Genomic DNA, 72089 nt, shown 5'->3' with positions numbered 1-72089 from the left:
CCCAGATCTCTCCCCAGCGCAATCAGCCGCCCTAATACGCATTTTGGCTTCCTGCCGCGACATCTTCGACCTTGAGAGTCGAACACTCGGCCAAACCTCGCTTGTGCAGCACCGTATCAACACAGGTGATGCTGTGCCCATTCACCGTCGACCGTATCGGGCGTCCGTATTGGAGCGCAAGATTATTCAAGACGAAGTGAGCAAGATGTTACTTAAAGGTATTATTGAGCCCTCATCAAGCCCTTGGGCGTCACCCGTCGTCCTGGTTAAAAAGAAAGACAACACGTGGCGTTTCTGCATCGATTACGAGCATCTAAATCGAATTACGAAAAAGGACGTGTATGCTTTGCCACGCATTGACGACGCTATGGATTGTCTCCATGCGCACGCTACTTTTCATCCATAGACATTCGCTCCAGTTATTGGCAGATTGCCGTGGACGAGAAAGACCAAGAAAGGAAGGCCATCGTCAATTCTGATGACCTGTCCCAATTCAAGGTTATGCCATTCGGTCAATGCAACGCCCCAGCCACTTTCGAGCGTATCATGGACCCTCTGGTACAAGGGTTCAAATGGTCAACTTGCCTGTGTTACCTAGATGAAGTTCGCGTATTTTCCTACATTTGAGACCCACCTTGAGCGCCTGTCGGCTATTCTCAACGTATTCCGCAATGCTGGCCTCCAGTTGAACTCGTCGAAGTGTCACTTCGGCCGCCGACAGATTACAGTGTTGGGCCACCTCGTTGAAGCTTCTGGTGTGCGGCCGGACCCTGAGTAAAAATCGAGCCGTCACCAGTTTCTCAGTACCCCAAGATGTCCGGAGTTTTGTGGGAATCTGTTCCTACTTTAGGCGGTTCGTGAAAGACTTTGCAGCAATCGCACGACCACTTACTGATCTTCTAATGAAGACGTCCCATTTTCGTGGGGGTGCACTGAAGCTGCCGCCTTCTCTCACCTCATCGCAATTTTGACGACGCTACCTATATTGGCCCAATTTGACCCATCCGCCCCGACAGAGAACTGATGCCAATGCCAATGGTCACGGGATTGCAGCCGTCCTTGCCCAACGCCAACAGGGACACGACCGCGTTATCGCCTACGCTAGCGGCCTTCTTACACCTTCACCTCCCATCACAGAGCGAGAATGCCTTGCTCTTGTCTGAGCGGTCTCGAAGTTCCGTCCATATTTATATCGCACTCACTTCTCCGTAGTCACTGATCACCACGCGCTCTGCTGGCTTTCATCATTAACGCATCCTACAGGTCGACTTAGTCGCTGGGCTCTGCGACTGCAAGAGTATACTTCTGCAGTGACGTACAAGTCTGGACGCCTGCGTCAGGACGCCGACAGCCTATCTTGCTATCCGGTTGGCGAATCGCGTACCGTCCCTGGCACCGATGGTTGCGTGTGCTGCGTTTCCCAACTGACCCACATAGCCGACGAGCAACGCCGTGAAGCATCCTTACGGGCTATCGTCGAGCGCCTCGAATCCTCACCTTCGCACCAATCTCATCGCTCGTTCGTACCACAGAATGGTGCACTATACCGCCACAACTTTCATCCAGACGGCCCATCCCTGCTGCTTGTGATACCCAAAGACCTCCGCTCGGCTGTACTCCACGAACTTCACGACGCTCCAACTGCCGGTCACCTTGGTGTGTCCCGCACATACGACCAGATCCTCCATCGCTTCTATTGGCCAGGTCTCGTGTGCTCCGTCAGAAGATACGTCGCAGCGTGTGAAAAATGTCAACGCCGCAAAACATCGTCGACGCTTCCGGCTGGGTGCCTTCAACCACTCGACATTTCGTCCGAACCCTTCTTTTGCGTCGGCTTGGACCTACTCGGCCCTTTTCCCCGGTCTTCTGCTGGCAACAGGTGGATAGCTGTGGCCACAGACTACGCCACACGCTACGCCATCACACGAGCTCTTCCAACAAGCTGCGCCACAGATGCCGCCGATTTCCATCTCCGCGACGTGATCTTGCAACGTGGTGATCCAGGCCAGCTGGTCACGGACCGTGGCCGCACATTTCTATCCAGAGTCATAGCGGACATCCTGCGTTCATATGAAACGCGGCACAAGCTCACTGCATCATACCATCCGCAAACAAATGGCCTCACGGAGCGTCTGAATCGCACCCTAACCAACATGCTTTCAAAGTATGTTTCCTCAGACCACTCCGAATGGGACCTTGCTATACCGTACGTGACATTTGCCTACAATTCTTCGCGCCATGACACGGCTGGTTACTCCCCATCTTTCCCATTGTTCGGCCGCGAACCCACATTGCCCCTCGATACAGTCATTCCGTTGCCAGCAGCTCCGCCCTCTGAATATGCCCTGGACACCATCAGCCGGGCCGCCCATGCACGCGAAGCCGCTCGTAGTCGCCTTCTGACCTCCCAAGAGAACCAACGCCGGCAGTATGATCAACGACACCACGACGTGCACTTTTCGCCCGGTTCCTTGCTTCTCCTGTGGTCGCCGACCTGGCACGTTGGCCTATCCGACAAACTGCTCTCTCGGTACGCAGGGCCATACCGAGTGCTTCGTGCGGGGACTCCCGTCACTTATGAAATCACTCCTGCTGCCTCGTCGTCTTCATCCACCCCGCAGGCCAGTGGCATCGTACACGTCGCACGTCTGAAGCAGTACCACACGCCCATTGACGTTGACTTCTAGATGCGCCGAGACGGCGCCTTTGCTGCCAGGGGTTATGCTACATGTAGGCTGGCGGAATGCATATTGTCGACGCGCTTGTGCACCCGACGAAGAGGACGAAGGTAGCTCGCTGCTCGAGCTCGGAGGCGGACTGGTCGGCGCTGCAACCGCGCTCTTGCAACTATATCTCGTGAATAGCCTACAGTGCAAGCGACTCGTTACTCACGTGACATATTAGATGTGGAGCATCTTTTAGCGGAGTTCAATCCGGTGGTGGTGGTGCGCGGCGTGACCACTCTTACTGCGCATGCGCATACCCTCTCCGCACACCTCCTTTCCACTCCGCATCTCACTTCCCCTTCCCCCTCTCCACTCACCCTCCCCCTCCTCATCTCCACTTTCCCTCTCCACTCCTCTCCACCTCATCTCCCCACCGCCTCTCCCCTTCCCCTTTCCCGTTTTCCCTCTCCCCTTCCCCTCTCCAATCTTACTCTGAAACGCAGGCTAAACATGCCGAAATTCTCTCCTGCGCAACGCGGCGATGAGCACCAGGGCATGCGCGTCCCCTCCCCTACGCTGCCGCCCTCTCGCGCGCCTGTCGACCGTGTTCCCCGCTCGCCCTGTGAGAATTAACGGCCAGGCTAGAGAGAAGGCAAGACGCGCGTAGCGTTCCTCTTCGCGTTGCACGACGCGAGGTCGGTAGGATGCCCAACGAACGCCAACGGAACGCGATCGTGCAAGTGTTCCGGCTTCGCATCACCTCATGGTCCCCGTAGCGGGAAATGTTCATTTTATTAGAGCAGTGTAATGGCGTCGCCATCTTTCGCGAAAATGATACAGCGAAAAAATAAGGGATTGAGGAGGGGCGTAGTGTTAGAGATGACAACGCTTGGAATAGCGGACAAATTAAAGAAAAAAATGTGAGCAGCTAGCACTAGCAGTGCAAGCCTGACTAACAGCGGAACTTGTGGCCGGGTAGATTTTACAGCCAAGCTGTGTACCTCTACTCCTGAACGGTTTGCTCTCCGTGGGCAAAAAATAAAATACCAAGCTCCTAAGCCACCAAGAGCGCGCCCCTGCTGGCAGATGCTCGCGCACCTTGCGTTTTCACCTCCGACGGTGTGAAAAGCCATTTGGAGAGGTGGACAGGCGAGCCAATGAACGCGTTCGCTGTAGAATCGTGCACAACTCAACGCCACAATTAAATTTCGACTTTTGGGTGCTTTATGGGTCTCTTAACAATTGAAGGCAAGCGGCATATCTTTCTTTGCAATCAGGCATACAGCAGATAGCTCAGCAATCGTTTTAATACAGAAAAACCATAAAAAAACACCAAGACCACCTGCTAAATGATGACGTGCCTGTGAACATTGGAAACACTGTCGCACGCGTTCACGGTAATGATTAGGTTGCAACTACATTTGCACTTCACACGAGGGCTTCGAATGACGTGATACGGTCCTTCCTTCTCCCCGCGTGTGTTACCCGATTTTATACATAAAAGGCAGACCTGTCTAGCAATTCATTCAATTCATTATAAGGCTGCATGCCATGGGTTGACCACGGAAATTAAAGGCTCCAAAAGAACAGCGTGAATACAATGCTGACAAAAGGAACAAATTGGTCTTGCTGAAAGTGGTCGCGGAACCAATCGCGGTCTACCACAGCGACCACAAAGCGATTATCATTAGTACCAATACTATAAAGTAATAATAAAACATAACCCTCCGCCATCAGCATGCGTATTGTTTAATTCAGCTTCGCTGAACACTCGCTTTCGCATGACGGTATGGCAGCAAATTCTTTTGCAATGGTCCTAAATTTCATGCATTTTCATTACTACGGTCATAATCAAGATGGCGCTACTTCGCCAGGTATCAGTAACATTATTTTAACTATCGCGGTCAGTATTAGCATGAACTTAGTTAGCATGGTCTTAATTCAACCGGACCTCTCTCTGCGTGTTCTCTTCCATTTATGCGTTCTGCGCTTCTCTTTTGTTTTCTTCAGAAGTCACACGCATTGAGAAAAGGCCTACATTGTGCACTATTCGTGCCCACCTGGATAGATCCGCCAAATGACTAGGCGATGCAAAAAAATGTAGGGTAGCTTTCCTCATTTTTGAATTGTACTTTGCCACGAGCAAACTGTGTTTCCTTATAGTCAATCCATAGATGAATGGTACAAAGAGAGAGCGCGTTGACCGAGTTACTGCGTTTCACGCGCTACGAGCAGCTCAGTTTTTCTAGTCACGCGAAACGGCGTAATGAAAATTTTGCATTTTTTCGGTTTAAAACCTCGCAGCGTCCCTCATGCCTTCGCCAAGTATACGACTCGAAGGGGAAAGCCATGTTCTCTCTTTTTACAGCGAAAGCTGTTATGAGATCATTTCAACGGTCGTTTTTGGCGCCGTAGTTGTCAGCCGACGCCGCCGGTGTCGTAACCACTATCGCACGAAATAAGAAAAACAAGGAAATAAGAAAAAATTTCCAGGATGGAACGAGGTTCGAACCTGGGCCCTCTGCGTGGTAGCCTTGTGTTCTACCTCAGGGCCATGCCGGTGCTTCAAACTGCGATACAAATAGACCCTGTACAGGGGTCATGTCGGGATGGAACCACATTAACATATGTAATGTTGTGTGGTAGAAACGTAAAATAACAACCAGGCGTCACACAAACGCGAAATCTGTAACCGGGTGTCACACAATGCAAATTGCTCAATGAGTGGGTTGTTGAGTGCTTCCAACCCATTACAAAGGCCTCTGCGATAATTCTTCATCGTCATCAGCCACATCATCAACAAAGTGCACATAATGTCTTACAGGTGTTTAGCGAGCACCACAGTACTCCGCAGAATGACGAAAAATTGCATAGTGGCTGCTTTTCTACTTCACAAAAATTATGATGATTTATAGCGTAGTGGGTTCCCGGCAAGTGCACATCCATTGGTTGCCAAGGAAGTCCATAAGCCTCCCATGATCCATTTCCTCAGGCTCTCAATAAAGTTAATTTCTTCTCTCTCTCGCTCTCCGTTTCTGCGGTTAACGTATGTTATAAAGCGTGGTGGGACAGTTAAATAACGACCGGGCGTCACACAATATGAATTACGTAACTAGTGGGTCGTTTAAAGCTTCCAACCCATTACAAAGGACTCAGCCATAATTCTTCCTTGTCACCAACTACCACAATAACAATGTGCACATAATGCCTCACAGATGGTACCTCGCTTCTCCGCAGAATAATGAATAATGTCGTGGTGGGTGCTTCCCAACTACCCAAAAATGATGATTTGTGGCGTAGTGGGCACGTTGCTAATGTACGTGTATTAGTAGCCACAAGAGAGTTCATAAGGGGCTCTAGAAATGCCGTTCTTCCAGCTTTCGCTGTGACTGTGCTGCGCTGTCCGCGCAGACCTGGCATTTTCTTTTTCTTCTTACTCGTTGCATTGACCCTCCCCGTCCAAAGCTTTCTGGACCTCACTCGATCTTGCACCACCTGCGGTATCGTCCCTCCTTGCGATGATTTCGTGTGGTGGCATCATCTTATGTGTCGTCAACGTGAGACCACAAATATCCGCGATTTGCGCCCTCATGATGACGCTATGAGGCCAAATATGTGATCACGTGACTTCATAAGGGGTTCTTTTGACGCCGCTAACGCCAACGGTCACTTTTGTCGTTTTAAAATACATCGAATGCTTTCGCATTAAAATATAACGCTTAACTTGAACTAGAACCATCACTTTCTTACCATTTTGCAAAAGCGTATTTGACAGACCACGCAGAAAAGAGGGCGTGCTTGAGTTTTTCTCCGTCAGGTGCCACAGCGATCTCAGCTTCTCAATATCTTTAAATTAAATCAATCTATTATTTTTAATTATTCTTCCTTACAGTCCGTTGGTCATTACCTTAAGTAAAGCTATGCCGCGATATCATATGTATCTAATATAAGTAATAACTTATACCAAATCCTAGGTTTCTATTTTTACGAAGACTTTTTAGGAATATTCTTAAAACCAGAAGTAAGTGCTCGACCGGAAGTGCTTGGAAGAGAAGCGAGAGTGTCGCACAGTGCTCGTGCCATTAAAAGTCAGTTAGTATGCTTTATAATTTTATCCTATACGCCGAATGTTTTATCAAATTTGGACGATGTCAAAATATGTCAGCGGTGTACTTCCCCCAGGTTATGTTTAGCTCAGTGTTGTGTGTGTGTGTGTGTGTTTGTGTGTGTGTGTGTGGGTGGGTGTGTGTGGGTGTGTGGGTGTGTGTGCGTGTGTGTGGTGTGTGTGTGTGTGTGTGTGTTTCGGCGTCGACATGGGACATTAGTACGCCTTTTAATGTGATCAGGGTTGACCCACAAAACAACTGTTGCCAGCGCTCGGCGCAGGCCACGCCGCAATGCTTCCTAAACTGCTCGATTGTATTAGACCCTTCTAATTAGATTGCGCGCATTCCGCAGCTACTCGACTTCATTCCAGAGCTAACGCGAGCGCCAGCGATAACGCCGGAATGTGTCGCCTCTTATATACAAATGATGACGCGTCCCGTCAATGATTAGATTATCAACAACCGGCGTCTGCGCTCGATGCTATCAAATTCTAGCGATTATTACTCGCATGTTCTGTGAGTGCCACTATATTTCCTCGACACAATTTCGTAAAAAAAGAGGCTCATATTTAACACACTAAAACTAAAACTACCTGACTAGAAAGCAACGTCAGCGAGAACTGGCGATCACGTCTCAAGTAGCCTTCAATGCAATATAGGGATGTTCGTGGAGGCCGCCAATTGCCCCCATTGATTTTATGGTTCAATACCCTGCCCGCTTGGAAAGTTTGCGGTTCCAGACTGTTGATACACAGGAAGCAGATAACCTGATACCCTACATGCTTGGAAGGTCGAACGTTCGAATCTCTACAAGCTTGGTAAGTCCTGGATTTGAGTCGTTCTTACGCTCTATATATCCTACCGCGTGATTACTACGTTGCTATCGACAGGCCACCATCTATTTCTGATCACCGATTTTCACCAGCCTACCGGTGTTTACAAGTTACTCTCGTGCCACTAGAAGCTTATCAGTGTTTGTCTGGAATATATGCGCAGAATATCACGCGTCAATCGAAACCAATCACAGCTTGGTTTGCGGAGTCTATTAACAAGTCAGTTTCGTGGATAGGCAGCCGGTTTTGCCGCCAATGATTTCGAGGCACTTCCGAATACAAGCTTATTATTTCAAAAAATTGCTCTTCCACAACCACCGAGAGGGGGCTAGTTGATACTAATACTTATAAATAAAGAGGTTTAACGTCCCAAAATCTTGACGTGATTATCAGGGGCATCGTCGTGGAGTGCTCCGAAAATATCGACAATATCGGGGTTTTTAAGTCCGAAGCACTTTAACGGCAGGGCTTGTCGTCGATCCGAACCATGCATTTCATGAGGCGTGACCAAGCTCACAGTAAAGCGCTGAATACAGGCCATGAGAGGGCTAGCATTGCTCAAAACCGGGTTAATATGAACGAATAAGGTATAAAATAGTATAATTAACAAAAAAACCAAAGAGTAATTCCAATAAATAACCTAAAATTGCTAACATCGCTTCGGAAACCTGCGCCTGACTCCCGTGCCGCGCAAGAGATGGCGCCACCGCCTCGCCCAATGCACGATAGCTCCATCCACGTGCACTTTGCTGGCGCTTGACTGCAGCATCTTGAAGGGGAAACAACCCAACGGAACTCGCTGTAGACGATACGTATCCCAACTGCCGTAACAATCAGGAAGCCGATAAAGCGCATCAAAAAAAAACAAAACGCCAGGCCTGCGCTGAAACCGCAGCACAGTCACAGCGAAAGCTGGAAGAGCGGCGTTTCTAAAGCACCGTTCTAAGCTCTCTTGTGGCTGATAATACAAGTACACTAGCAAGGTACCCACTACGCCATAAATCACAATTTTTGTGAAGTTCGGAAGCACCTACTAAGCCATTATCCGTCATTCTGCGGAGACGCGAGGCACCAGCTACACGTCTGTAAGGCATTATGTGCACCTTGTTGACGCGACGACTGATGACGATGAAGAATTCCGGCTCAACCCTTTGTAATGGGTTGGAAGCTTTAAACGGCCCACCAGTTATGTAATTTGCATTAGGTGACGCGCGGTCGCTATGTCCCTCTCCCGCTATGCTGTATAACATACGTTGACGTGGAAGAGAGAGGTTGGGGAGGGGCCGAAGAAGTTTACTAAGACCCCGAGGAAATGGATCATGCGCTTATGGGCTTCCTTGGCAACTAATACAAGTGCACTTGCGAGGAAACCACTATGCTCTAAATCATTGTAATTTTTTAGAAGTAAGAAAGCAGGCATTATGCCATTTTTCGTCATTCTACGGAGAGCCGTGGTACATGCTAAACGCATGTAAGGCATTATGCGCACTCTGTTGATGCTGTGCCAGATGACGATGAATAATTATGGCCGATCCCTTTGTAATGGGTTGGAAGCATTGAACAACCTTCTCCTTGCGCAATTCGAATTGTGTGACGTCTGATTACAGAATTCGCGTTGTGCGACGCTTGGTGTTTATTTTACTCTTCTACCACGCTATATTGCATATGTTAATGCGGTTCCTTCCCGACATGAAGCTTGTATAGCACCTTTTTGCAAAGCTGTTTCAAGCACCGGCATGGCTAAGAGGTTGAATACTGGGCTCCCGCGCACAGGGCCCAGGTTCGAACCTCGTTCCATCCTGGAATTTTTTTCTTATTTCGAGCGATACTGGTTACGGACACCGGCGGTGGCGGCAGCGGACAACTACTGCGCCAAAAACGGCCGGTGAAATGATCTCATAACAGCTTTCGCTGTAAAAGCAGTGCGCATGTTGCACACCGAGTTTTCAAATCTCCATAAGACGATTCTACTCGTGCGGGGGAAATCCTACATGCTTACCTTGAATATTGACGTCATCGTCGGTGTGGTAAACGGAGCAGTGGAACCCTACGAACGGGAATCGCTGGGTGCACGTGCTACACACTTCCTCAGGTGTCACAGTAGTGGAGCTGCATTTCGTTTTTTTTAGAACACGCTGTGTTGTGCTAGTTGTTGCGTAGCTTGACGACAGACTTGGCAAACGTTAGAAACGAGTAGAAAGGAGGGACAGAAATGGCGACAGCTGACAACTAATTTTATTTTTTGGAAGTACACAGAATATAAAGGCATTTAAAATATGCGCGCATACCTAGATATTAACTGCACGTGGAAGAAAAACGAAATAAGGCATGAAACCGCAGATCGCAACCAGGGTACTTAGAGTGCAGCTAAACAAAACTATGGATTTCCTGATATAACAGTCGTGAAAAGATGCTAAGGGGACACTTTTTATGTATTAAGAATGCACTGAATACATGTTTAGGATGCACTTTTTATCAACATGTGTGATGTTGATATGTTTTATGGACATGTGTGATGTCTTACAAGCGACGCACTGCCTCCCCACCAAAAAGGCATGCCGCCGCTCCGGGACTCGCAACCACCGGCGTCCGGTCACTGAGCCGCGCGGCCAAAGCGAAAAGGATATTGGGTTGCTCTTTCCCCTTGAAGGACGCAGCGCTCGGACCCTACCTTCGCGAACTGGTGCCGGTTTGCAAAAATAAAGGAGTTCGTACCTAGCAGCCCAGCGGTGTGGTTCTTCCCGCCCAACCCGCGGAACGCGCCACACAAGGTCCGCAACGTAACAAGTATGGTCGCACTTGCCATAATACTGTGCCTCGTACCTACATAAAGGAGCCGGGATGCGCTGGCTCGAAGAACTGCTCGAAGCCTTTCAAATTTATATATATATATATATATATATATATATATATATATATATATATATATATATATATATATACATATATATATATAAGGCACGCTTATATATATATATAAGCGTGCCTTTCGTATTGCTTCACAATAATGAAATTGAACTGTTAGATATAGTTGGCACTTAGATGCCGTCGTTTTCATCTGCATCTTAATCCTTTTCTTTGTACGCCCGCACGTGCTTTATGTTCCGAGCTCTGCCAACGTTTTCATTGATGTTATATTAGGAAATCAATAGCTTCGTTTAGCTGCCCTCTAGATACCCTTGTTGCGATGTGCGCCTCATGGCTTATCTTGTTTTTCTCCCACGTGCGGTTAGTATCGGTGTCTGCGCATATTTTAAATACCTTTGTATTCTGTGTACTTCCGACAAAAAAAAATTTGTTGTGAGCTGTCGCTCTTTTTGTCCGTTCTTTCTTCTCGTTCGTAACGTCGCGCCACTTGTTTCAAGTGGCGCACTTTACGAACACTCTCGAATTGCATGTACGATGTTTATCATTACCGTTATGGCGAGAGAAAATAACAGGTTGGTTTTCCAGAAGCGTGAAAACATGTCCAGCATTAAAGCGGTCTGAACATTACCTTCTTGGTAATGCTTCATATCACGAAACAGCGCTGACACACGGGACAAGAAAGACACTCAGGACTTGGCGCAATCCAGCACAGTGCGCGTAACTTACGGCACGAACCTGTTCTCCGTTTCATACACCAGGTACAATGCTTTGGAAGTACGGAAGAAGTTCGGTGTCAGCAAAATGTATAAGTCCACGCGACTCGCCCTGGGATTTCGTCGTTGTAAACGTGGCCTACGCGATTGAGTCCGGCTGCGCGCTACCGGAACTAATCGCAGAGGCCACGCTACGAAAATAAAGAGACGCTAAGAGACACAGAAAAGCCGATTGATAACAGTATCAATAACAAGGTTTGTGTATTACTGAGGCAAAATGATCATTCATTACTCAGTCTAAGACGAAAAACAATATCATATTACGGGTGATAATGTAATTGAACTATTTCTTGGTGCGAACGCATCTACTGCAAAAAGTATCGCTAGCTTCCGTATCATTCCACCTGATGTATGAAACGGAGTGCTCCTCGCAAAAACGGATATTCTGTGCATGCGCGGAGCTCTCGTGACGAATTCTGTGTGACTCCGCAGAACGTCACTCTTGGTCGTCCTACCACAGGAACGAAAAAAAATGATGCTTGAAACAGCGAAACTGGACGATTCTGAAGACTAATCTGGTTGTTTCTTGGTTGCTTCTAGGCCGTTGCTAGGCTTTAGCTAGGTGATGCTAGGTTGTTTCTACGTTGATTTTCAGCGCAAAGAGATTCGTGTTAAACCACACACATTCACCGACACGACACGGATTTCCAAACTGCAGAGACAAAAACTCGCGCTCAAACGAAGCTTTAGAACCTCTCTTAGATCTACGGGCACGTCGTCGTTGGCGTAGGCCTTCCATGGGTTCGGGGTCTTTTGGCAGCCGCCGGTGCCTTTACCGCTACCTAGCATTCTCTCGTTGTACGTACTACGGGTCTTCGGCTCACCGCCGTTGCTTCGGAGCCATTTGTTGTTGGGCTAACTGTTGCCTTTATTTCTAGTGGACCAGTGGTGGGTACTGGGATTTACCCAATTTCTGTGGCACGTACCCTGTTATGATAATGATAGTCTTGTGGTTCGTCGGAGAAGGAACGATTTGCTAAACAGCTTCGCCGTTAAAATATCTGAGGACACCTAAGCACTTCTTATGAATTCCAAATGAGAAAGCAATAATGTCAAATTTAATATTCGAGCAAGGAAGCAGAGGCAGCTGCCATGCGTTGCCAACGCCGCATATCACCGTCGAGTTGCTTGAGGAGTGATCGAGGAAGCAGAAGCTAGAGAAGAACGCCCTCTGCATACGCGTAGCCTTTTCATTAGACACATGCCGCCGGCTCTGGGTTAAGTTTCCACGACGCGAACCGTTTTGCCATCACATGCCTATGTGAGCCGTGACGACGAAAGGCCGATGTCTGATTCTTCGCCTCATGAGTCATATAAGGCTTTCGCTGCAACAGAAAAAGCCGCAGCAACCAAACATTATGGTAAGGTTTCTTCAGACGCCTGTGTTTATACGCGCTCAAAACAGCGACGAAGTGCTACATATTTACGTTCACACTACCTGTATGCACCCATGATGCTTCTAAGCGATATGTTCGAGAGAAGGGAGGAAAAAACTAGGAGGAAGGGTCACGTGACAATTTTTAAGCCCAGACATCAAAATGAAACAGGAGCATGCTGGGAATTGTGACCAGCGCATGTAGCGCGATGGGGGAGCGGCGTCGGAGGAGGTTGTCTTGTGGACGCTAGGCACGTGTACTCGTCAGTTTTTTTTTATGGGCGAAGCTCCTTATAGCATCACCTGGTCGGTCGTCGCTCCATCCGGTGTGCCCCCGCTGTCGCGTTTCCCGTATCATTCAATAGATGGCGCTGTCCCATAGAGATGCATGCAAACTGCAGTTGGGTGACGATATTGCCACGCCCACTTCTTGTCTTGTTTTGATGTATTCGGGTTTGACCGGCAGGGACGGTTATCAACGCTCGACGCTGTCCGCGAAGCATTGTTCGAGAAGCTTCACGTCTATAGTAGATCGTTCTGTTAAGATTGCGCCCCGCACGCGAATGTTCCAGCTTTGTCTAGAGATAACGCCGCCACCAGCGATATTGCTGGAAAGTTCGATACTGCCTGTATAAAAGCCGACGCGATTGACCGCTTGTCAGTTGATCGACGGACGACGCCCTGTTCGCCGCTATCATTGTACAGCGTGTATTGCTGTAGCTCTAGTTCTCATTTTCCCGGCCACAAGTTCGGCCAAATAAACAGTTTCATTCTGCAAACGCCGACTGCTTTCTTCGTCGACGTCACGACCACGTGACATCTGGTGGAGGTGCTGCTCGTTCATGTTCCGGACGCCCCCGACAAGCCTTGAACCCGGCCCACGTCGCGAAGAAGACACCGACACCATCAGCGGCAGTCGAGCCAGCCGCAGACTGGAAGGACTACCCCCACAATACGGACCCCTACCGGACAAGACCAGGATCACAACGAAGAAGACAACAGCCACAATGACAACCGCTGTGGCGCCTACAACGGTCGTCATGCATCAACCGAGGGAGCCGCCGACATTCCGCGGATCACCATGCGAGGATCCAGAAAGCTGGCTGGAGGCATACGACCGAGTCTCCACGTTCAACAACTGGGACTGCGACGAGAAGCTACGCCATGTCTACTTCGCCCTTCAAGATGGCGCAAGGACCTGGTTCGAGAATCGAGAGTCCACGCTAACATCATGGGACCTCTTCCGCACCGGATTTCTCAACACCTTCACGAGCGTCATCCGGAAAGAAAGGGCTGAAACCCTTCTCGAGACCCGTGTACAGCTCCCCAATGAAAATGTCGGACTGTACACCGAAGAAATGACTCGACTATTCCGCCATGCCGATCCAGCCATGTCCGAAGAAAAGAAAGTTCGCTTCCTGATGCGGGGAGTGAAGGAAGAACTCTTCGCCGGACTTGTGCGCAACCCGCCGAAGACGGTCTCGGAATTCCTTTCAGAGGCCACCACAATCGAAAAGGCACTAGAAATCCGCACTAGGCAGTACAACCGCCGCATTCCTACGACGACCTACGGGGAGGTTCAGGCGCTGCAGTCTGATGACCTGCGTGACACCATCAGAGCGATTGTGCGGGAAGAGCTGCGCAAACTGTTACCTTCGCCGCAGCATCAAGTGCATTCAATCGCCGACGTTGTCCGCGAGGAAGTCCGGCAATCGCTTGGAATTCCCGAAGCACCGCAGGCTCAGCCGGAAGCAATGAGCTATGCTGCTGCAGCCCGACGCAACGCCCCACCCCCTCGCCCACGTCAAGACGCCGCGTCACCGCAGCAGTTCCGCCGCCAGGCACCGCCGCCACCACCACCGACGCCATACCGCCCGCCGACAGGACAACGCTGCGCCCCCCGAAAGACCGACGTTTGGCGCACCCCCGACCACCGCCCACTCTGCTACCATTGCGGGGAAGCTGGCCACACTTACCGCCGCTGCCAGTACCGACAGATGGGACTGCGTGGGTTCGCCATCGACGCGCCGCGTCCACAGCGAGGGGAAAGACCACATGACATCGCCGACTACCTCGCGGGAACGCAATGGACGCCCCGACAACCTTCCCGTTCGCCGTCGCCAGGCCGCTACGTCTCCCCCCAACGCCGACCATACACTGGCCCAACGCGAGGCCGGTCACCCAGCCCGTATCCGGAAAACTAAGGGCAGCAACCGATGGAGGTGCGGTTGCTGTACGACGAAATACCGAAGATCCTCCGCCGCCGACGACAACGCTGCAACGACATCTAAAGAACACGCCGCAAGCCGAACGAAGCCCTGACGTCGAAACTTCACGGCCCGAAGAAGACCTGACGACACCACGACGAAGCAGCGGGACAAACCGACGTAGCCGTGATCCGACGCCGCGACCAAATCGAAACGGTAGGCGACGAACGAGTGACCTCGACGTTCTCATCGACGGCCACAACGTCACCGCTCTCGTCGATACTGGAGCCGACTATTCCGTCATCAGTGGACCATTCGCGACGAAGCTGAAGAAAGTCAAGACCGCCTGGGAAGGCCCCGAAATCCGCACAGCGGGAAGTCACCTAGTAACGCCGGCAGGAATCTGCACAGCGAGGGTCTCCATCAACAACCGGATTTATCCCGCAAGCTTCGTAGTCCTTCAGCATTGCTCCCGAGATGTCATCCTTGGTATGGACTTCTTAGGCCTTCATGGTGCAGTCATCGACCTCAGATCGAAGTCGATAACACTATCTACAGAAAAAGCATTACCGCGGTACACGCCGGCAGGGAAGCATGCCTTGAATGTGCTGGAAGACCAAGTCACCATTCCCCCTCGCTCCAGCGTCATCATTTCCGTCGGCTCTCAGAAAGTAGCAGACCTGGAAGGCGTCATTGAAGGCGACCAGCACCAGTTGATTAACCGCGAGATTTGCGTCGCAAGAGGAATAGCAGAGTTGCGGGGAGGCAAAGCAACAGTGATGCTCACAAACTTTAGCAACGAGTATAAGCACGTAAACAAAGGCACGACAGTCGCCTACATCGAAGAAATCACGGCTACGTCGATGGCTTTCGCCATCGCCGATTCTTCCGAGCCAACACCGACGAACCAAGCTTCTCAACCAGTTTTCGACGTTAATCCTAGCCTTCCGAAGCATAAACAAGAACAGCTCAAAACCCTGCTCTTGAAATACAGGGACTGCTTTTCGTCATCGTCAAGAATCCGCCAGACCCCAGTCGCAAAACATCGCATCATAACAGAGGAAAATGCCAGGCCACTCCGGCAGAGCCCGTACAGAGTTTCAACGCGAGAACGAGAATCCATAAAGAAACAAGTCGACGAAATGCTACGCGACGACATCATCCAGCCGTCGAAGAGTCCATGGGCGTCACCCGTGGTGCTAGTGAAGAAGAAAGACGGAACCCTACGCTTCTGCGTCGATTATCGCCGCCTGAACAAAATCACGAAGAAGGACGTCTACCCTCTCCCACGGATAGACGACACCCTGGATCGACTCTACAACGCGAGGTACTTTTCGTCGATGGACCTCAAGACCGGCTATTGGCAAATCGAAGTCGACGAGAGAGACCGAGAGAAGACTGCCTTTATAACACCAGACGGCCTCTTCGAGTTCAAGGTTATGCCCTTTGGTCTTTGCTCGGCACCTGCGACGTTCCAGCGCGTTATGGACACCGTGCTGGCTGGACTGAAGTGGCAGACTTGCCTTGTGTACTTGGACGACGTCATTGTGTTTGCCTCAAGCTTCGACGAACACCTCCGGCGCCTTGACACTGTACTACAAGCAATCAAGACTTCTGGCCTCACCTTGAAGCCTGAAAAGTGCCGCTTTGCATACGAGGAGCTGCTGTTTTTGGGTCACGTGATCAGCAAGGGTGGTGTTCGCCCAGACCCGCGGAAAACAGCTGCCATCGCTGCCTTCCCGCCCCCCACCAACACGAAAGCCGTGCGCCGTTTTCTCGGCTTGTGCGCCTACTACAGGCGCTTTGTCAAGGAATTTTCACGAATCGCCGAACCGCTAACTCACCTCACGAAGACCGACGTGCCATTCAAGTGGGAAACGGCGCAAATCGAAGCATTTGAAGAACTGAAACGACGCCTTCAGATGCCTCCCATACTAGCACATTTCGACGAATACGCCGATACGGAAATCCACACCGACGCAAGCAGCGTAGGACTCGGCGCCGTCCTTGTGCAGAAGACTGACGGGCAGGAAAGGGTCATCAGTTATGCTAGCCGGTCGCTATCAAAGGCAGAAACGAACTATTCCACAACAGAAAAGGAGTGCCTAGCGATCATCTGGGCTGCATCCAAGTTTCGCCCCTACCTCTACGGCAGGCCCTTCAAAGTTGTGAGCGACCACCACGCATTGTGTTGGCTAGCTAACTTGAAGGACCCTTCAGGTCGCCTCGCACGGTGGAGCCTACGACTTCAAGAATTCGACATTACCGTCGTTTACAAGTCCGGAAGGAAACACTCCGACGCCGACTGCCTGTCTCGCGCCCCCGTCGACCCACCGCCGCAGGACGACAGGGAGGACGACTCCTTCTTGGGAATCATAAGTGCCGACGACTTCGCCGCACGACAGCGAACGGATCCAGAACTCAGGGGCCTTGTGGAATACCTCGAGGGCAGGACCACCGTTGTTCCGAAGGTATTCACGCGGGGACTGGCGTCATTTTTCTTGCGCAACGGTGTTCTCCTAAAGAAGAACTTCTCACCGCTTCGAGCCGATTGCCTTCTCGTGGTACCCTCGACATTGCGGCCAGAGGTCCTCCAGGCTCTGCACGACGACCCGACGGCTGGACACCTGGGTGTTTCTCGCACGCTAGCAAGAATACAGGAGAAGTACTACTGGCCGCGCCTTTCCGCCGACGTCACTCGTTACGTGAAGACCTGCCGGGACTGTCAGCGACGCAAGACACCGCCCACTAGGCCAGCCGGACTTCTGCAACCTATCGAGCCACCTCGACGGCCGTTCCAGCAAATCGGGATGGACTTACTGGGGCCGTTCCCGACGTCCAATACCGGAAACAAATGGGTCGTCGTAGCTACAGACTACCTCACACGCTACGCCGAGACGAGGGCCCTGCCTAGAGGCAGTGCCGCCGAGGTAGCGAAGTTCTTCGTTGAGAACATCGTCCTGCGTCATGGCGCCCCAGAAGTTCTCATCACCGACAGAGGTACGGCGTTTACTGCTGACCTAACTCAGGCAATACTGAGATACAGCCAAACAAGCCACCGCCGGACCACAGCGTACCACCCACAGACAAATGGCCTGACCGAGCGGCTAAACAAGACCATCGCCGGCATGTTGGCCATGTATGTCGACGTCGAACACAAGACGTGGGATGCCATCCTTCCGTATGTGACATTCGCATACAACACGGCCGTCCAAGAAACGACGCAGATGACGCCGTACAAGTTGGTCTACGGAAGGAGCCCGGCGACGACGCTCGACGCCATGCTACCCAACGTCACCGACGAAGAAAACCTCGATGCCGCTGCTTACTTACAACGTGCCGAAGAAGCTCGACAGCTCGCCCGCCTGCGCATCAACACCCAGCAGCACACCGACAGCCGTCGCTACAATCTTCGACGACGCTTCGCGGAATACCAGCCCGGCGACCGTGTTTGGGTCTGGACGCCGATACGCCGACGTGGGCTTAGCGAAAAACTCCTTCGGCGATACTTCGGGCCATACAAGGTTCTTCGACGCCTCGGCGCTCTTGACTACGAGGTGATCCCGGACGGCATTACGAACTCCCAGCGACGCCGCGCACGACCTGAAGTCGTCCATGTCGTGCGCCTTAAGCCGTTTTTTGCGCGTTAGAGAACCTGGGGACTCTATTTTTCTTCCTTTGTTATTGTAATTTATTTTTGTATGCACTTGTTTTTTTTTTTTTCTCTCTTCTATGTTCTTTCACAAGCATCGGGACGATGCTTTTTCAGAGGGGGGCAATGCCACGCCCACTTCTTGTCTTGTTTTGATGTATTCGGGTTTGACCGGCAGGGACGGTTATCAACGCTCGACGCTGTCCGCGAAGCATTGTTCGAGAAGCTTCACGTCTATAGTAGATCGTTCTGTTAAGATTGCGCCCCGCACGCGAATGTTCCAGCTTTGTCTAGAGATAACGCCGCCACCAGCGATATTGCTGGAAAGTTCGATACTGCCTGTATAAAAGCCGACGCGATTGACCGCTTGTCAGTTGATCGACGGACGACGCCCTGTTCGCCGCTATCATTGTACAGCGTGTATTGCTGTAGCTCTAGTTCTCATTTTCCCGGCCACAAGTTCGGCCAAATAAACAGTTTCATTCTGCAAACGCCGACTGCTTTCTTCGTCGACGTCACGACCACGTGACAATATACTAGATGGATAGATGGAGCTAGATTGCGTGCAGCAATCAAACCGACGTATCGCTTTAATTACTGCTGGGCGAAACCACTGAACATTTCACGGTGTAACCATGATTGCTTCAGGAGCTTCGCCCAAGCTCTTCATCATTCACCCGTGGATATGCTGTAATTTTTTTCTACGACCCCAGAAAGAAAGACAACGAAACAAGAGCATGATGGGAATTGTGACATCAAGACGAGGGGGTAGCGGCTTCAAAGGCATCTGGACGCTAGGCGCGTTCCCTCCTATGTTTTCCCCCGGTGCTTCAAGCTGGTAGGTCACGGGGAAGATGCAACCCAATCCCCACAGCAGCTGCGCGTGAAAAATGAACGTCAAATATATTTTATTGCGATAGCAATTATATGCTGGACAGTCTCGGCTGGATTTTGCCGTCGCCGTCATGCACCGTATATGTATAAGTATGTGTATATATATATATATATATATACATATATATATATATATATATATATATATATATATATATATATATATATATATTAAAGCCCCAAATAAAAGTAATTCAGAAAATATGCTTCCAAAGCGCGGAATCGAACCAGGGACCTCTTGCTCCGCAGCGAGTGGAGCTATCCACTTCGCCACGAAACGCAGATCCTCCACGTAGCTAACGGCGAGCGCTATATACACACCCTTTACCACTGCACGGACTCAGAGGCGGCAGGCGCTTATAAGCGTTTCTTCATTACCAGCGAGATGGCGCTACGAGCGCGACGGGCGCATTTAAAAGTCGTCGGCGAGCTCGCTCGCTTCTTCTTCTATTCGCGCACCTTGCCCTTCCGCTGTCTGCTCGCGCGGTTTTCTCGTGGTGAGGGGAACAGGGGTGTTTCAAGCTTTTTTTGATCCCCGGTGACTCTGCTGTATTATTCTAAAACTGCTGAATCCTAGCAGTGTCGTAACTCTCAAAGGTATCTTAACGCATTCCTTTAGCATGGGCCAGCAATTACCGCTTTTTTTTTCGTAACCATCATATTCCCAAAAACATTTTCTTTGGGGCAAAAATATTTATGCAGTTTTAATGTCAGCTGTGTTTTACTAACCTCTACTTCTTGGCAAGAAACTGAACTTTATTGTACTTGCCGTACGCTACTTAGTAACGAGTACGTTACTAAGTTACCGACAAATGTAAGGCGTTACCGGTAACGCCATTACGTTTAACGCGTTACCGCCAACACTTCATACAACCAGAGGAAAGCACAGCACCCTCACTACAAAAGAGCCCCGCCACGGTGATCTAATGGTTATGGCGCGAATCGAATCTCGGCCGCGGCGGCCGCATTTTCGATGGAGGCGAAAATGCTCGAGGCCCCTGTGTTTATATTTAGGTGCATGTTAGAGAACCCCGCGTCGTCGAAATTTCCGGAGCCCTCCACTACACCGTCTCTCATAATCATGTCGTGGTTCTGGGACGTTAAACCCCGACAATTATTAACAGTTTTTGTTTTCTTGCGTACCACCTGCATTGTTTTACATCCTGTTTTGTTGCACCAATGCCAGCAATATTTCTGCACAGTGCGGTATAATCGCAGCTAAATCTCTTTTCCTAATACTGCATTCAGAGATTCACGTTATCTCCCAAATCTTAAAAACAACGTCACTAATAATTAAATCATCTATTTAATTAGGCGGTCGACACAGATCAATCTAATCAAATCCGACACCGGAAAACATATAAGCGCATCGCTATGGCTACAGGAGTAACGGAGTGATTTCAGCGCAATACCATTGCGGAAGATAAAAAACCGTCGTAAATAATAAGGCATACAAGTGTACGTTACTATTTTATTCGAAGTTCACATCGTCGTAAACGACAGCAGTTTTAAGAGCAACATAATTGTCGTTTTACGTCCCAAAACCACAATATGATTATGACGGATGACCTATAGTGGAGGCCTCCGGAAATTTTTATCATCTGGTGTTCTTAAATGTGCGCCTAAATTTGAGCACACGGACTTCTAGCATTTTGCCTCTAACGAAGCGCGGCCACCGGGGCCGCCACTCGATCCCGCTACCTTCCGGTCGGCAGTTAGCCACAATAGATGATTTGTAATTGTTAACAGGAAACTCGTAGAGCTCAATATTTATTGCATTTGGTGCCAGTATATGCTTGGTTGCTTGCCGCCCGCATTGTTTGACATCGTTGTTTGGTGCACTAATGCCTGCAATATTTCTCAGCAGCGCTCTACTCCCAGCTAAGCTAATTATCTTGAATAAATACTCATTTCAGGTTAGCTTCCAATTCATTATTGTGACAGCACTTCAACCATTCAATCGCTCCTTGAATTGGGCTCACACCTTGTGCGTTGCACAGTCCTTCAAGATCTCGACAGAACGAAGTCGACACAGAGTTTATCAAAACTGGCACCGGAAAACATAATCGCACCACAAGAGCCGAAAGACCATCGAGTTGCTTACAGTGTAATACTGACGCGGCGCATAAGCAGCTTTAATTAATTTAAAAGCAGCTTTAATTATTAAGGGCCCAATAATATTTGACTGTTTTATTCCTAGTTATAACCACACAGTCCAGCCGGGAGGGTATTATCCATATTTATTAGGAATCTTTAATTATGTATATATTTTCCACGGCTCATTTTTTCTAAACTCCCACACTACCCGAAGCTTGTCATCCGCGACATATCCTTCACGTTCTAGATCGTCCAACAGAAAGGGAGCGTCAAAAAAACATGCTGCTGCATTACTTTCTTTAAAAGGCCTTTCAAAAATCACAGGAAAGCCCGAAGGTACTCCCTCCTTTCTGCACTCTTTGTTATGAAATGGGTGTTTAATGGTCAGCCGAATCTTCTTTGAACGGCCATTGAACAACGTCGTCGATCACTCCTTTATGCAGCTGAATGCAAGGGCACAGGTAAACACGCTCCCCCTTTTTTGTAAACCATACGCCTTGCGACAGGTGATAGCCAGAGATGTACTTCTTTTCCGTGCAATAAACAGAAATTCCTGTTGAGGAAGCCCTCTCTTTCATGGCTCTGAATCCCTCTACAACGAACTCGTGTCGCTTGACTTTGATTCTGCTTAGAGCTAGCATTTCTTCAGAATTTATTGCCCCTGAAGTAGTTTGTTTCTCGCAGTCCTTCACTTCGACAATCCTGACGACAGTTTGTGCGCATTCTTGGCATATGGTTTTCGCGGCAACCTCCAACTCTTTTCGAATGGTTACCGTGAGTGCACCACCCTCACCACTACAAAATTGTCTAAAGTCAGCTTTCAGAGAGTTTGCTGTGTCTTCTTTCAGTCGTTCCAAACTTCGCTCCATGCCTTCTTGGAGTGTTTCATGTGAATTGCTTATTGTTCCTGGAAGCTGCTGCAGCTTTTCACTGTGATCATTTAGAGTTTCATGAATTGCTTCTGACGAGGACGCCATGGTGCCCAATGCACTAGTTCTGCTGGATATTTGTAGCATTGTTCCTTTTATTGTGTTCATGCTATGTGAAATCCCATTGAGGCGGTTACTTTGGACGTTGTTTTGATGCGTAAGTTGGTCTAGTCTTTCTTTCATTTCACCTACTCGTGTCTCTATATTTGCATTCAAAGCCATCATCATTGCTTTTTCGCCAGTAATCTTAGTTTGCGGATTCCCGGACGCCAGAGACATCACGTGATCCTTGCATTCGCTCCTCATATGCGCGCACACATTATTACACCGTACAACCATCGAACATCTCGGACAGGCAGTGGAGTGGTGGTCACAGTCTTTGCAAAAGTGCTTGTTGAGTTCCGATGCAGGCAGAACGATGTCGCAGCCTCGGTCTTCGTTCCAGCACTTCACCTGATGGAGAAAGAAAATAAACAACTTTAAATAAACGTTTATAATTTATACCACCTCTTGAAGCCGGGTTTCACAAACAGCCTCCGATGTTCAAAGCACTGTGTACATTAAGCAGATAACAAAAAAGCAGCCAGTGACGATGTCGCATGACATAGAGCAGATAGGTGTTTAAAATTGGAAGGAGAAAGCTGAATTGCGCAAGCTTGTATAACTGCAGCACAGTCGGTCTCCAACAAATCATCGCAAGATGATTAAAAAATAACGCCACAATCCCCATGATAAAATATTCCGGGATATCCCACGGATTGTGGGTATTGATTTCATGCGAAGCAGCATGGCGAGTGCTATGGCTGAAGCAGCAGGTAACATCTTATGCCGGATTTTTCACATTTGGCGAAGCGTTAAGAGGAGTATCGATGCCTTTGTGCATATTTAATAGTTGTGCGCATATGGTACGCTTGCCAGCCATGTCGACTTCATTGGGGTGTAGAGGGTAGCTCATGGTCCGACGTGACGTTAGCACTCACGTTTAAGCTTTGTCAGTTTTATCGCAACAAAGTGTGCGCTTCGGTGCGGTGATTGGCATATCATAAATAGCGGTCAACGTCGAGCAACGCCTAACTATACATTGCGGAGACAATGTTTATTAGATTGGCATAAAAGCGGGAAGCGAACACTGCAACCACAGCTGACGCGTCGTCCAGGCATAACGTTTGTACACGCTGCTATTCAAAAGGTGTTTGAAGCTCTGGCGTGGCTCTACAGCATAATACTTTATTAGAATGTAGAATGCCTGGGTTGGATTCCGGCTCGAGCCATGATTTTTTGGTTTCATAAGATATTCCACCCATCGAGAGTGCCGCCGACGCTATATAGTATCGCATTTTCCGCAACTCGGAATCCTTAACGCTGTCGCGTTAAAATTCCTGAACTCAGGGTTAATATAGACAGTGAATCACGTGTGGTGCATGCCCGCATACCATGGGCATGTTATGCGGGTACGTGCAACATGTGACTGCTCGAAAGGGTTTTAGGACATACGCGACGGGCAAGTCACGTTATTCGTGGTCTGTGATTTGTGGTGGTCATACACTCATGTCCTATGCCCATTATCCTTAACACCAGGCTGAGGAGACGACCACGAGAGCGCCCAGACGTATGCGACAAGATAGATAGGCAGACAGGTAGAAACGTTAAGAGTGCATCTCGATCGCTAAGAAATTATTCGCATTTAAAAATTTTTGCAGATCCCACTCATTCCGGGAGTCAATGCCATGCGAATCAATAGGCGCTAAGTGACCTCCACCGATTTTTCTTTATTGCTTTGAGTCAAGCGTTTCGAGTTGGACCAACATCTTCGTGCACTTTTAGTATTCGTGGGTGCATTGTGGGCGGACCCGTAACGACGAATATTTTACGGGAAGGGTGTATGTGCATGTGTTAGGGGGGAGGGGGACGCTGGCTGAAGGCTTTGACTGTTTAGGCAAAGTTCGTATTCAAGGAAGCAACAATTTGGTGAGAGGGGGGTCCTAGGGCCATTCGCCCCCCCCCCCCCCCCTCCCCTAGCATGGCTTAAGGCGAGTGATAGGAGTTAATATGTAATGTTTGTTACAGTATTACAATGTTAAAAACGCCGATATAGAGCACTGCAATCACAGTTGACGTTGCCGCGATATGACACCGTTATAGGGCCTTTTTCGTAAACATTTTCAAGCACTGAAATAGCTCTGTGGCTGAATACTCGACTGCCACGCACAATGCCTGGGTTCGATTGCGGCTCTAACCATAGCTTTTCAATATTTCCGTCCCTCTGATTTTTTTTCCCTCACCGACAACGCTGCCGACGCCTGCCCCGCATTTTCTGCGAGACAAGCTCCATAACGCGATCGCGTGAAGATTTTTAAGAGGCTGTTATGGCCGTTCGTGGGTTCATACGAACTGTAAATCACCAGTGGCTTATACACATTCCATGGGCCGTGGTATTCGGCGCGAGGCCCAACACTGGAGACGTGGGCGCTGCAGTCGCGGTGACGTGCAGGGTTGGATCACGTGACCTCGCCTCGCTCTGGCGAAGGGAAGCGGACGGTTGAATTCGTTGTTTTTAACCACGATTTCGTGGAGTTTTCGCTTTTGAACAGCGCTGTTTTCGTTTCACTTGTTGTGTGTGGACCCCCAGAGACTACACAATCCGGTAAAGTACAGTAAAAATTATCGGCGGCCTTGTACTTTTCTGCTCCGTGCCACAGTGCACTGTTTGCGCGAAGGGGCCAGGCGTGAGCTTTCGCTTTTACAACTACTCTGTTTTTTACGAGAATGAAGCCGCTGTCACCTGCCTTTCTTTTTTGTCATGTAAAGTCTATGGTGTTAAAATGGAACCCGACCACGAATATTCATGAAAGCAAGACGCTCCGACTCCCGTACGGGAGCCTTGTTCATAGTTAGAAATGAGTGCCCAAACAGTCCGGTTATGCATGTTTTAAATTATGACGTAGGCAACGTGCGGACATGTGTGGAAAGTTGCCGTCATGATGATTAGGCATGTGCACCGTTGTCTAGATTGTCAGAGATTGAAGATAAAGCCGAGAAGTCCAGTTCTTTTCTGTTTCACTTATCTTTGCCTTATCCCGGTCTATTTCGTGGCCACTTGCTTCTACGTGTTCGGCCAGCCCGTTCGATGAAGCATTTATTAGGTCATACATGTGCTGCTTGAATCTTTGCTGAAAGTTACCTCTCTCGCCGGTGTAACTTCCACCACAGTTCCTCCCCCCCTCCATCGCCCACGTGTGCATTTTAATTGTCCTCGTGTCTTTTCCAGACCACAAGGGTTTCCGTCAGACTCTCGACTTCAACCAATGGGTTTCCTTGCTTATAGATTATTTCCGTAAAATTAGCCCATGGCCAGTGCCACTTGTTCTTCTTTACGTTGTTTTACGCTACAGGTGAAAACATGGCCACCTTAAAACAGTAGCCGCGAAGTGTCATACTGCTTATCAATGAAGCTTTATAAATGCTGGACGCTGCTACTTTCACTGCAACATAAAATTGCCATTTAGACCACGGTAAGCTACTAGTGATGCAGAACTATCGATGGTACTATCGATACTATCGATAGCTGAGTCACTATCGAACTATCGATGGTGAAAAATACTATCGATAGCGCTATCGATAGTAAAAAATTTGATGGTGCTATCGATAGTATAAGATCAACAGCACGGACTCACTGCAGAATAAACTTTGTTCCCCGGGCGCGTGGTACGTGGTGGCGCCGGAGGAGCAGGCTGAAGGGCAAGAAAGTTGACATGCTTGTGTTCTTCACTAGAGTGCTTTGCTGACACATGATCCTAAAGTCAAACTGTTCAGCTGTAGCGGAAAGGAAGCCTTTACATGTGGTGGGACTGCGCAGCTTCAAACTGATATTGCATGTTATGATTTTAAAATAAAAAAAAAATATGAAGAAGTTAATTGTAAGGTGTAACTGGTCGCTTTTGGGTACGAATCTATTGATAGATATATTCCGCCATTTTCACTGAGGTACATAATTTATTTCTCTGCCAAAAATTGCTCATACATTAAGCGAGGCTGGTAGTAGGCTATCGCAAACATTTTGGCAATATGGCCGGCCAGCAACCGCATCATTATTCACACCACTATCGATAGTATTGTCACGTGGTTGTGACGGTGAAGAATGCTGCAGTAAGACTGCTTAGGGAGCTCTTTATATGGGCGAACTTGTGCCCAGAAGATCAAAACTCAAAATACAAGCGATACATGCTGCGCACTGATAGCGGCGGGAGCAGTCGTCAGCCGTTGAGTAATCTGATCATCGGTGGAACGCGTCGTCCCTTTATACATCAGTCATCAAACCTTTCAGCGTTATCGCGGGTGCTCGCGTAAGCTCCGGAATAAATTTGACTGTTCGCGTCAGGCGCGTAATCTTAACAGAATGATCTCAAACAATTGTGAAGTTTCTCAAACATTACGGCGCGGTCTGCGTCAAACGTTGCTAACGGTCTTTGTGGGTGAAACCCGAATACATCAAAACAAAGCAATAAACACGCGTGGCAGTAATAGAGTAATATCGCTATAGTAATATTAACGGTCGTACTACCGATTGCACTATCGATAGTTTGTCGATAGTAGCACTATCGATAGTTTGTCTACACTATCGATAGTTTCAAAAAAACTATCGATACTATCGATAGTCAATTTACCGATAGTTCTGCATCACTATAAGCTACACCTTGCAGCATGGTTATTCAAGTGCGCAAGTAATACGGCTGGCCGGCACACGGTGCATTTACTATCGCAATCGAGCCCGATCTGGACCGTATTTTTCGATCGCGATTAGCCCCTTAGTGCAAGCTGCATAACGGAGTCAATGGTCGAAAATTTTCATCCTGATGTGGCTGGGTGGCGATCGAAAATGCACCGTACGTATGACAACCATAGACAATTCGCGCAATGAGAAGCAACAGATAGATATTAAAATCGTGCCGCAGACAAACGCATGTGGAATGTTATTTAGCTACAACACTGAATGAGGCGCGCGCGTATATATGGCTGTCGTGCGTTTGTCTCCAAACATATGAGAAAGGTTGCGGCTGCACGAATCTCTAAGCATACTGGATGGTTTCCCACAAAGCGGAGAAACCGCTGTCGTCATGTGTACTAAACAGGAATTAAGTTTGCCCATGTTTGTCGCGTAAACCGAAGCCCCTTATAGATGCGAAGTATCTTAAGGTCGAGCTCAATCCGGTAGTGGTGTGCGGCGTGACCACCCTTACTGCGCATGCGCATGCCCTCTCCACGCACCTCTTCTCCACTCCCCCTCACCATTCCTCCTGTCATCTACCCCTCTCCCCTTTCCCCTCTCCACTCACCCTCTCCCGTTCCCCTCACCCTCTCCACTTTCCCTCTCCACTTACCATCTCCCCTCCTCTTTCCATTCTTCCTCTGAAACGCGGGCTAGACATGCCGAAATTCTCTCCTGCACAACGCCGCGATGAGCTCGAGTGCATGCGCGTCCCCTCCCCTTCTCCTACGCTGCCCCCCTCTCGCCCGCCTGTCGACCGCGTTCCCCGCTCGCCCTGTGAGAATTAACGGCCAGGCTAGATGGAAGATACGACGCGCGTAGCGTCCCTCTTCGCGTTCCACGACGCGAGGTTGGTAGCATGCCCAACGAACGCCAACGGAACGCGATCGTGCAAGTGCTCCGGCATCGCATCGCCTCATAGCAACGCTCATAGTCCCCTTTAGCGGGAGATGGTGTAATTTTTTATGTGCAAACTTACAATGAATGAAGTTGCCCGGTTGTCCGCATTTCTTGCAGCAAAAATTTGTTTCTTTGTCGCAAGCACGCGCTAAAGCCCATTCGACGTAACATTGCATTTTACGAAATCAGCATGGGCGGCCCTCATGGTTTCCATATCCACGGCCTCTCGATCTCAACCAAATGGAGGAGATCGAGCGGCCGTACCATATCGGTGGCCATAGCAGACGACGCCGGCAGTCAGGACGCTGTCTAAGGCATTATGAGGACATATTTTTTTTCTGAGCAGTTATTTTGCATTTCGTACAGTCGGTGAAGAAGCTACAGCAGTATTTTACTGTCTTCCTCCAAGTGAGGTACAACAGTAATAATAAACAAGCAGACCCGAAAGCGGCTGCGGGCTGAGCGGGAGAGGGCTGGCGGATCAATCCAACCTTGCACGTCACAGGGATGCCTCCGCATGGCGGCGCCACGGTATGTCCTCACGCCCAATATGGGTACAAGTGCCTGCCCATGTAAATTTTGCTATGTGTCAAGTTAAGTAGACGACCACGAGAGCGCCCAAACGTAGACAGACAGACAGACAGACAGACAGATAGATAGATAAATAGATAGATAGATAGATAGATAGATATATATATATATATAGATAGATAGATAGATAGATAGATAGATTGATAGATAGATAGATAGATAGATATAGACACGATCAAAGGGCGTTTGGTTTGCTATGAAATGCTTTACATTTAACAGATGGGCCGAGGAAAAGTAATCCACAAGCTTTAACTATGTAAGTCAGTTAGGTTGGGTTAAGTAGTGCCACGGCCGCTATAGTGCTAAAGCGACTAATGCTAGGCTGCGCCATCCAGAAGATATAGCAGAGAAGAAAAGGCAGGGAGGTTAACCAGTTGGGGACAACTGGTCTGCTACCCTACATATGGGAACAAGTTCGGGGAGTTTGAAAGATGGAGAGCAAAGAGAGAAAAGGACAGCAGATGACACAGCACACGCAAAGTCAGTCACAGACCGCCACTCTTGCGTGGTCCGCGGAATCAATGTCTCAGCCTCTTGTCCAAGTCCGTTTCTTTTTAAAAACCTGAACAGCGCCTTCCTCGCCTTCTGCTGCGATGTCGTCTGTCGACATGGGGGAAGTGATTCTTAGTAATAAAAAAAACAGGAAGAGAAGAAAAAATCACACCATGTCCACGTGGTGAATGATGATGAGTGGGGCGAAGCGAACTCGCGCTGCAGTACGGCGATGGCATTGGCGCGAGCGTGGTCCTTCTTGATGGAACATATTGTGGCTAGATTGTTTGAGAACCACAGTTTGTTGCACACACCGCAACTATGGCCGAAACTGTTATCAAGGAAGTCCCGCTGGAAGCGCGCGTCGGCGCCTACGGGCAGAGCAAGCCTGATGCGTTTCGCATCCACTTCACGTGCTCGCACAGCCTCGGGCTCTGCCTGCCGGTACGCGCGCTTTCTCGCCGCTTCACGGTCCTTCACATTATGAAGATCCGATTCGCGCCGCAGCCGTGCAGCTTCGGCCTCGCGGGCTCGAACGGTGGGGTCTTCGCGCCGCAGCCGTGCAGCTTGTCGAGCAGCTTCGGCCTCGCGGGCTCGAACGGCGGGGTCTTCTCGCCGCAGCCCTGCAGCTTGTCGAGCAGCTTCGGCCTCGCGGGCTCGAATGGCGGGGTCTTCTCGCCGCAGCCGTGCAGCTTTTCGAGCAGCTTCGGCTTCGCGGGCTCGAACGGCGAACGGGCTCTCACCGCCTTCCGTGCCCTCCGTTCCGCAGCCTTGTCTTCCATCTGGCGACTCCGAACTAAAGAGAAAGCGTGCTCGTCAACGCCGTCTTCTTCTACTGCATACCAGAACGCGCGCTTGTCACGAGCTAGAGGTGGCTACTACAACGCTACAAACAAACGGAGGATGGCACGGCATAAGACCCACGGCATAATATTTTGCCGTGGACCCACGGCATAATATTCCTTATGCCGTGGGCCTCACGACCCACGGCATAATGAGCTTCGCTCCTAAAATTGAGAGTGCCGCAACTGTCAACCTCTGGGATGACACCTCAGCAGTAGCTCTCAGGGAGAAGGATAAGGAGGGGTTAAAATAATAATAGGAAAGAGCAACGGGGGATGCGGTCAGCAGAGTTCAGGGACGGGGCAACGATCGGCTAGAGGCACGAGGACGTCACGGAAAGGCGAACCTTAATCGGTGAGAGGTGCTCGGCCTGACGGACGAAGCAACCGTCACGGCACGATGATCGGCGAGAGATGGAGAGGGCTCGGCATCGTGGATGACGCAACCGTTGCGCAATTAATTCCACGGAGCGAATCTCCTGTCGAGATATAAGAATGGCTTCAACAGATATTGATCTATTATCGAGGCGTGTTAGAGCGGATGCCAGGGTGCAACTAAAGGTGCTATGGGGGCTACTTGGTATGACTTCATCACTGTTCACGCTGCCAGGAACTGACCGAACAGCAACTGAAGAAAAGACACACACGGGGTGATGCGTCTACTAACAACAGAGTTTTTAAGGCGAAAGCCTCGGATGCCTCACGAAACGCGAAACTTGACCGTCCGTGACGTGGACGTCGCGCGTCACAGACGTACCACGACTGACGCAAGAAAGCATCATGTGATTACGTCATCGTGACGTCACCGATCACCAAAATGTGTGACGTCATCACATGAAATCATCAAAGGTGGGCCGATCACAGAGGCAGTGCAAACCCAAGTGAGCTGCAGAAAGCTTGCAAACCCTCTGATCCTGGTGGCCGTGCAAAACTACGTAAGGTACAGAAAGGTTTCTGAGGCGAGCGGGGGATGATCACTACATCGACTGAGAAGAAAAGGAAGAACATGGCTTTCGTCTTCGGGTCGTCTTAGGCGAATGCATGAGGGACCCTTCGAGCTTTTTCCGTGCCAGACACTTCCTTGTGTAGAATAAGAAAAGAAGAGGGAATCAAAGGAGAAACTAAAAAAAATAGGACAAGCCAAGAGCACATGTTCCGCATCACGTAAACACGTGGCCGTTCGAAATAAACAGTTGCAAATAATTACTGCTACCGTATCACGGCAGCTATGATATAATGGCTGCCTTTTAAAATGCACGAAAAGACAACTTGCCGCCGGCAAGGACCGAACCTGCAATCTTCGGATAACGAGCCCGATGCTCTGGCAATATTTCAACGGCGGCGCTCGCCCTCCCGTCCAATTCATCGGGTATTTCTGTGCACGCAAACCGGGGAGTGTTAGTCAGCGCTGCTTGAAGCCGTGGTGGCGAGTGTGGTACACTATTTTTCTTGCCAGCTAGCCTCACGAAACACGTGACGCTAGCTGGCAGTCTTTTCTTCCACTCGAAATTCTGAAGATTTATGTCAATATTACTACGTAATACAGCTAAAAGAGTACAAATTACGTCTCTATACACTCATTAGCTTCTTTCTCTGTTGGAATAAAACAGAGCTGAGCTAGTTGGTAGGTACTCATGTCAAAAGACAGGGCGTGCAAACACGCACAGAAGAGAGACATCAACACCACAAACGTCGTTATCAGTTGGTTTTAATTAAGGTTGCACCTCCAACTGGGAACACAGGACTACGATAGTGTATCTGCGCCCCTACGTATGTATTGAGCCACGGTTATGATAAGAGGCACATCCATTAAAGCTATGACACTCCACTACTCCGACATACCCGATACTTGTGATGCATGCAGTTTCGATGATGAAATAGAAAAGAACGAGTAAAATGTTGCCGGCACCGCCTTGATTCTAAAATAAAACATAATTCGGCCTCTCGCATTTCCTTGTTCTTTACAACACCACTCAACGGCACGACTGAGGAGCACCCATCCGTACAACAACATAGTCAAAAGAAACGCTTTTGTGTTCTCAACTGACGAGAACACGCTTAGGGATCCTGTGCAGCTGTTTTTATCTTTTCTTTTACTCTGCTACGTTCCCGATGTGCCCACCTTGACCGACAACGTTATAGGCATTCGAGCCTCGTAACGCCTTTCACAGAGCAAAAAAAAGTTTGTTAGGCACAGGTTGTATTTATTTTACTTTAAGCTTCTGTGAGAACAGCAAGAAGGCATAAAAAGCATACGACAGGTGCTAGCATCAACCCAACTAAAACTGTTCAGCTTCGCCACTGTTTAATACTGTTCGACTCGTTAGCACAAGAGAAAAAAATACAGCTTTCAATGAGAGAAACGGACCTTAAATCCTGGCACTAGAATACGGACGCAAAGGCCATATCACCCGTTTCAATGACGTGCTCATTTTCGTAGTTTGATAAAACAAGAATTGTATAGTTTAACATGACCGCAAAAGGCTTTGCTTGATTTCTTCCAAATTACCTTCCGTTTCAGCAGGCTGTGCGCAGGACACTCCATCCATTCGACGTCATCTGCCAGGACTAGTTGACCATCCAGAGGACAGCAATGCCCATCGTCACTCCGGCACTGTTCGTAGCAATTATTGCAGAAAACGTGTAGGCAAGGGAGAAAAGCGGTAACTCTAGTTAACAACCCACATGCTTGGCAAATTCTGTTCGCTGGAATCGGTTCGACGAAGTTCAACTCCCTCCAGTCCAACTCATCAGAAAAACCGACCAAGGTGTACCGATGCCTCGGAGTCGGCATGATGAATGCTGCAGCCGCCCACTATCGCAGTCGAGGCAACTCCCAACACTCGAATCTCGGAACGCCGTCAATGTGCCTCCTTGGAAACTGTTTCCATGACGACTATCGCAATGATAGTGCTCCCGCGCGGCTTCCGACCACGACACAGCACAAGCTTTACGCGTCAAAAGGAAATGCCCGTATGCATGCAGACAGTCGATTTTTAGCCTAAAAGTACCTGTGTACAACAAAAGCTCATCGTATGATGCAATTATCTCATATATTTCTTAGGTCGCGGGATCGAATGCCGCGACCTGAGAAATAGATGCACTTCGTCTGTGTGTCCTTGTCTGCCGTCTTTCTATGCTTTGCAGCGCTGATTTTTTATCCATCGCTCCCGGCCGCGGCGGTCGCAATTCCATAGAGGCGAAATGCTGGAGGCCCATGTACTTAGGTTTAGGTGCATCTTAAAGAATCCCACGCAATCCACATTTCCGGAGCCCTCCTCTACGGCGCACCTCATAATATTGTCGTGGTTTTAGGATGCGAAACCCCAACAATTATTGGTATTATTATCGTGGACATTTCTCAATTTGAAATAGTGTTTAAAACTGATAAATATTTGCGATGCAAAGTTGTAATGCGCACCAAATTCAAAGTAGAGTACTGCGCTCATCTGTGCTCATAAGAGACCTACGACTTACTCAAATGGTTGTTTCTAAGCGTACTGATGGTGTAGCAATGATTGTCAGATGGACCGTCCCATGTTAATTACGAAGATTAAAATGTCAAGTTGACGTGACGCAGCAATCGGCCTATGAGCTCCTGTTATTTATTGTATTCGACTCATTTTTTTTCAGGAAGTATAGATTTGTTATTAATAAACTCAGCGCTCTTAAAGCTTACGAAATTGTCTATAAAATGAGTTATTCAGCGTGCGCAGTGCAAATGAACGGCGGTAGTCTTCAGCCTAATAACGGGTGTCAAGGCAAGGAAAGCGCATTCGAGCAAGTCCGATATTAGAATTTTGATAAAGTGAGAAGACCTGAAGGCATAGTCGGTGTCAACAAGCGCGAGACATAAAGTGAAAGAGTTTGCGTAAGTGGCATTTATTTTGCGTGGAACCTACAGAGAGGCTGATCATGATGAAGACTATGATGGTCGTGATTACTGCATACGTTGCAGTTTATTTAACATTTTTACTACGCTGGCATGAGCACGAGAACATTACCGCCCATTACGGTGTTCACTATGCGAAATGTGAGCTGCACGCGTGATACAATTTGGCAATATACGGATGCAGTGAATCTGAGAGACATGTTTGCGTTGTTACAGTCAACTCTTTATTTTTTCTTTAGTTTGGTTTTTCTGTATTTTTCTTTTCTTCCGTTTCCGCGACAGCTGCACTTATAGACAACTCAATTTTTGTCAATTTTTTATATTCTTTATTTTTATTTTTATTGTTTTTTATTGACTGTCTTTTTCTCTCTATCTCCTGCATCGGTGGCTCGAGGAGCGCGATATTGTTACTTTTTATTTTTTATGTTCCTTATACGTGTATTGATTTTATTATAGTTTTATTATTTAATATCTTTTCCGTTTCGGCGACACAAAGACCAGGGCAAAAGAAAAAAAAATACGTCGCGTGTTTCGAGGCACGCGAACCGCGATATATTTCGCTGTGTTCGTTCTCTCAACCAAGGGACGGGCGCCGCCTCAAAGCTGCGCCCCAAAGTTAGCTTGGCAAACACAGAGCCACCTCTTGGTTCGCGCAGTATATCAGGTTTGTTTTGATGAACATTTGCGTTCCTGTTGTTTTGGTTTCAACAGGACACCTGAACAAAGTTGTGCCATCCACAGGTATGTTCAGGTAAAATGTACGTGTCCACTTTATTAGTTTATTACAGTAAACGTCATGATCACTATCTCAACTGCGAAAAGATACGCAAGTGCTTGAATGTAGACCGCTATTTTTGCGCGACATGTGTAATATATAACATTGAATGACATTATGAGCTATTAAAATCTAACAGCAAGAAAGCGAACCAGTTATTGTGCGACACTCGATAATATTGTCATATGGTAGGGTAAATAAACGGTGTTGCCACCCTCGGCGGGAATAAAACGGCCACTACCATGGGGTGGACTGGGTGGTAGGAAGTGGGTGCATGTAGGGTAAAAGCCTTTGTGCAATCATATGAAGAAAATAAAAAAAAAACTCGCAATGTCCCTTACGCACTTGCCTATGACGACTCCAAGGCGAAAATCATGGTCTTTATCTTCTTATTGTTCTCAGTCGATTGCATCGCGTGGTGTTGCACCTCACGTGGTGTTGCACTTCCTCGGCAATCTACCCGTCTTTGGCCAAGTGAGGATGTCGTGTGAATACGTCATTATGACGTCGCCAATACTGACCAGCCGTAACGCCACGATAATGTCGCCGATTTTGTCGTCTGTGACCGTGTGATGTTCTTTGCATCTATCATGTCGATACAGGCAGTCACTTTTCGCGTTCATGAGGTTTCGTATTCATACTACAGCACAAACCATCACTGATTGTCACAGTCAATGTGTCCAGAATTAATAGATAGAGCGAGAGGGCGTAACCATAATCTTGGTATATGATCAGAATTGTACATTGTTGTGATCGTGTGTTGATGTTAGGCGTAATTATTGGTTTTAGTGTGTTTTCCTGTCTATGTCAAGCCATTCAGAATATCATAGCTTGGACGTGTGCATGTGAACTTATTTTACTTATATGGACTTGTGCTCGACTACTTGCCACTTATGTGGTGTTCGATTGTGCTGTATATGCACATGTTGTGTTCAACTGCATAGCATCTTGTACCCTCATTATTTTTTATTGCATATTTCGATTGCACAGCGAGAAGGACTAGCCTGTGCCACCATAAGGCATCAACCTCTCCAATACCGCATTTCAGTAAAAAGAAAGACAATGGAAAAATAAAAATAAAGAGAGGGAGATTAACGAGGGAAATTTAGGGAAGGGGAAAGGGGGTGAGACAGAATGAAAGATGAGAATAATCGATGGTGCCGACGCTACAAAGTGATGGCAACAGCACTTTCCACCATCTACACACCTACATTGCCAGTGAAAGGGTCGTTAAACTACTCCGAGTTCAAAGAAAACACAGTAGCTTCTTTCTCGGTTTCACTACCGTCCCTACAGGCGCTGCCTACACCTCCCCCCTTATTTCTTGATGAAACACGTGGAAAATATCAGCACTAAGCGTTGAGCTAGCTTATCAAGATTTCGCGCTTTTCGTCTACACGCTATTATTTCCGCTGGCGCAGTTGAAATGCGCAAAATTAAGAGAAATCAGGCGATCGCGCACGATAGTTAAGCGAGACAAGGCAGAAGGGACATTCAAAGAAATGGCAAAGCAGGGTAGGAGACCAATCGCAAATGATATACCCCGTATATGGACCAATCGAGATGTTATTTTTCTCGTGACGTCACGTGTACAGAAGTGTTCGTGTTTTCTTCTCCTCTTTTGGGTTCTCGTCCGTGTTCTTGCGCTCTTACCACGCTTACACTGCCCTCAGGGCTTGCGAAAAAATGGCTGGAAACACCACGACAGGATAACGCGCTCGTTCTTTGTTTTTTAAGAGGCTATTGAAAGGCCCTTTAAAAACCCGAATATATAGTTCGGACCGGTTTCCTGAAGAAACTGGACTGAACAATAAATACAATGTGATTGTGGACTGAACGACTGAACTTGAAGTACGATAAGGTTGCAAGATTGCACTCTCGTTTCGTCGAGTGCTCATCGGGGACGGTATACGAAATCCCTCTGAAGTGTGGGAAAGTTTACATAGGCCAAAGGGGCCGATGTACAAACGAACTACTTAGAGAACACCAGCCTTCAATAAAGACAGGACAAGAGTCTAATCTCCCGCGGCCGCTTCATGGCAGCGAATGCTGGTTGCCTGCTTGTGGTGAACCATTCCCCCATTTACTTGTGCGAACAAAAGTTTTGAGTCGTAGTCGTGAACAGTTGGCACGTGAGCTTGGCGATCCATTTTAGGGGCGAAGCTCCTTAAGGCGGCACCCGTTCGTCCCTCGTCGTGCTCGTAGTAGTGAGTAACAAGTCTTACCCTTTGACCTCCAAGGTGGTGCCGGTGGGAGATTTCTCCTGTGCGTTGTTGAACAATAAAAAAATCACAGCATATCCACGGAGTGAATTATGATGAGTGGGCGAAGCTGCGGAGGTTCATCGGTAAACCGTGAATCTTCCGTGAATTCTGCCCAGTACATCATCACCGACGTGAGATCGGGCGCGTTTATACTAAAGGTTCGATGAGAATTATGACGATTTGCAGCTCACTTTAATTTTACATGTACGCTGTGAATTTTCATTGTTTAATCATGCACAGGAGCACTCGCACACACGCACTACCTTGGAGGTCAAAATCCAGTGCCTATTTATGCGGGGTGGTCAGTGAACGGTTGTGCAGCGCGAGCGGTCGGTTTTTTCAATCAAGACGCTGCCGCGACGCTGCCTGCGTCGGCGCCGCAGCGCCGCGAGGCAAGATAGGGGCGGGGGGGGGACCGTAGGAGGACCATGAGGCGATGCGAAGCCGGAGCACCTCCACGATCGCGTTCCGTTGGCGTTCGTTGGGCATGCTATACTCGCGGACAACTTTTCTTGGCAATGAAGCGAAGGCTACAGAGCCACAATGCACGTATCCTAACGCTAATGAATGTAGTCCCACAATTGCGTCCGTATTTTCTGCGTGGGATATATAAAATACTCCTTCATTTTCTACATGTAGCTTTTTGAGGGGGAACGCAGTGCACACAAGCGAGATATTTGTATTTCTTTTAATTTATACGTTGTCACTTTGCGTTTTCACATGCGTAAAAACCGTGAATCTTCCGTGAATTCTGCCCAGTACATCATCACCGACGTGAGATCGGGCGCGTTTATACTAAAGGTTCGATGAGTTATGACGACTTGCAGCTCACTTTAATTTTACATGTACGCTGTGAATTTTCATTGTTTAGAAAACCATTGCTTTAGAAAACACCTTGCGTCTTTCGTTAAGCAGCTGGCGTCTTTTTCGTTTTGCTTTAGAAACATCTGGCGTTCTTTCGTTTTGTTTTTACAAAACATCTGGCGTCTTTCTTTGGTTTATTTCATCAATCAACGGCGTTTTGAACAAAATTTTTATTGTTTAATCACGCACAGGAGAAATCTCACCAGGCACTACCTTGGAGGTAAACAATGGCTGCTAATGGGAATGAGAGACAGAAGAAGTCGGCTTTTAGCTAACACTTACACTTCTACAGAGACAGAAGAATTCGGCTTTTAGTTAACGCGCACACTGCGAATTTTTTATTGTTCAACAACGCACAGGAGAAATCTCCCACCGGCACCACCTTGGAGGTCAAAGGGTAAGACTTGTTACTCACTACTACGAGCACGACGAGGGACGAACGGGTGCCGCCTTAAGGAGCTTCGCCCCTAAAAATTCGCAGCGTGCGCGTTAACTAAAAGCCGAATTCTTCTGTCTCTGTAGAAGTGTAAGTGTTAGCTAAAAGCCGACTTCTTCTGTCTCTCATTCCCATTAGCAGCCATTGTTTACCTCTAAGGTAGTGCCTGGTGAGATTTCTCCTGTGCGTGATTAAACAATAAAAATTTTGTTCAAAACGCCGTTGATTGATGAAATAAACCAACGAAAGACGCCAGATGTTTTGTAAAAACAAAACGAAAGAACGCCAGATGTTTCTAAAGCAAAACGAAAAAGACGCCAGCTGCTTAACGAAAGACGCAAGGTGTTTTCTAAAGCAATGGTTTTCTAAACAATGAAAATTCACAGCGTACATGTAAAATTAAAGTGAGCTGCAAGTCGTCATAACTCATCGAACCTTTAGTATAAACGCGCCCGATCTCACGTCGGTGATGATGTACTGGGCAGAATTCACGGAAGATTCACGGTTTACCGATGAACCTCCGCAGCTTTGCCCACTCATCATCATTCACTCCGTGGATATGCTGTGATTTTTTCATTACTAAAAAGAAAGCTGTTTGTGTCACTGATACATCACTCAGATTGTATCGCAATGCCAGCAGGTTTTTCGCGTGCGTGCAGATGAATTTGCTGTTTGTATGGTATAAACAGGCGGTTTTTTTTTCGGAATAAATCCAGTTTTGAGTCTGCGCCCGCCCTCAATCTCTTGCCATTCGCGTTTCGCTTTTGCGCAGGACCTTGTTAATGATCACAAAGCATATTTTTATGGGATTGCGACTGCTGAAATGGTTCAGTTCGCGAACAACCCTCATTACACCATCACCGTTGTCTGCAAATCTGGGAGAGAGTGTTGTTCAATCTGAGAAGTTTCTGTGGACTCAACTTAATTGCGTCCAGTAGCGGTTTTCCTCTTTATTTCCGTCGCACCTCCTATTCTTCCCTTAACAACACCTTACCAGTACCGTGCTGTCTAAGCGAGAAACAATGCAACATTGCTCTTATCGTAACATCCGCTGCGGCCGCATAGGTAACCTTTGGTGTGAACCTAATGTGCGCGACGAGGTGCACATGTTTAGCATCATGTGCGCTAGGAAATTACATCTCGAAGAAAGTGTATGTGCAGTGACGCACAACCGGACATTGTGCGCGAGGATTCCGAGTTCAGTAAGCAGCAAACTTATCTGCATCTTCTCGTGCGTGTAGCTGTTGTTGCGGAGGACATGCCCCACAGGCAACTGTGTCGGCGCCAGCGAATCGCCGCGCGTGGAAACTATGCTGCGATGTCCGATACTAGAGCCCTCCGTGAATCGAAGGAAAATGTACACGCACAGGTAGACATCACAGAGGTATAGAAGGCCCAAAGGCGTGCTGTGCGCTTCATATTTAACCGGTACAAACACTTAGGAAAACCGACAGATAATGAAGCCAAGGTAGGTATAGAGGAACTTAATTGTACTCTTTAACTGTATTGTAGTATTTACGATATAAATGTGAATAAAGAAAAGTGGACTTTTCGTCTACTCTACATTGATCACAATTATATTGTATAAAACTGCACTACAGGTAAAACAGTACAATTAACTTCCCCTATACTGTCCTTGGCTTCATTTCCTGTTGGTTTTCATTAAGGTTGTATAAACTGAGAAACGAGCCCTTCTTTGTAAGAACGATATTTGATTGGAACTGCCTGCTTGAAGATATTCCCACGTCTCAGAATTTTCAAGCCTCCATCAATATTTTATTCAGCCAATGAAAGAGAGCTTTGCCAGTTCACTTCGCTGATTTCCTCAGAGGTCATGCATTCAAACATTGTAAATATACATGTCATTATGCATGAACGGGAAACTGCTTTGTTTAAAGTCTTACTTGTAGATAGTTGTGTTGCAGCTTACTTCTGTATTTTCATTTTTGCCCGTCTGGCATCGAGCATAACGGCATGCAGTATCATGTAAATAAATCATGTAAATAAACGTAACACATACTTGCTAAAACACTAGCACAGACTAATATTGTTAGGTTAAAATGCACAGGTAAACCCGATAAAGTGGACGGGAGCACAACCACCGCAGTGGCTGATTAGGTAGAGCATCAGACGTGTTATTCGAAGGTTGGAGGTTCGGTACCTGCCGGCGGCAAGTTGTCTTTTCGTCCACTTTATTTTCTTCACGTTACATAATAACTACTACAAATAACGTCCCGTACACTTTCCTTGGCTTGATTGCCAGTCAGTTCCCATTACGTTTTGTCTAAAAAAGCATAACGAGCCCTAAATTGCCCTGTTTTCACGCAAGACGATGTCAATTACTCAGGTTGTTGCTGGCGGTTTCAGGGATGTTGTAACAAGCCTGCCAAATGTCGGTTTTCCGTTCACATTAAACACGATGAATAGCGTGGAGACTCTAGATGCAGATGCGGTCTTTACGGCGATATAACAATTCAAGACCCCGAAGACAATCGTAGATAACTCCGCCATGCTTCGTTTTGAGTCACGTTTGCTCTGGTTACGACAGACAGTAAAGAAAACTGGCAACGAAATTCCGTAAAGAACAAACCGTTGCAAGCAATCTTACCAAGCCTGGCCAATCTCTCTGTTACATCGGGTAAAAAACATAAGGAAACGATTAGGTCACTTTAAATATTACATTTAAACGCGGTATCTTATAGGTAGATACCATAACAGGTAGTACTCGTAAGCATCGCCTTTAAGATGTCCATTCATTCACACACTCGGAGATGGCGACAGCGGGGGGGGGGGGGGGGGGGGGAGTGTCATTTAAAGAACAGATGTATAGTTATGATGACGGTGATAAATTCCCTACCTTTAGAAATTACTTTATGTACATTTGCTCTCTATTTCAATTAGAGTGCAGTATTGCCAAATAATGTTTTTATACGAGAACAGTATTGTCCTTCTTTGGGATTTGAACTAATTCCATTGCAGCGCCGAGGCATACAAAAACACCCCAGTGCAGCTTTATGGACGGATCTTATATTTATTTTGAAGTTGTAAACGAATAGAGCTAGCCACTCAAATATTACTTTGCGCTACTTTCCTGCTGATTCATGACGGACGTGCTCCAATTCTGCAACGAGCTACTGATGACAGCCGTGACGTAAAGCGGAGACTAGACGTTCGAGAGCTGATTTGCATTTGGAGAGGACAGACTACGAATTGAACACTTGCGTAAGTACGACTGCATGCGTGACACCCGGCGCGTCTCGAGCGCCACCTTATTGGATGGAAAAGAAACTCTGCGACAACCGAGTGTCTCTCGCTCCATGAGCCAGCATTCCCAACATGCAGGCAAGCTGCGTCGCTTTCGGCTGTACAAGATATTATTATGGAATGTGAAATAGTGACTTCTTCCAACTTCCTTGCGCGAATGTTCATTTAGAGAAGTTTGTTGGCGACAGCGGTGAAACAGTCGAACATTGATGGCATGCCATGGCGGCCAACACCTGGTGCATCTTGCCTGTGGCGCGCATATTATCGCGGGAAAAGAAAATACAGTGGGATCTCGTTACTACCTTTTTCCCGGCAGCAGCAAAATAAGAGGCATTATGCAAAAATCGTATTAACCAAAGAGGTTGGCCGGGAGTAACATTGGCCGGGAGCAAAAAGAAAAACTTATTAGGTCGAAAAACATATTATACAGAATCATATCAACGAGACTCCAATGAATGTCCTTTATTCTCTAGGATTTCCCTACATATTTCGTATACGACTGCATGCCGAACACCGAAGTTCACAATGCGCACAGAGCACGGGCCTACCGCATTTCTCACCAGACAAGGACAGACCCCAATAGATCGCACCTTATTTGCACATTACGAAAATGATTGAGTGTTTAACGTTATTTCCTTAATCGGTGCTACAGTGCTCGGTCAAACTGTACTTTCTCGTATCCCCTGATTTTGTGTGTATATTTGTTCATTCGCTTCCAATAAACTTTCAATTGCGAGTCTGGGCTCGTCTACGCTCGTCCCTTTCTGCTCTTCTGTCAGTGTCTGTTAAGTTGCGCTCGCTTCCACCATGACTCGAACGAAATCGCAAAGCTTTATAGCTTGCTGTAATACTGGATATGCGAGAATTATTTCGTGGCGCACTAAATAGCGTGCCGCATCCATATTGGCGCATGCGATAATTTGATATGGCATATCGGGATGTTAAACCCAACAATTATTATGGATATGGCATAGTTCGCTATGCTTTAGGGAAAAACAACACGACACAAATACCATGCAAGATATATAACGCATAGATCTACCGTTAAAGAAATAAGGTCTGGGTTTTACGTCTGGAAATCACCGTACAAGTTGGTTCACACTGAACATTTGACGTGCTGCGCAAGCAGAAAGATGAATCGTGTCTTCCTCTTTCCTTCTTTCTGCTTGCGCAGCGCGTAAAGTGTACAGCCTATTATTATGGTTTCCTAAACGGGGCACACAAAATTAGGCACGCGGGTCTTATTCCACGTTGCCCCCGTCTAAATATGGCTACCGTGCCCGCACAACGAGCACGCACACATTTTTTGTCGATCACGCATCCTCAAGCGTAGCAGAGAAACACCTTAGCTGTTTAGCTTAGCTGTTTAGCTAAGGTGTGTAGGGGCCATAGGTCGGCAAAAAATGTGGAGCTCACTCAGACTCACTCACGAAACATATCTTACCCTTAGGGCTCACTCGGACTCAGACTCACCAAACTTTTCCTCATTCAGACTCACTCGGACTCAGACTCACTATATTTTTTCTCAGCCGGACTCACTCGGACTCAGACTCACCAAAATATAATTCATTCGAACTCACTCAGACTCAGACTCACAGCTCGATCTGAGTCTGAGTGAGTCTGAGTGAGTCGACTCAGGAGTCCACTAGCCTATAATTAGCCTTTTTCTACCATAATGTCAATGCTCTTCAACGCCAATATCTCGCATAATCGGTGCGCTACTTAGCCCCTTTTGATCTCGTACCTTCAAATACGAGTTATCCGAGTTTGTAGTTCAATAAGGACCTTTTTATTGAACGAGATGACTCGCACGAGATATTTTTATCAGTAACTTCCTGTGAAAAAGTTTGCGGGGGGAGCTCAAGGCACCTCCTCCCCCTCTCCTTCCTCATCTCACGACTCTGATCAATAAATATTGAGCTGACGTATGAACGGTAGCGCGTTCAAGTATGCGGGACTACACGTGAGTATAAACGTGAGCCAACGTAAGACTGATAGTAATGCTGAAGTTGAGTAGACAGGACCATAGGTCGGCAAAAAATGTGGAGCTCACTCAGACTCACTCATGCAATATATTTTGCCCTTAGGGCTCACTCGGACTCAGACTCACCAAAATATTCCTCAACCGGACTCACTCGGACTCAGACTCACCAAAATTTTTCCCAACCGAACTCACTCGGACTCCGACTCACAAAACTTTTACTCACTCGGACTCACTCAGACTCAGACTCACGTCTCGATATGAGTCTGAGTGAGTCTGAGTGAGTCGACTCATGAGTGAGTTTGCCGACCTATGGTAGGGGCTAATAGATGAACGAATGTAATGGGGAAGAAGTTTTACGCGGCAACGCATTCGCCGATCTCCGCGATGTCACCAGTGGCGAACCACGCGTATTTTCTGTTGCCCTGATTTGTATACTCCAGAGACATTTTTTTCAATATGTAATTACAAAAATATTTAAAGCAGGAAAATAAAAATGAATAGTGCCCTGGCACTATACTGAATACCCCACAATTGACATGAAACAAACAGAATGTGTTCGTCATGGTTTCTTAGAAAATAAGAAGAATAAACGATGAAAACCGTGCGCAAACACATGCTAAAAAACTGGCCCCTGAGTTGAATTGAAAAGAATAGATTGTAATGCAGGGATCGGAGAATCAGGTTGGTGGGGCTCCTAGTCTAGGGCTCTACTGACTTCAGTAGCCTCTCTTGCCTGGTTAATTTTGCCAGATTCGCTTTCAAAAAATACTGGTAATGCCCAAAACTCACATAAGTAGTAGCGGTACACTAGGGTTTTCTGCTTTCGTGTCAGTTCATGAAATTGCTCGCACGATAAACATTTAGCGTTAGCAAGCATGGCACCATGTGGGCCTGAATCGTACCAACAGTGCTTGCTGGCAAGAGATCATCTCTCCGCGAAGTGCTTAGTCGGGCGTTTCAAGAGTCGCCGCGTGAACTGCTTGTTCGCGGGGTCTGAGATTCCGACGTCCGACTCTCTTGGTCGTGCAGTTCAAGACGCCAACGACGCGTGAACTTCCCTGCTGAAGTTCCGAACAGTCGCTGAACGATGTGCTTCGTCATGCAGGTCCAGATGGCGACCTGCGAAATGTTTAGCCGCGTGTGCAAGGAGAACGCATTGGATGTTCTTTATAGCGCAGATCAAGGCGCTGATGGGGGACGATGTGCGTCATTAATGACTGCAATTCTGGGCCGTAATCGCTCAATGTATATCCTTGCAATGTTTAATATTACCGCACGAGCGTCGACAGCGGACGCCGCGGTTTCTAATATCGACAAGAAGCAACGAGGTCACTGATACAACGATCATCGTCACACCGGCTTTTTTAACCCTTGATTGCACAAATAAGGCTGGTGGTCTATATGCATCTTTAAGCAAAAAGCGTAGCATACGGCGATCGCGCACCAGTGCGATCTCTGTGCTTGCGCATCATGTAGCTAATCTCGTTACTTCTCGGGTATATTAGGCGCTACATACATGTCCAAGGATCAACGCTCGCGCGATATTATTTAGGATAATGCAAGGGTGTACTCCGTGGCGGTATCGCAGATTTCGCATTAAATTTGTATTGACGTGCACACCGAGGTACTGATGCGCGAAATGTTAAACTGCTTTCCAGGAGCCACTTGCCGCTGTGTTTAGCCGTCAGAGGCGACAAGCTATTGAAGGGTCTACCACGCTTTTCCGATGTTCACGACGAACGCGTTGCGCTATCTAATCTGGCGATTCCGCTTTCTTTTTAACCACACAAGACTTCCGTTTACGGATGCCAAACTGATGCCCAGTCAAGATTGTCCCTCAGCGATGATTGTATATGTGTTAACACTGAACGATGCAGCACCCATCTGGAGAGCCATAAACCAGCCGCTGCGTTAGCACGAGATAAGTAAGGAGGGAGCATTTATGGGGTTGCCACCGGGTGCGCCGAACTAATTGCTTAGCGCATGACCATTATGATGAGTGTATAGCATACCTACGTTATTTTGACTGGCGCGACAAAACAAGAATGAGTTCATTGACAGATCGACATTGCCTCTTTTGAAGGACACCTCTATGTTATCTCAGTTCTTCCTTGCCGCGCGCCGTCCTTGTTACCATGGGCAGCAGCCGCTGATACAGTATTGATCGCGTCCATGCGTCTGTCGCCGTAAACAGGGCTCAATTGAGGGTGCACATATAGGTTTTCTCTATTCTACATCTCTATTGGCCATGCGTACGAAAATCTCAGACCGTCGCAACACATGGCAGATTCCTTTTCTGTTCAACTAAATGTTATTCCTTCGGAAACGAATTGAGGCTGCCCTTGTTTCACGGCTGGGGCAGCCACCATTTATTGGAAGATATGAGACAATCACCTCTTTAGACCCAAGATACACATCCTTCTAACAAATATTGGCGTGAATAATATATTAGAGCAGTTCAATGGCGTCGCCATCCTTTACGAAAATGATACCGCGAAGCAATAAGGGATGGCGGAGGGGCGAAGTTTCAGAGAAGACTACACTAGGAAAAACGAACAAATTAAAGACAAAATGTGGGCAGGTAGCACTAGTAGTGCTAGCCTGGACTAACAGCGGTAATCACTACCAATTACTCTACTTTTTTACCATGGTCCTAACTTGCATGCATTTAGTTACCACGGTCTTAATTGAGATGGCGCTAATTCATCAGGTATTAAGTAGCATTATCTTAACTATAGCGGTCAGAATTAGCATGAACTTAGTTAGCATGCGATTAATTCACCCGGACTTCTCTCTCTGTTCCCTTCCATTTTTCCGTTCTGCGCTTTATTTTCTGTTTTCTTCAGAAGTCACACGCCTTGAACAAACGCCTACATTGTGCATTAATCGTGTCAACCTCCATAGGTGCCTTATTATGTGCCAATGACTAGGCGATACAAAAAAACGCACTAGGTGCACGCGTTGGCGCAGCTCAGTTTTCTAGTCACGTGAAACGGCGAACTGAAAAGTTTAGGCGTTTGCGCTGTTTAAAAACTCACAGCGTCCCTTATGCCTTCGACAAGTACGACTCGAAGGGAAAGCAATCTTCTCTCTTTTCTTCTTAGTCGTTGTATTGATCCTCCCCGCCCAAAGCTTTCTGCTTCTCACTCGATATTGCACCGCCTCCGGTATCGTCCCTCCTTGCGATGATTTCGTGTGGTGGCATCATCTTATGTGGCGTCAACGTGACGCTACAAATATTGGCGATTTGCGACCTCATGATCACGCTATGAGGCCAAGATCTAAGATCACGCGACTTCATACGGGTTCGTTTCGACACCTCTAACGCCAACGCTCGCTTTTATCGCTTCAAAATATATCCAAGCCTTTCACCTTAAAATATAAAGCCTAACTTGAACTAGAACCATCGCTTTCTTACCATTTCGCAAAAGTGTATTTGACAGACCACGCAGAAGGGAGGCCGTGCTTGAGTTTTGCTCCGCCAGTTGCCACAACGATCTCAGCTTCTCAATATCATTCATTGAAATCAATCTATTAATTTCAATCTTTCGTCCTTACAGTCTATTGGCCTTTACCTTAAGATATGCTCCGATATCTTATGTATCCAATATATGTCTTAACTTATACCAAACCCCACATTTCTAGTTATCAGAAGAGCTTTTAGGAATATTCTTAAAACCATAAGTAAGCGCTCGACCGGAAGTGTTTGGAAGAGAAACGAGAGTGTGCTCGTACCAATAAAGTCAGTTAGTTTTCTTTATTATTCTATCCTATAGGCCGAATGTTTTATCGAATTTGGACGATGTGGAAATGTGTCAGCGGTGTACATACCCCGGCTATGTTTAGCGCAGTGTAGTGTGTGTGTGCGTGTGTGCGTGTGTGTTTCGGCGTCGACATGGGACATTAGTATGCTTTGTAATGTGCTCAGGGTTGACCCACGAAACAACGTTTGCCAGCGCTCGGCACAGGCCACGCCGCAATGCTTCGGAAACTTCTCGATTGTATTAGACCATTCTCATAAGATTCCGCGCATTCCGCATGTAATTCAGTTCATTCCAGAGCTAACGCGAGCGCCAGCGATAACGCCGGAATGTGTCGCCCCTCATATACAAATGATGACGCGTTCCGCCACTGATTAGATTATCGACAACCGGCGTCCGTGCTCAATGATATCACAAATCTTGCGATTTTTACTCGCATGTACTGTGAGTGCCACTCTATTTCGTGGGCACAATTTCGTAAAATAAAGAGGTTCATATTTAACACACTCAAATTTACCACACCCTCCATACCGTCGTAACCAGTGACAATATTAAAAAAAAGAGAACTAAAGCTGCCTGATTCTAGAAAGCAATGTGAGCGATAACTGGCGATCACGCGGCAAGTAGCCTCCAACGCAATGTAGGGATGTTCGCGGAGGCCGCGAATTGCCCCCATTGATTCGAAGGTTGAATACCTTGCGCATTTTAAATGTTTGGGGTTCCAGACTGTTGATACATCCCCGCAGGGGCGTCTGCGCAAGCAGGCGTTTGGTGTGTAGCGACACCACGGACCCGAGCTAACGGGGGGTTTTGACCCCTCCCACGCCTAGCCGTGCGTGGCATTGCCGTCTCCGGGGAAAAGGGGATCGTGGGCGTTGAGCCGACGCCGGGTGATTGGACCTTCAAGGCAGAGGCAACACACCCCTTTGGCTTCAGCTTCACGTAGACGGAACCTCTGGGCTGACCCGCCCAGGGGAAATCGGCAGTCGCCTTTTCCTATCTCTCTCTCTCTCTACATCTTCGTCTTTCTCACTCACTTTCTATCTTTCCTGTCTGCTTCTCTCTTCTGTTTATTTCACCTTTTCCTGGCGGCAAGGGTTAACCGTGTGTGGCTCTCAACCTTGGGTAGACCATATTAAGTCATAGTGACGGCGTACTGCTGGCGTTGCGCGGACTTTTCACATGTTCTGCCACGTCCCCCTGTTGGGCTCCGTGGTGGGTGGTAGGCGCCGTTGCCGAACAAGCGACGTTTTCCATGGGACCCTCAAACCCCTCTTCCACCGATCGTGCCCCAAAAAGGGTACGCACCGATGCACCTGAATTCTTTTGGCCCCAAAACAACGACACTTTTCCGAAATACCACGTGGTTCACTGTGAACAATCATCTAAAAAAGCTAGAGCCATTTTACCTTTTCTCGTTGCTAAGTGCTTGAAAGACATTATAGGAACGGGTTATAAGGCCACAAAAATGGCAAGCGGGGACCTACTCCTTGAATTAAAAGACAAGAAACAGTACCTTAATCTGTCACATCTAGTCGAGTTTGGAAACATCCCCGTCTCTGTGAGCGCGCACCGGACCATGAACACTGTCAAAGGTGTAGTGTCCGATGAGGACCTGATTGGCCTCAGCGAGAATGAACTATTAGATGGACGGAAAGATTCAAATGTCACTCATGTCCAAAGGATCAAGATAAGGCGCGACAACACCGAAATACTGACCAAGCATTTGATCCTTACTTTTGTCTCCAGCACACTACCCGAGGTCATAGAAACCGGCTATGTCAAGCTTCCTGTACGACCTTTCATACCAAACCCGCGGCGATGCTTTAAATGTCAAAGATTTGGTCACGCGTCTCAAAGCTGCCGAGGGCTGCTCACCTGTGAAAAATGCGGAACGACGGGTCATTCTGTTGATGACTGCTCTGGCGGTGGGACTCGCTGCGCGAACTGTGAAGATGATCACCCTGCGTACTCAAGGTCTGCCCGGCCTGGAAGAAAGAGAAAGAAATACTCACGATAAAAGTAAAAGAAAACATAACTTTACTACGAAAAACTGCGCGAAATAAACAGGGACAAGTGAGACACACGCACAAGCGCAGAGTTTATTGAAGGAAGCACAAAAATATAAGTAACAAGAAAAACCACGTGAACGATTAGAGGTTGGCGGTTAGATAGTCTATCTCTAGTTTGTGTGCTTGTGCGCTTGTGCGTGTGTCTCACTTGTCCCTGTTTATTTCGCGCAGTTTTTCGTAGTAGTGGAATACCAACTCGCCCAACACTCAGTCCTTTTAAAACATAACTAGTGAAAACTTGAAAGCGCGAACGACGAAGACGAAACACATACAACAGGACTTGCGCTTAACTTGCAACTGGCGTTTATTGGAAACGAACATCGTGATATACCCCTGCATCAAGCTCATGCATATGCACTCGTCATCCCACAAAAGATAGCGTGGGTTTATTTTGAAAACATGATATTTGAAAACAAATCTACGGTGTATCAATGTACGTCGAAAGAAAAGCCACTTCAATTTCTTTTAACAGCAAAGAGGGGCTGCTGACACACGTATCACCTGCTTTCTTTATCAAGTAAGCCTCGACGATTTCACGTTCTGTTTTTGAACTGCTTTTTTTCAGAAAAGTGGTGTTGCAAAATAAAGGGGTACAAGCACATTGTTTGCAATGTTCTGCCAAGTGGCTACCGAATCCCTTTCTGACATCGTTATTGTGCTGTCTCGCCCTGTCATTGAAGCATTGACTAGTCTGTCCAATATAGACACGTCCACAACTCAAAGGAATATGGTACACTACGTTTGCAGTACACACAGTGTAGACAGTCTTATGATTGTTGTGACCGTTGTGACATTGCACGCGTTTCTTGGTCCTTTGAAGGTTGCAGACAGCTGATAGTCTGCAAGGCGCTGAAAAAACTAGATTGATATTATGTCGGTTAGCTATCTTCTTCAAGTTATGAGACACTTTGTGAAGGTATGGGATTGCATGCACAGGCCTTTTGTCAAGATTTTTTGTGGCCCGTTCCTTTGGCTGTTTTGATTTCTTGAGCAATGTCTCTCATACAGATGATACAACATGAAGTGAAAAAGGTACCCACTACGCCATAAATCACAATTTTTGTGAAGTTGGGAAGCACCTACTAAGCCATTATTCGTCATTCTGCGGAGAGGCGAGGCACCAGCCACACGTCTGTAAGGCATTATGTGCACTTTGTTGACGCGACGACTGATGACGACGAAGAATTATGGCTCAGCCCTTTGTATTGGGTTGCAAGCTTTAAACGGCCCACCAGTTATGTAATTTGCATTGGGTGACGCCCGGTCGCTATTTCCCTCTCCCGTCATGCTGTATAACATACGTTGACGTGGGAGAGAGACGGGGGGGGGGGGGGGGCGAAGAACTTTACTGAGACCCCGAGGAAATGAACCATGCGCTTATGGGCTTCCTTGGCAACCAATCCAAGTGTACTTGCGAGGAACCCACTACGCTATAAATCATTGTAATTTCACTGAGACCCCGAGGAAGTGGATCATGCGCTTATGGGCATCCTTGGCAACCAATACAAGTGCAGTTGCGAGGAACCCACTACGCTATAAATCATTCTAACTTTTGAGAAATAGGGCAGCAGGCACTGTGCCATTTTTCTTCATTCTACGGAGAGCGTTGGTACCTGCTAAACGCTTGTAAGGCATTATGCGCACTTTGTTGATGCTGTGCCTGATGACGACGAAGAATTATGGCGGAGCCCTATGTAATGGGTTGGAAGCATTGAACAACCTTCTCGTTGCGCAATTCGCATTGTGTGACGCCTGATTACAGAATTCGCGTTGTGCGACGCTTGGTGTTTTTTTTTTTACTCTTCTACCACGCTATATTGCATATGTTAATGTGGTTCCTTCCCGACATGAAGCCTGTATAGGACCTTCTTGCAAAGCAGCCTCAAGCACCGGCATGGCTCAGAGGTTGAATGCTGGGCTCCCACGCAGAGGGCCCATGTTCGAACCTCGTTCCACCCTAGAATTCTTTTCTTATTGCGTTTTTTTTTCTTATTTCGAGCGATACTGGTTACGGACACCGGCGGCGGCGGCGGCGGCGGCGGACAACTACGGCGCCAAAAACGGCCGGTGAAATGATCTCATAACAGCTTTCGCTGTAAAAGAACCAACATACTATAGCCTCGCGAACAATACCTACTCGTCCATAGACCTCAGCATCACATCTCCATCACTTCTGCCCCTACTAACATGGAAAGTCATTATTAATCCCTATGGAAGTGACCATTTTCCTATAGTTCTGAGCACCCCAATAGCTAATGAATGTCCTCCACAGGTTCCCAAGTGGCAAATTGACAAAGCCGATTGGGAACAGTTTCGTAAAATGGCTATCTTAAGTTGGACAAACATGCGTGCTTTAAGCATAGATGAAGCTGTAGACTACTTTACAGGTTTTTTTATTGATGCTGCAATGAAGTGTATCCCACAAACAGCAGGACTGCCTGGCAAACGACGTGTGCCATGGTGGAATACTGAGTGTCCAAACGCGCGCAAAAAACAAAATAAAGCATGGAGGCTGCTTCGGGACTCACCGACAGCCGAGAATCTGGACAGTTTTAAAAACATAAAGTCATAAGGCAGGTGAACTCGCCGATAGGCAAGAAGACAATGTTGCAGAAATTTTTATCGGGAATTAACTCATATACACAGGACGCTAAAGTCTGGAGCATGGTTAGTAGGGCAGCAGGCCGACAAGCACATTCACTTCCTCTAGTAAACACACAAGGTGACAGCTTGGAAGACCAGGCGAACTTCCTAGGCGCACACTTCGAACAGGTGTCGAGCTCGTCGCACTGTTCTGAAGCTTTCCAACGATACAAAACAAGAATAGAAAAATAGAAACTAGAGCGTTAATCCACAAAACACGAAGCATACAATGGACCTTTCTGCTAAGCTGAGCTACAAGCATCGCTTAATTGCTGCAATAATTCCGCCCCAGGCTCCGACCGTGTTGTATATGAAATGTTGAAACACGTGCCATTTGAAACACAAAAAGCCCTCCTTTCCCTGTATAATGCTGTTTGGTTTTCCGGCGAGATCCCCTCGGCCTGGAAAGAAGCCATTATTATTCCTATTCTAAAACAGGGCAAGGACCCATCCTCCGTTGCGAGCTACAGGCCCATTGCACTAACAAGCTGCCTGGGGAAACTTTTTGAAAAGATGATAAACCACCGACTTATACATTTCCTCGAAGCAAACAAATCACTTGACCCATACCAGTGCGGTTTTAGAGAGGGTAGATCTACCTCTGACCACCTTATCCGTATCGAGGCACAAATTCGCGAAGCTTTTGTCTACAAGCAATTCTTCCTTTCGGTGTTCGTCGATATGGAAAAGGCCTACGACACCACATGGCGCTTTGGAATATTAAGAGACCTATCACACTTAGGTGTCCGAGGAAAGATGTTGACCATAATCGAAAGCTATTTGTCCAATCGCACGTTTCGTGTTCGAGTGGGTAATGTCTTGTCCCGAATATTTGTCCAGGAAACTGGAGTGCCGCAAGGTGGTGTCCTGAGTTGCACACTTTTTATTATAACACTGAATTCCCTACTTCTGTGTATTCCACGGAATATGTTTTATTGCACATATGTCGATGACGCGCAGATCGGTTTTAAATCTTGCAACCTTTCAATGTGCGAGCTGCAGGTGCAACTTGGTTTGAACAAGGTAACCAAATGGGCAGACGAGAACGGGTTCAGCTTTAACGCGCAAAATAGTACTTGCGTATTATTCTCAAGAAAGAGAGGCCTCCATCCCGATCCAGACATTGATCTGCATGGTCAGCGGCTACCTGTGAAAATGGAGCATAGATTCCTCGGCGTAATTCTAGACACGAAACTAAGCTTCATGTCACACATAAAGTATATAAAGAACAAGTGCATAAAACCATGAATATTCTAAAGGTATTGTCACGCACTACGTGGGGTAGTGACAAGAAGTGTCTGATGAATCTTTATAAAAGCCTCATACGCACGCGCCTAGATTATGGGGCGATAATATATCAGTCTGCGACACCAAGCGCGTTGAAGATGCTTGACCATGTCCACCACTCGGGTATTCGTCTTTCTACGGGTGCCTTTCGCATCAGCCCCGTGGAAAGCCTCTACGTCGAATCGAACGAGTGGTCGCTCCACCTGCAGCGATCTTGCATGTCGTTTCTATACTATTTCAAAGTGAACGCAGACAACGAACACCCCTCACAGCCCACAATTATTGATTTATCTAGTTTTGCCCTTTTCGACCACCGTCCTTTGGTGCGACAGCCCTAATCACTTCGTGTGAGTGGCTTAGCTGAGGAAACGGGTGTGCCACTTTTCGAATACTGTCTATTGGCTTCCGCTGCACAACTACCGCCGTGGCGGTGGCAGCTTATAGACTGCGATCTTTCTTTCATGGAAGTAACGAAACACGCGCCTATTGCACATACCCGTACATACTTCCTTGAACTACAACAGAAATACACTTGTGCAGAATTCTTTACAGACGCCTCAAAGTCCAATACTTCTGTGTCTTACGCAGCCGTTGGGCCATCCTTTACGGATTCCGGTATTCTACACCCTGAATCAAGTATCTTCACGGCAGAAGCTTACGCGATACTTGCGGCCGTTAAACACATTCAACAATTAAAACTACAAAAGGCAGTTATTTACACAGATTCTCTAAGCGTGGTAAAAGCTTTAAAAACTCTGCAAAGACACAAAAAAAACCCCGTCTTTGTCTCGCTGTATTCTCTCTTAAGCACGACCTACGCACTCGAAGAACATGTCGTAGTGTGCTGCGTGCCAGGGCACCGCGAGATTCAAGGCAACGTGTTTGCGGACCAATACATCCTTAGCTATTCCCTCACTAGACCTAAAACACTTCCTGAAAAGAAAGCTCAGAGCCTTTTGGCAGACCATATGAGATATGCATACACGAAATAAGCCGCACGTTGTCAAACAGCATCTGGGTAATTGGCCGCCATTATCAAAATCACGCCACACAGGAGTTACATTCTGCAGACTTAGGATCGGTCACACATACAGTACACACACACACACCTTCTGTCCGGTGGCGAGCCACCTTTGTGTGATAGATGTGGTCAGCCACTCACTCTCCTTCACGTCCTCATTCAGTGCAAGGAACTCGATGCTAACAGAAAAAAAGCACATTTCATTACCCTACCGATAGCAATTTCCACTTCATTCTTCAATGTTCATCGGTAGGGACACGCTTTTTACATATCAGTCACTGTCTGCTTTTTTAAGCGATGTACAGAGTTTTCATGTCATATATGAAGGTGATCCGTAGCACGGCCTCTAAGCAGAGGTCGCTGCTCCGGTGAATACGTCAAAAACGGCACTTGCCTCCCGGCACTTGGACTCAAGGGCATTGACGAGGCTTTAGTGCTGATGTCATATCTTCATAGTTTTATTCTTGCGACCACTTGTCATTCATTCCACTACACATATTTCACGTCACTCTCATGATTTTAATATATATGTATATGTTTTACCCGCCTTTAGCGCGAGGAATTTTAAGGCCCCTATACAGCTACTTACCGCAACCATTGTTCACATCCTTTGTCTCATGAAGTGGCGCCCTTTGGCCATCAATTGGCCTTTGCGCCATTAAACACCACATATCATCATCAGACGGTTGATACATAGGAAGTAGATAACCTGATACCCTACATGCTTGGAAGGTCGAACGTTCGAATTTCTACAAACTAGGCAAGCAGTGGATTTGAGCCGTTCTTACGCTCTATATATCCTACCGCGTGATTACTACGTTGCTATCGACGCGCTACCATGCATTTCTGATAGCCGATTCTCACCTCACAACCGGTGTGTACAAGTTACTCTCGGGCACTAAAACTTACCAGTGTTTGTTTGAGATGTATGCGCTGAATAACACGCGTCAGTCGAAACCAATCGAAGCTTGGTTTGCGGAGTCTATTAACAACTCAGTTTCATGGATTGGCAGCCGGACTTGCCCCCAATGCTTTCGAGGTATTTCCATATATCAGCTTATTATTTCAATAAGTTCCTCTTCCACAACCATTGAGATGGGGCTAGTTGATATTAACATTTATAATTGTAGTTGTTTAACGTCGCAAAACCTTGACGTGATTATCAGGGGCCCCGTAGTAGAGGGCTCCGAAAATATCGACAACCTGCGGTTTTTAAGTCCGGAGCACTTTAAGGGCCCGGCTTGCAGTCGATCCATGCATCTCATGAGGCGTTATCAAGCTCACAGTAAAGCGCTCAATACGGGCCATAACAAGGCTAGCAATGCTCAAAACCGGGTTAAAATGAACTGATAAGGTCTACAGTAATATAATTAACAAAGACAACGAAGTACTAATTACAGCCCAAAATGGCTAACAGTGCTTCGGAAACCTGCGCCTGACTCCCGTGCCGCGCAAGAGATGGCGCCACCGCCTCGCCAGAAGTGTGATAGCTCCTCACACGTGCACTTCGCCGGAGCTTGACTGCAGCATGTTAAAGTGGAAGCAACCTGACGGAACTCACTGCAGACGATAGTATCCCAACTGACGTAACAAACAGGAAGTCGAGAAAGCGCATCAAAAAGCAGTGCGCATGTTGCACACCGCGTTTTCGAATCTCCCTAACAAGATTCTACCCGTGCCGGTGAAACTCTACATGCTTACCTTAAACATTGACGTCATCGTCGGTGCCGTAAACGGAGCAGTGGGGACTCTATGAACGGGAATCGCTGGGTGTCCGTGCTACGCACTTCCTCGGGTTTCAAAGTAGTGGAGCTGCATTTGTTTTTTTAAGAGCACGCTGTGCTGGGCTAGTTAGTTGTTGCATAGCTAGATGACAGACCTGGCAAACGTTAGGAACGAGAAGAACGAAGAAACAGAAAGAGCGACAGCTAACAACTATATTTTTCGGAAGTACACAGGATATAAAGGCATTCAAAATATGCGCAGACCTAGATACTAACCGCACGTGGAAGAAAAACAAAATAAGATATGAAACGCAGATCACAACCAGGGTACCTAGAGCGCAGCTAAACAAAACTATTGATTTCCTAATATAACAGCGGTGAACAGATGCTAAGGGAACACTTTTTTATCAATTAAGTACGGGACATGTGTGATGTCTTACAAGCGACGCACTGCCGCTCCCGGCAAGAAGGTGTGCCGCCTCTCCAGGACTTGCAAGCACCGGCTTCCGGTCACTCAGCCGCGCGGCCACAGCGAAAGGGATATTGGGTTACTCTTTCCCCTTGAAGGACGCAGTGCACGGACAGCGCCTTCGCGAACTGGCGCCGTTATGCAAAAATAAAGCAGTTCGTACCTAGCAGCCGAGTGGTGTGGTTTTTCCCGCGCAACCGGCGGAACGCCACACAAATATCGCAACGTAAAAAATATGGTCGCACTCGCCGTTAGTCTGTACCATGTTGGGCTCCGTACCGCAGTTTGATAACACGCGCATACATGGAAGGAGCCGGGATGCGTTGGCTCGAGAACTTCTCGAACTTCTATATATATATATATATATATATATATATATATATATATTATATATATATATATATATATATATATATATATATATGTGTGTGTGTGTGTGTGTGTGTGTGTGTGTGTGTGTTCTTATGTCAGCGTGCCGTCGGTATTGCGCCACAATAATGAATTTCAAACTGTTAGATTTAGATGGCCCTTAGATGGCGTCGTTGTCATATCCATCTTAATCCTTTTCTGCGTATCCCTGCACGCCCTCTGTGAACGTTTTCATTGACGTTATATTAGGAAATGAATAGCTTTGTTTAGCTGCGCTCTAGATACCCTGGTTGCGATCTGCGCTTCGTGCCTTATTCGGTTTTCCCTCCCCGTGCGGTTAGTATCTAGGTCTGCGCATATTTTAAATGCCGTTGCATTCTGTGTACTTCCCAAGAACAATATTAGTTGTGAGCTGTCACTCTTTCTGTCCCTTGTTTCATCTCGTTCGTAACGTTGCGCCACTTGTTCCAAGTGGCGCACGTTACGAACACACTCGAAATGCATGTACGGTGTTTATCATAATCGTTAAGGCGAGAGAAAATAACAGTTTGGTTTTCAAGAAGCGTGAAAGCATGTTCAGCATTAAAGGGTTCTGAACATTACCTTCTTGGCAATGCTTCATATCACGAAACAGCGCTGACACACGGGACAAGAAAGACACACAGGACTTGGCGCAATCCAGCACAGTCCGCGCAACTTACGGCACGAACCTGTTCTCCGTTTCATACAACAGGTACAATGCTTTGGAAGTACGGAAGAAGTTCGGTGTCAGCAAAATATATAAGTCCACGCGGCTCTCCCTGGGATTTTGTCGCTGTAAACGTGGCCTCCGCGAATGACCCCGGCTGCGCGCTACTGGAACTAATCGCAGAGGCCACGCTACGAAAATAAAGAGACGCTAAGAGACCCAGAAAAGCCCATTGAGAAAAGCATTAATAACGAGGTTTAATTATTACTAAGGCACAAATAATGATGATTTATTACTCAGTCTCACAACGAAAAACGAAATCACATTACGGGTGATAATGTGATTGAACTATTTCTTGGTGCGAACGCATCTACTGCAAAAAGTCTCGCTAGCTTCCATATCGTTGCACCTGATGTATGAAATGCAGTGCGCCTCGCGCAAACGGCTACTCTGTGAGTGCGCCGAGCTCTCGTGACCAATTTTATGCGACTCCGCAGAACGTCACTTTTTGTCGTCCTTCCGCAGGAATGAAAAAAAAATGTTGTCGAAGTTTGCACAAAGCCGCACAAGGCTTGAGACAGCGAAAGTGGACGACTCTGAAGACAAATCTGGTTGCTTCTAGGTTGCTTCTAGGCCTTAGGTAGGTGATGAGGGTTGCTTCTAGGATGCTTCTAGGTTGTTGCCAGGATTTAGCTAGGTGATGCTAGGTTGTTTCTACGTTGATTCTCAGCGCAGAGAGATTCGAGTTAAAGCACAGGCAGTCACAGACACGACACGGATGTCGAAACTCAAGGGGTAGAAAGTCGCGCTGAAGCCAAGCGCTTGCACCTCTCATAGATCTACGGGCACGTCGTCGTAGGCGTATGCGTAGGCGTTCTATCGGTACGGGGTCTTCTGGTGGCCGCCGGTGCCTTTCCCGCTACCTAGTATTCTGTCGTTGTACGTACTAGGGGTCTTCGGCTCGCCGCCGTTGCTTCGGAGCCATTTGTTGTTGGGCTAACTGTTGCCTTTATTTCTAGTGGACCAGTGGTGGGTACTGGGATTTACCCGAATTCTGTGGCACATACCCTTTTATGATGATGATAGTTTTGTGGTTCGTCTGAGAAGGAACGATTTGCTAAACAGCTTCGCCGTTAAAATATCTGAGGACACCTAAGCACTTCCTATGAATTCAAAATGAGAAAGCAATAATGTCAAATTGAATATTCGAGCAAGGAAGCAGAAGCAGCTGCCATGCGTTGCAACGCCGCATGCCACCGTCGAGCTGCGCGACGAGTGACCGAGGAAGCAGCAGCTAGAGAAGAAGACTTCTGCATACGCGCAGCCCTTTCATTATACACACGCCGCCGCCTCTGTGTTAATTTTCCACGACGCGCACCGTTTCGCCATCACATGGCTATGTGAGCCGTGACGACGGAAGCTCGATGTCTGGTTTTTCGCCTCATGAGCCATATAAGGCTTTCGCTTCTACAGAAGAAGCCGCAGCACCCAATCATTATGATACGGTTCCTTCAGGCGTCTGTGTTTACACGCGCTGAAAACCGCGACGAAGTGCGACATAATTACGTTCACACTACATGTATGCACCCATGATGCTTCTAAGCGATATGTTCGAGAGAAGGGAGGAAAAAAAACGAGGAGGGAGGGTCACGCGACAATCTTGAAGCCCAGGCATCAAAATGAAACAGGATCATGCTGGGAATTCTGACCAGCGCTTGTAGCGCGAGGGGGGGGGGGCGGCGTCGAAGGAGGTTGCCTTGTGGCCGCTAGGCACGCGTACTCGTCAGTTATTTTTTAGGCGCGAAGCTCCTTATAGCATCACCTGGTCGGTCGTCGCTCCATCCGGTGTGCCCCCGCTGTCGCGTCTCCCGTATCATTCAATAGATGGCGCTGTCCCATAGAGATGCATGCAAACTGCATTGAGATGACGATATACTAGGTGACGCTGTCCCATAGAGATGTGTGCAATATGTGTGCAAAAAAAACGAAATAAAAGCAGCGGCACCCTGCACGCTAGATTGCGTGCAGTAATCAAAGCGACGTATCGCTTTAATTACTGCTGGGCAAAACCACTGAACATTTCACGGTGTAACCATGATTGCTTCAGGAGCTTCGCCCAAGCTCTTCATCATTCACCCGTGGATATGCTGTAATTTTTTTCTACGACCCCAGCGAGAAAGACAACGAAACAAGAGCATGATGGGAATTGTGACATCAAGACGAGGAGGTAGCGGCTTCAGAGGCTTCTGGACGCTATGCGCGTTCCCTCCTATGTTTACCCCCGGTGCTTCAAGCTGGTAGGTCACGGGGAAGATGCAACCCAATCCCCACAGCAGCTGCGTGTGAAAAATGAACGTCAAACATATTTTTGATCCCCCGTGACTCTGCTGTAATATTCTAAAATTGCTGAATCCTAGCAGTGTCGTAACTCTCGAAGTTATTCTAACGCATTTCTCTAGCATGGGCTATCAATTACCACTTTTTTTTTTCGAAACCATCAGATTCCCAAAAACATTTTCTTTGGGGCAAAAATATTTATGCAGTTTTAATGTCAGCTGTGTTTTAACAACCTGTAATTCTTGGCAAGAAACTGAACTTTATTGTACTTGCTGTACGCTACTTAGTAACGAGTACGTTACTAAGTTACCGAAAAATGTAAGGCGTTACCGGTAACGCCATTACGTTTAACGCGTTACCGCCAACACTGCATACAACCAAAGGAAAGCGCAGCACCCTCACTGCAAAAGAGCCCCGCTACGCTGGTCTAATGGTTATGGCGCTCGACTGCCGACCCGCAGGTCGCGGTATCGAATCCCGGCCGCGGCGGCCGCATTTTCGATGGAAGCGAAAATGCTCGATGCCCCTGTGTTTAGATTTAGGTGCGTGTTCGAGAACCCCGCGTGGTCGAAATTTACGGAGCCCTCCACTACGGCGTCTCTCATAATCACGTCGTGGTTCTGGGACGTTAAACCCCGACAATTATTAACAGTTTTTGTTTTATTGGGTATCGCCCGCATATTTTTACATCCTGTTTTGTTGCACCAATGCCAGCAATATTTCTGCGCAGTGCAGTCTAGTCGCAGCTAAATCTCTTGTCTTAATATTGCACACAGAGATTCACGTTATCTCCCAAATCTTAAAAACAACATCACTAATAATTAAATCATCTATTTAATTAGGCGGTCGACACACATCAATCTAATCAAATCTGACACCGGAAAACACATAACGCGTCGCTATGGCTACAGGAGTAACGGAGTGATTTCAGCGCAATACCATCGCGGAAGATAAAAAACCGTGGTAAATAATAAGGCATACAAGTATACGTTACTATTTTATTCGAAGTTCTCATCGTTGTAAGCGACAGCAGTTTTAAGAGCAACACAATAATTGTTGTCGTTTTACGTCCCAAAACAACAATATGATTATGACGGACGACCTAGTGGAGGCCTCCGGAATTTTTTATCATCTGGTGTTCTTAAACGTGCGCCTAAATTTGAGCACATGGACTTCTAGCATTTTGCCTCTAACGAAGCGCGGCCACCGGAGCCGCCATTCGATCCCGCTACCTTCCGGTCGGCATTTAGCCACAATAGCCACTAGACTACCACTGCGGATGATTTGTAATTGTTAACATGAAACTCGTAGCGCTCAATATTTGTTGCATTTGGTGCCAGTTTATGTTTAGTTGCTTGCCGCCCCCATTGTTTGGCATCGTTGTTTGGTGCTCTAATGCCTGCAATATTTCTCAGCAGCGCTCTATTCCCAGCTAAATCCCTTGAATAAATACTCATTTCAGGTTAGCTTCCAATTCATTATTGTGACAGCACTTCACACCATTCAATCGCTCCTGGAATTGGGCTCGCACCTTGTGCGTTGCACAGTCCTTCAAGGTCTCGACGGAACGCAGTCGACACAGAGTTTATCAAAACCGGCACCGGAAAACATAATCTCACCACAAGGGCCGAAAGACCACCGAGTTGCTTACAGTGCAATACTGACGCGGCGCATAAGCGGGTTTAATTAATTTAAAAGCAGCCTAAATATTTAAGGGCCCACTAATATGTGACTGTTTTATTCCTAGTTATAACCGTCTTTACAAAAGGGGTTACATGAATGACATAGCGAGATTAAGAGGCTGTGTTTTGCATAAAGAAAGCGGTCGTATAGATGCGTATGTGTGTATACAGTACAATGCATACAGTCCAGTCGGAAGGGTATTATGCATGTTTATTAGGAATATTTAATTATGTATATATTATCCGCGGCTCATTTTTCGGAAACAACCTCGAACACTACATGAAGCTTGTCGTCCGCGACATATCCTTCACGTTCAAGATCGTCCAACAGAAAGGGAGCGCCAAAAAGCCATGCTGGTAGATTACTTTCTTTGTCGGGCCTTGCCAAGTACATAAAAGTGTTCCAAGTTACATCCTCCTTTCTGCACTCTTTGTTTTGCGATGGGTGTTTAATGGTCAGCTGAATCTTTTCTTTGAACGGCCATTGAAGAGCGTCGTCGATCACTCCTTTGCGCAGCTGAAAGCGAGGACGCAGGTAAACACGCTCTCCCTGTTTTTGAAAACATACGCCTGGCGACAGGTGATAGCCAGAGATGTACTTCTTTTCCGTCCAATAAAGACCAGGTCCACTTGAGCAAGCCCTCTTTTTCATGGCTCTGAATCCCTCTACAACGAATTCGTGTCGCTTGACATTCATTCTGCTTAGAGCTACTGTTTCTTCGTAATTTATTTCACTTGGACTGGTTTGCTTTACGCAGTCCTTTACTTCAACAATCCTGGCGACAGTTTGTGCGCAGTCTTGGCGGATGGTTCTCGCGGCAACTTCCAACTTCCAACCACCCTCACCACTACAAAATTGTCTTAAGTCAGCTTTGAGAGAGTTTGCTGTGTCTTCTTTGAGTCGTTGCAAACTTCGCTCCATGCCTTCTTTAAGTGCTTCTTGTGAATTGCTTATTGTTCCTGCAAGCTGCTGCAGCTTTTCACCGTGATCATTTAGAGTTTCATGAGTTGCTTCTGACGAGGACGCAACGCTGCCCAATGCGCTAGTTCTGCTGGATATTTCCTGCAGTGTTTCTTTCATTGTGTCCATGCAATGTGAAATATCATTGAGGCGGTTACTTTGAACCTGCGTAAGGTGGTCTAGTCTCTCTTTCATTTCACCTACTCGTGCGTCTATGTTTGCATTCAAAGCCATCATCAATGCGTTTTCGCCAGAGATGTTAGTTTGCGGACTCCCGGACGCCACAGACATCACGTGATCCCTGCACTCGCTCTGCAAGTGCGTGCACACATTATTACACCGTACAACCATCGAACATCTCGGACAGGCAGTGGAGTGGTGGTCACAGTCTTTGCAAAAGTGCTTGTTGAGTTCCGATGCAGGCAAAACAATGTCGCAGCCTCGGTCTTCGTTCCAGCACCTAACCTGATGGAGAAAGAAAATAAACAACTTTTCAGTCATTTGTACATTTAGATAAACGTTTATAATTTCTACCACCTCAATGTCATTGATGTATGAAGTCGGGTTGCGCAGACAGCTTCCGATATTCAAAGCACTGTGTGCATTAAGCAGATAAAAAAACAGCCAGTGACCATGTCTCATGACATAGAGCAGATAGAGGTTTATATTTGGGAGGATGTAGCTGAATCGCTCAAGCTCATATAACTTTTTCACAGGCGGTCTCCAACATATCCTCGCAAGATGATAAAAAAATAAAGCCGCAATCCCCATGATAAAATATTCTTGGAGATCCCACGGATTTTGGGTATCGATCTCACGTGAAGCAGTAGGCGAGTAGTAGCCTATGCCGGAATATTTCCATTTATTTATTTATTTATTTATTTATTTATTTATTTATTTATTGATACTGTCAACCCAGAATGCGTCGTTACATGAGTGGAATAAGTAAAAAAAAGGAACATACAAGAGTGCTACTTTCTGACATAATAACATGCTCTACAGATGAAACAACATAGATCAATAATATTATGCAAGTTTCAAACATGTTCGAACAAGTGAGCTATACTAAAACCGTTGATCCTCGGCTTACATAATGAAAGAGAAGCGTTGCGCACAAAGGTACACAATGATTTATGAAGAAGTGTTTCGTTTAAACATATAGACCAGAACACAGCGAATTCCATGCGCATCGCCATATTTGCATCGCGCGTCGCGCCATCTATCGCACACGTGACAAAACAACACGCGTGGGCTGCCACGCCAGCAGACGCTACACAGAGCAAACGTGAAACTTCCGAAACTCAGCCCGCCGGAGAGCGTGTTTCGCGTCTTTTCCAGCCTGGCCATTTTCGCTGATTTTATTGGAACATCAAGAACATCTTCCTCATGCAAGTCCACAATGTATACAGTACGTGCTGAGTGGGCTGCGGATGCAGCCTCGTCAGATACGTACGCTGTTACATTTGTAAAAAAAAACGTTCTCGCTGTAGTACGCGTGAATCGTAATTGCAGTGCAGCTCACGAAAGAGTGAAATGATGTGTTTTGTTGCCCCATATTACAAGTTGTGCGCAAAGTTTTGTGAAAGCTCATCATTTCAGCATGCATGCATCGCGAAATAATTAGAGTACGCTTTACGGGTAGTTTCGCGGAACGTAATTTTTGTTTCACGGGCGCTCTTACAATAATGTGTCATGCTCATAAAAGCGTGCTATCAGAGAGTATAACCTGAAGTATCGTTCAGCGATCCCTTTTGGAAGCTGCCTGCGCTATTTTATTCTTGTAACGATGGTGCTTTACGAGCGAAACTGTGCTACTCTTAGTTAAGCCGGTTAGCTACGCCTGCGACGTAAAGGACACTGGCGCGAGTACTGTTTACTTACGTGCCAATATATGTATTATGTGCAGCTGGGTGCCTCGTGTCGAAATAAATTTGGGGACATCAAACACTGAAATGAAAGCACGAAATACTGGCCAGCTGTTGAGGAGCACCGTGCCATTTATTACCTTTTGAAGACGAAATCTTGAAGGCGTGGATGTCATCAAAAGCACTAAAGCTTAATACTACGTTGAAACTGGCAAAGCATGCTGATTGCTTGTGCTTGAAAGCACTACCTTGCACTAGATTTTCGTCAAAGGAAACGCTCAAAGGTATGAAGTGCACCCCCACACAAAGCTCACGCCTGCCTTCAACCCAGATGCGTGTCACACAAATTAGGCTCGCAAAATGAAATAGGTGGCCATCACACTGCAGAATACACGCTGTCAGTGTACTTACTCGCGCATTTTCACTCGGCTCCTAGTTTTTTTGCTTGAATCACAGTTATCCACTCGCGGCGAAGCTGAAAACACCGCACCGGCACTATTTCCGTGGCGCGTCATAATTGTCGCAGACAACGCTAATATCCTCTTGTTGCGCAGCTTGTTTTGGCATCCAAAGACGACGCAGTAGTGCCCAGACGAGCTCTTATACGCAGAAGCAGCGTGAACGGGCACTTTTTCGTATTTTAAAGCCTCAGAACTGCAGCTTGCCCTGTTTACTTGGTGCAGCCCGCGCGCGCCTTGGCAGCCCCGGTCAGCCCGGCGTCTGGGTGCGAGAGTATCCGCTCGGCTCGCCAGCAGCCTGGGTGCGAGACAGGCGTGCTCTGGTGTATGGAATGTTGCAATAAGCAGGCTTACAAATGAAACACTTCTGAGAACAAATAACTCTTGATCAATGTCGTCACTGGCGTCAAAAATAATTAGAAAATATAGGCTCAACTTCTTCCATAAATTCACCTAAGGACGTTATTTGCACTAAAGTATCGGGGAGTCCGTTCCAGTCATCAATGGCCCTAGGGAAAAAACTAAATTTAAAACAATCGCTAAGACAGAAGGTGGAGGAATGTACATACCGTGTCTGCGCATAAAATGTCTCTCTTTGGATGTTAAAGTAATCAGCTTTGTTTATGGTAATGATATTATGAATAATAAGGAAGAGAAACTTTAGTCTTTCAAGTGAACTCCTGGAATCTAATGAGGGCAGTTTGGCGACTTTGTTAAGTTCTGAAGGGGAGTCATGCCGCCGATACTTGTTATAAAAAAACCTTAACGCGAGACGTTGAATTTTACCAAGTTTAGATAAAAATGTTACTGTGTATGGGTCCCATATTATTTTTGCGTACTCTAAAATGGGTCTGATTAATGTTTTGTATGCCAGAATTTTTATTTTAGGAGGTGCGCTGTGAATGCGTCTTCTTAAGGGCCATAGTGCATTCCGTGATTTGATAAATACGTCATCAATATGAGTATTCCATGTTAACTCAGACCTTATGGTGACACCAAGGTAGTTGTGCGCGGACACTCTTGTTAAGACGGTGCTGTCAATGGAATATGTGTGAAGCATAGCTTTGTTTTTTATCGTAACCGACACGACAACCGTTTCTTTTTGTGTTTAATACCATTTGCCAAGTGTCGCACTAGGTTTTAATATTTTGCAAGTTTAATTCAAGAAGAGTTTGGTCATGGGGATTTTCTATTTTATTATATAGGACACAATCGTCTGCAAACAACCGAATGGGTACTGTGATAGTAGTGGGCATATCATGAACTGTACGAGCAGCATGGACCGTGAACCGTACGAGGAGCATGGACGTAGTTTGTTTAATTTAGTAGTTGTGCGCATATCGCAGGCTTGCCAGCCATATCGGACACACCGAGGTGTAAAGGGTAGCTCATGGTCCGACGTGACGTCAGCACTCACGTTTAAGCGTTGAAAGTTTTATCGCTACAAAGTGTACGCTACGGGGCGGTGATTGGTATATCATAAATAGCCGTCGTCGTCGAGCAACGCTTAACTATAGATTGCGGAGACAATGTTTATTGTATTAGTAAAAAAGCGGAAAGCGAACACTGCAACCACAGCTGACGCGTCGCCCAGAGATAACGCTTGTAAACGCTACATATTCAAAAGGTGATTGAAGCTCTGGCGTGGCTCTGTGGTAGAATACTTTACTGGCATGCAGAATGCCTGGCTTCGATACCGGCTCGAGCCGCAATTTTCTTGTTTAATTCCATCAGGCTATTTCACCCATCGACAACGCCGCCGACGACAGTACCACATTTTCCGCAACTCGGAATCATTAACGCTGTCGCGTTAAAATTCCCCAACGCAGGGTTAATATGGACAATGAATCACATTTGGTGTATGCCCGCATACCACTTTATGCGAGTATGGCCGTGTTATGCGGGCATGTGCAACACGTGACTGGTGAAAAGGGTTTCGAGATATACGCGATGGGAAAGTAACGTTATTCTTGATCTCTGAATCGTTTTGGTCATACACTCATGTCTTATGGCAATTGTCGTTTATACCAGGCTGAGAAGACGACGACGAGAGCGCCCAGATGTAGATAGATAGATAGATAGATAGATAGATAGATAGATAGATAGATAGATTTGAGGAAGCAACAATCTGGGTGGAGGGGTGCTCTTGGGGCCATTCCTCCCCCCCCCCCCCCCCGTCTTGGATTTAGGCGAGTCATAGGAATTATTATGCATTTTTTAATAATTATTACATTGTTACAAACGCCAATATTGAACACTGCAATCACAGTTGACGATGCCGCAATTTGACGCCATTCTTGGGTCTTTTTCGTAAGAAGTTTCAAGCACTGACGTAGCTCTTTGAATGAATACTTGACTGCCACGTATAATACCTTGGTTCGACTGCGGCTCGAACCGCGGGTTTTAAATCTCTGAGTCCCTCTGGGCCTAAATTTGCGGAAAAGGCACACGTTCACTTCGCTTTGCATCAGTTGCTTCACTTGCAACCCGATACATTCGCGGGCGATCGCAAAAACCGCAAAAAAAATGGGAGGGGTGGTGATAAACAGCCAGTTTCGGCATCTTGAATACCTGTTATCCATGCTATATACGAGTCACCAAAACTGATCATCTAACTATATAAAAGCAGTTTCAACTGAAAGCCCAGTGTGCCCAAAAAAGTAATATAATCAGCGCTGTTTTATTAAAGTCACGCAAAAATCGGAATTCACGGAGGTCTCTTTTGTTTCCCGCCGCCGAGCGCTGCCATCTTGGACTGGTTCGAACGTTTAAAGTTTCGCCTTTCCGTTATAACCATCCTCGCACGAAATGTCTTCATTGGGAAGCGGAGAAAGAAAGAATAATGATAAAGGCAGGTCTAACGAAATTCGCGGTGTATGCAAACGTCCTTTTGTTTGTTGCTGCGGCAGTTTGTGCTGTGATACTACCGGCGGAGTGCTCGAATGGCGCTCGCCTATCGGCCCGATGAAAACAGCTGGCGCGTCTTTGTTGGGAAACTACGTGAGCGTTAACAGCGGCGAACAGACACTTCTTTAGACTAGTTCGAAACGAAAATCATGCAGCGCCGTACGGAGAGCCAAGCGCAACCTTTATTTGTTCGTGTGCGGTGACAGAGAGGAAACGCTATCGCGAGCCTGAGACGAGCCGGTGATGGCGCCGAGCTAAAAAAGAAAGAAAGAAAGAAAGAAAGAAAGAAAGAAAGAAAGAAAGAAAGAAAGAAAGAAAGAAAGAAAGAAAGAAAGAAAGAAAGAAAGAAAGAAAGCAAGAAAGAAAGAAAGAAAGCGCAGCACAGTCACAGCGAACGCTGGAAGAGCGGCATTTCTAGAACCCCTTCTAAACTCTCTTGTGGCTACTCATACAAGTACACCTACAGGGCACCCACTACGCCATGAATCATAATTTTTGTGAAGTTGGCAAGCACCACTACGCCGCTATTCGTCATTCTACGTAGAAGTAAGGTACCCGCTACAACCTGTAAAGCATTATGTGCACTTTGTTGATGCGGCGGCTGATGACGATTAAGATTTATGTCTGAGCTTTTTGTAATGGGTTGGAAGCTTTACACGACACAACACTCAAGTAATTCGCATTGCTTGACACCCCGCCGTTATTTCACCCTCCCACCACGCTACATCACGTATGCTAACGTGAGAAATAGAGAGGAAGAGAGAGAGAGGAAAATGACTTTATAGAGGCCCTGATGAAATGGATCATGGGGGCCTTATCGGCTTTCTGGTCAGCTAATACAAATGCACTTGCGAGGTACCCACTACGCTACAAGTCGTCATAATCTTTGTGCAGTGGCAAAGCAGCCACTATGCCATTTTTCGTCATATTGTGGAGAACCGTGGTACCTGCTACACATCTGTAAGGCATTATGTGCACTTTGTTGATGCTGTGGCTGTTGAGGACGAAGAATTACGGCTGAGCCCTTTGTAATGGGTTGGAGGCATTCAACGACCCCACTGGTTGCGCAGTTCGCACTGTGTGACGCCTGGTTACATGTGTGACACCTGGTTGATGTTTTGCTCTTATACCACGCTATATTACATATATTAATGTGGTTCCTTCACGGCATGAAGCCTGTAGAGGGTCTTTTTGCAACGGTATTTCAAGCAGCGGCATAGCTCTGTGGTAGAGCACTCGGCTCCCACGCAGAGGGCCCAGGTTCGAACCCCATTCTATCTTAGATATCTTTATTCCGTTTTTGTTGGTGTTGTTATCTCGCGCGATAGCGCTTACGAACAGCGGCGGTGGTGGTGGTGGTGGCGACAGCACAATCACCGATGTCATCGATTCATGCACTCCGTGTGACAACGCAAAGATGCGGGGCTGACAGCGCAGCCGATCCCTCTGCGCTAGTTCCCGCTGCCTGTACGCGCGTCCACGGGTTCTTGCTCTGTCGAGGGGCGGTGCCTCTAATGTCACCGTTAGATTAACGAGGCAGGCATACTCAACAGCCTTTAACGGCAGACGTGTGGCTTGTACACCTCATTCATGGCAAAGCAGTGCAATGCATGTTGTCATCGCGCTTTTTTAAGCAGTGGCAACCTCGAGAAATGATTACCATGTGACGTCATAACGGCAATAAACGCCATCCCCGCCACCGTAAGTTAATCCTTACGAGGGAAAAAGGAGATTAAATTTGCTGACATAATTCCTGGGTTCCATCAGTCAGCTAGTGGGATCACTCTGCGAGTAAATGCGGTATGAGTGAATCAACGCAGCTTTATTTTCTATAATTTCTTCTTGCCCGGCTACGCCTTTCCATAATAACTTTATACATAGAATATTAGCGCAAAAGGCTTTATGTCATTTAGGAAATCCTACCTTCCTTTTGAGCAGGTTCCCCACAGGAAACTCCATCCATTGGACATCTTCTTCCAAGGCTCGTTGACCGTCGAGTGGACAGCAGTGCCCGCCATCGTTGCGGCACTGTTCGTAGCACTTATTGCAGAAAACGTGCAGGCAAGGCAGAAATGCGGTCACTCTGGTCACTAGGCCGCACGCTTTGCACATTATGTTAGGTGGAATTGGTTCCACGAAGTTCAAGGCTCTCCAGTCCAACTCGTCAGAAAAACCGACCAACATGTACCGATGCCTCGGAGTAGGCATGGTGAATGAAGCAGCCGCTCGCTAACACAGCCGAGGCAAACACCCACCGCTGATACCTCGGAACGCTGTCGATAGTCTTTCGTAGCGGCCGTTTCCATGACTACTATCGCACTTATGGCGCTTCCGCGCGGCGGTCTGCCACGGCATATTACGCGCTCCTATACTGTCGCAAGGAAATGTGCGCATGCCAGGAGTGTACTGACAGCTAAACAGCCCGTGTGCTCAAGGGCTCACCGTATCAACAAATTCTTTTAGGCATTGCTTCAGAAAACAAAATGTAAGAGCGAGAACTGTGTTCCCAACGAGGATTCCCAACGAGGATTTAAAGGACAAATACTTGCAAGCAGACTATTGCACCCATCTCCATTGGTAAGATAGCTTATCGCACACTCAAACGGTCAATTCAATGCACTTTAAGGCGCAACAATAATTGTTTTTCATATGTGTCTTTACCGGTTTCTTAAAATAATTGGCCGTGACGCTGCTGCAGAAGCATAAATTCACGTGACTGTTGCTTATTTATTAATCTTAGTTAAGTTTTTTTAAATCATATTTTTTAGTATCTACCAGGTGCGCTGCAATTTCAAAATGAATATCTACCGATATACAAGTCAGGAACAAAACCACCCTGACAGGCCGTGTAATGCGCATTGCAAATGAACGGACCTGTACTTTAGTTAAATAGCGGGTGTTAAAGGAAGGGAAGCGCAGTACAGCAAGTCCAAAAATTAAGTGAAGTGTGCGCCGCAATTGGTCTTGCTCAATGAAACACCACATGTCGTCATCAGAAATAAAATGATGTGACCTGGTCAGCAACTTCAAATAGTTCAATCTGTGTCAGCTATTCTGAGACCACTGAAGGAATCCGCTCAAGAATAATGGATACTACTGAACAGCCATTCGTCCCGCTTAGCAGATAGAGATAGAATGATGATGATAAATACGATGATGTTTGTATAGGTGCTGTTCTTGTTCATATAATTACCGGCCCTACCACAGCAGAAAGAATTATAGCAGCTTCGCACTAGTGATGCCAAGCCTGAAGGAAGAGCGGCGCTGGGTCGCCTTCGTTGTTTTTCTTATGTTTATTTATTTATTTCTTGTCTTTCTTTCTCTTCCTCTCTGTTTTTTGTATCTGTTGTTGCTTTCTATTTCTGTCTTTCTCTTTCTCGCTTTCTCTATCTGTATATCTCTCTCGTCCCTTCTTTTTGGTCTTCCTGCTTATTTCACTCTTTTTATTTGATACTGTTTATTTCTCTCTTTCGTTCCCTTTCTATCTTCCTCTCTGCTTTTTCTATTTTTTATCCGCGTCTGTTTCTTTTTTTTCCCTTTCTCTCTCTTTCTATGTCTTTCTATCTTTGTATCTCTTTAATCCCTTCATTTATCTATATTTATTTTTATTTTCCTCTTTCTTTCTATTGCTTTTTTTTCTCTCTTGCTGTTTCTCTCTTTCTTTCTCTCTCTTTCTGTCTCCCTATTTCTCTTTTTTTCTGCTTCTTTCTTTCTATCTATCTCTCTACACATGCTCCACTTCGGTGAGCAGAGTTTTCGTTTAGCACTCGCGTGATTGCAATTAATAAAGAACAGATCTTTAACATCCTTCAAATTACACTTAGAAACTCCGGAGAGTGTTTTGGTGACGTAACATCATTACCATAAACATGTTCACTTTTAACAGCGAAACTCTTTTTAGTCGAGGCTTTCCCGTCCGACGGCGTAGCGCTGATCCCGTGGCATCGAATTTGGCGAGAGTGAGGCTCCGTAGGAAGGGGTGGGCTTCGGCGTGCCGTGAGTGGCGTGCGTGCAAATTGACGGGTGAACCAATAAAAAGTCACAGTTTCACCGCAAGGGCGAAGCAATGAACGCGATAGCAACAAATTGTAGTGGTATACGAAGTGAGGCTGGCAGCTAACTGCTTTTTATCCGATCTCGCGTGACTACAAAACGCTGGTGCTCCAGGGAGAGATGCTCTCCGCATAGTCAGTTCGCGTTGAGAGCGCAGCACGTCGTAGGGTATACGAGCCGCCCGCTCTGATGGCTGTCGAGATGGCGCGCGCGCCAGCGATCGCAACCGCGCCCTTACATTCAAAGTTCAAAGATGCTCCTCGCGCGACACCCCCCCCCCTCTGAGCGAATGCACCTTCCGAGCGACGGAGGGTGCATGCGTC

General features: G+C 47.1%; 1 protein-coding gene across 1 annotated transcript; it reads right to left on the bottom strand.

The window, feature by feature from the left end:
• Positions 1–21848: 21848 nt before the first annotated feature.
• Positions 21849–69954, bottom strand: LOC125759481 (uncharacterized). The gene is made up of 3 exons (XM_049418323.1): positions 69637–69954; positions 62684–62948; positions 21849–22588 (listed from the first exon to the last, which is right to left on the bottom strand). Exons 1-3 carry the CDS (start codon positions 69919–69921, stop codon positions 21849–21851), a joined length of 1290 nt encoding a protein of 429 aa, XP_049274280.1. The 5' UTR covers positions 69922–69954.
• Positions 69955–72089: the final 2135 nt, after the last annotated feature.

This window comes from Rhipicephalus sanguineus, chromosome 8, assembly GCF_013339695.2.
Source record: "Rhipicephalus sanguineus isolate Rsan-2018 chromosome 8, BIME_Rsan_1.4, whole genome shotgun sequence".
Classification (NCBI taxonomy): Eukaryota; Metazoa; Arthropoda; class Arachnida; order Ixodida; family Ixodidae; genus Rhipicephalus; species Rhipicephalus sanguineus.
The sequence above is the reverse complement of the archived record's forward strand: the minus strand, read 5'-3'. Positions and strand labels throughout refer to the sequence as shown.

What these genes read in the sequence shown, in the direction of transcription:
- LOC125759481 (XM_049418323.1), bottom strand. Translation starts at nt 69,921, where the DNA reads ATGCCTACTCCGAGGCATCGGTACATGTTGGTCGGTTTTTCTGACGAG. An exon ending in GGAACCTGCTCAAAAGGAAG is followed by an intron (nt 62,949 to 69,636) that starts GTAGGATTTCCT and finishes TTTCTCCATCAG; the next exon opens with GTTAGGTGCTGGAACGAAGA. An exon ending in AAACATAGACGCACGAGTAG is followed by an intron (nt 22,589 to 62,683) that starts GTGAAATGAAAG and finishes AGACACGAGTAG; the next exon opens with GTGAAATGAAAGAAAGACTA.